Source organism: Calliphora vicina, chromosome 1, assembly GCF_958450345.1.
Source record: "Calliphora vicina chromosome 1, idCalVici1.1, whole genome shotgun sequence".
Lineage (NCBI taxonomy): Eukaryota > Metazoa > Arthropoda > Insecta > Diptera > Calliphoridae > Calliphora > Calliphora vicina.
In genome coordinates, this window is record NC_088780.1 from 163,000,836 (window position 1) to 163,072,924 (window position 72,089).

Consider the following 72,089-nt stretch of genomic DNA (forward strand, 5'->3'; position numbering starts at 1 on the left):
TTATGGAGTTTCTATGTAATGAAATGAAGAAAGTACACTTTACAATTAAAATACAGTATTTCGAAAGGTCTTTACAATTATCTTGTAGGGGAATACCAAATAATTATAACACATAATTCCTAAATTGTCTAGATGACCTGGACCTGGATTGGTTTGCTGACATTACTGCCAGACAATATCAACACAGTACAGTTTCATATCGATTCGAACAAGACGTAATTTGATCAACAGTTTATAAGATATTAATGCCCTTCAAGTTTAGTTTAAGTTATAGAATAATGCACAGTTTCTGTCTTAACACCATCTCTTATCACTGTTGAAATAGATAATACTGGAATTTGCTAGAAGATGGCGCTGTGTATACAAATAGTAACATCGAGTTGCTAAGGAGCTTGTGTTAACCTCAACCATATTACCAGCCATTAATTTTATTTGTATATTGTTACGTGTTTAGCTTTTAAAAATGTTTATTCATTAACATTAAATAAACTGTATTATTTTAATTACAAACAAATGCCATCAGAAGTTTAAAATTTGTAATAACTCTTTATTTAAATTTACACAACAATTTAAATAGTCACTCTCTTCTAATACCTACATTTTAAAACACACACTTTATAATTTCCAAGAATAAACTGGCAATAAAGTTGATGTTAATTCTAACTAATTATTTTCTGTTACTAATGATATACACAGTGTCAACTTCTAGAAGTTTCATGAATTATCTATCTAACGGACAAAACTAGAATGTTCCATTTCTAGAGCTTTTAGCAGCTATGTTAATGTTTAGCAGCTTTAACAGTTTAATTCTGTTATACTTACAAACAATGTTAATAACAGAGTGTTATTAATATTGTTGATAAGTTGAAGTTACGAGCAATGGAAATGCTGAATGTTTCAAGCAGCCGTTACCATTACAATCAGGCATGTCACACATTTTGTTGGGGATGGTTTCAATTTCGTAGTTTTTATTCCGTTTGATTTCGTTTTAGGTTCTTCAGACGGCGTGTAATTTATTAATTCCAAAAATAAAAAATAATTCTGTATTTCTGATATTAATTTGACAGCGTCTTTTATATCAAAACAAAAGTGAAGTTTTTGGTACAGAAATTGATTAAAAATTTTTAGAAAAACAAATAGTTACAATGAAATATCAATTCCACTTTGAAAACTGAAGGTGGTTTCATTACGAAAGAAAATTTCGTTTTATTTTTCTGAAGAAGCTAAATACGGAATTAATTTCACTTTCGATCGGAATGGAATTATGTGACAGGCCTAAATATATAGAATTTTATTTCAAATGTTTTTTTCGTTTCAGGGTGAGTAATATTATTTCTTTCTTTCTTTTTGAAACAAAATTAGATATTGTAGTAACTACTTTTCTGTAAATTACAAGTTAAAAATTTTAAAATGATAAAAAAGAGTATAAAATATTGTTTTAATTATAATTGAAATAATTTTATTTAAACGATTATTTATAATAGCTTTAGGGCATGAGTTTTTATTTTTTATTTTCTTTTAGAATTATTTTTTTCTTTTAATATAATTTTCTTCTTATATTGTTAACAAAAAAAATTCGTTGCATTTTGTTTTACTTTTTTTTGGTTGTTAATTAATTGTTCTCTGGGTTTTAAATTGTGTTGTTGTTTGTGGGTTTATTTGTTGTTTGTTTTTGCTCTTAAAACGAAACCATTTTGCAGTTTTAAAACAGTTATCAAATTAAGTAAAATATAAATAAAAGAGATTTATTAATTTCGAATGCGAACTTATACAAAATTTTTGCATATTTGATTTAGAGTCTTAACAGTGCTTAGCAACATGTTGCTAGCAGCATTGTTGCTGAATAAAGGTTATGCAAACATTTTACATGCTTTTTAAACAAATATTTTTAAATAAAATCAAAATTTTTGATGATTGCAATCCAAAGAGAACATTTTAAGCTTTCAAATGATGTTTTTAATTAATAAAATTTATTAAATATTAAAAGAGTTATAAATGTTAAAAGTTAAATAACTTTAAATTGTTTGCTTAATTTTAAATATTAATAAAATTGGAAGACTCGAAATCAAATTGATGGCAAAAATAACATAAATTTATTAAGCCTTTTTAATTTTCACGATTAAAAAAATAAATAATTTTTTCAAAATTTTTTGAAATTATTTTTTATTTGAAATGATTTATGTTGTTTTTAAAAGAAAATTATTATAAATTTTTTTATTATAGTTAGTTGTTTATAATATTTTTTTTTTGAGGGGGCGGGGGGGGTTGTTTGTTTTGTAATATAAATATTAAAGCTTATAATTTGTTGCTAATATTAATTAACTATTAATTTTTCTTTTGTTTTTATAAATATTTTAATTACAAAACTTTTATTATATATAATATGAATAATCATAATAATAAAATTAATTTAAAATAAATTTATTTGATTTTAAAGCATAATTTCAATAATATTTTAGTTTCTTTTGTAGGGGGGAACAGGGGGGTTTCTTTTTTTATTATAAATAATTTACCTAACTACCACATTATTTAGTAAATTTTTGTTTTTATTTAGATTTTATTATATTATTTTTAACATTATTTTGTTATTGTTGTACGGTGCGTTGTAAAAATGTAAAATATGCTACGATTTTTATTATTTCTTTTTTTTTGTAAATACTCTGCTAAAAAGTATTTTAAAATGAATTTCTAATAATGATGTGGTTTGTTGGTTTCTTTCTTTCAATTATTTTTAAATGCAGGGCCATGTGTGTTAAAATGTGTTTGGTTGCTGGTGACTCTATATTTTATTGAACATTTAACTTTGTTTTTAAACTTTTTTCCTTTAAATATGTTAATATTTGTTATATGCCTTTTGATTTGTATGATTGATTTAAACAAAAATGTCTCTATGTGCTTGTATTTTTTTTTTTAAAAATATTTAAAAACTTATTTGTTAATTGAATCATAAATTATATTTTATAATTTTCAATTATTCAAAATAAAATCTAATGTTTCCTTAAGCAATTTTAAACACAGCTTCCAAATTGTTCCTACTTATTTCTGTTTCATTTCGTGTTAATTTTTTTTAAATAAATATTTTTTTTTATAATTGAAATACTTGTGGGATGCTCTGGTATACATTTTGTTATTGCTGTTGCAATAATTTCCAATTTAATATTCACCTGAAAGTAATTAAAAAAAAACAGACAAATAATTAAGTATGTTTTTTAAATATTTTGAAATAAAGAAAAATAAATTAATAAACAGTATTTTCAAAAATGAGGATCATTAGATATCCGTACTGTCTATATTAATGACTTAGTAATCCAGATATAGATCAAAAATAGCCCAAAAATCAAGTTTGTCCCGGTCGATTTTAAATAGCAACCGATCCGGAAGAATTCTCGATATATTGATGTATCAATCATGTATATAATTTAGTTGGGGGCTACGGAAAGTTGATTTTAATATACAGACGGACAGGCGGACATGGCTATATAGACTTCGTTATCTATAACGATCCAGAATATATATAATTTGTGGGGTCACAAATGAAAAATATAGAAATTACAGACGGAATGACAAACTTATTGCCACTCATGGTGAAGGGTATAAAAACAGTGAAATTAGTGGAAAAAATCTCGGTTTTTTATACAACTTCTAACGTTGAAAATAATGTATTTCAGGCGATTGTTTTCTCAACCTAGAGCAATCTGCAAGAGCTGTGCAGTTGTTCTGCCGACATTTTTACTTATGCTTAGCAATAAAAATGTCTACGTGGAGACCTAGATCCAAGATGATTACATGGGCCTCCAATCAACAGTTCTACGAATCCTTGTTACAGCTTGATATCAACTATTGCAATTTCTAGATTATCTCTCACGAATATTTCAAAACACATCTTTTACCACTGGCACTTTTAATTTCTTATAGGTTCAGATATCATGGATCGCCCATCATGATGCTTTTAAATAGGGCCGATAAGGAGTACCTTTTGTTCTGCGGTTCCTCACTTTTGAAAATACTGTTTATTAATTTTAATATTATTAAAACAAACTTTTATGAAAAAAATTTGGATTAAAATATATATAACCTGATTTTTCCTTTAATTTGATATCCTTATTGTCATATACACGACTTAGTAATAGCGATATTGGTGAAAACTTGAGGTAGTCATGTGTTTTTGCTTATATCTCAGCCATTTATGGGCCGAATTTCTCAATTTTAAATAAAAGGTCTTTCAAGAGGGACTTTCAAACATTGACAGTTGACAGCGGCCATATAGCTGAAGGATGTCATTTATTCAGTTTGTTTTGCCAAATTAACATGGATCGATATAGCGTTCAAAAACAAGTTCAAATGATAAAATGGTTTTATTCTGACGCTAATTTTCATCAAAACATCATCTTCATTGTGGATGGATATGGATGGATGGATTCGTCATCTAATAAAATTATCGAATTTGAGACGATATCAATCCACATGAAATCCAAGAAAGTCCAATGAATTTTGGATCACCGTTAATGGCGAGCGCTGCAGGTCGGTGATTGCCAACTTATTTTAGCCTGATTTGGATGATATCCATGATATGACCATTGACATGTGGTTTCAACAAGATGATACTACACGGCTGACGCCACATTGGACATTCTGCACGATTGCTTTGAGGGCATGGTCATCTCAGGTGGATGTCATGTGAACTGGCTATCAAGATCGTGCTTTTCGAAACCGTTAGACTTTTTCTTGAGGGGTTTTCTTAAGCCGCAGGTCACAAATAATTCAGAAAACCAGGTTTCGGTACAACAAAACCGGTCATTCTGATTAAAACGAAGGGATTATATTCCTGGTCCCCGAACGAAATTAAAAATCTAGGTTAGGTTCCGTGGGCAGCCAATCTTCAAGCAGCCCACTTGGGTTCAGTCAAAAAGCTGATCCCGTTGTGTTATCCAGGAAGTAATCAGCAGGTCTGATTACTTCCTGGTTTCAAAGTTTTTCATAAATATGTTTGATTGAGCTTCATTAAAACCGGTTAACCGTCTTACAAACACTGGTTTCTCAAAAAACCGAAAAGTTAAAAAACCGAAACCGGTGGAGTTTACAAAGATGAAAAAACCGGTTGACCTATTTTCGGTTTTGGATATATCTGTCAACCAGTTTCTCAGCTGAAGGATGTGGATGTGCGGGAATGGATGTGTTACGCTACCTCATGTTGGCCTGAGCCGGACAATGATAAATAGGTAGTTGAAACAGAGGAATCCTATAAGTAGATTCGCCCCGCTGGCAAGCCAGTTCGTCCTCGCAATAACACAAGTGGTTTCATTGGTACATCTGTTTTGTCTCATACAATTTCTGCTGGACAATCGTCTTTCAATTTGCAAGGGAAATAACAGAAAAGGGATCAATCGCCTATTCAAACATCACATAAGGGTTATCCTAGAATGTCTGGCTATCTCAGTTAGATACACTCAGCATTTTACGCTTAATCTAGATAGCTATCTAGCTATCGGTAAATATACAGATATCCCCAGATATTCCTAATACCCTAGACATTTGGATTTACGTTTTATGGCAGTAATTTCCTCATGATGAGGAGTGCAAAAGTTAGGTAGCTTCAAGTAGGAATTTATTCCATAGTCCTCGTTAAAGAATTCACCATTTAAAATTATTATGTGAAATTGCATATCAAAGAATAGTTTTGCGATGTAGCAATCGACATTGCAATGAATGTTGCCATAGTAGTCTAATATTTTAGAGTCTCCTAGGTCATTACCACACCACGAGCCTCGAGCATTCAGCCTCACAGCAGAGCTGAGAGCCATTTATATCACCATCAAGTCAATCTGTTTTATATAGTGAATATCAGAAAATTAATCGAGAAGAATTATCCATGACATGCCACCAAACCATTACTTCTTAAAACTCAATAAGCTTTAAAGATCCAATAGATACTCTTCTATCCAATACCCCATTTTCGTACTAATTACCCTCTTGCTAGAGTAAAACATAAGAATAAATCGATTTTGGACTTCCTAGATCTTGGGGGAGCTTCAGAAAGTTCTGTTCAGTTAAAGAACGAATTTTCTCTGTAATATGGTGTGCGACGCACTGGCCAAACGGGTTGGGTTCTTGTGGATGAACTTAGAAGTATGCGGCTAATGGTGAACAAATTGTCTAATACCATTAAAATAGGGGTCGGCATAAATAGAACTTGGAATATGAGTTATAATAACATGTTAGACGGTCGTGTTGATAACTAATAAATAACAGATGGCATATTCCACTTCAGTAATGGTAGGCTGCTCTAGCGAATCAATAGATTTGAATACTCTTCTCCGATAGTAACTTCTTACATCTCCTGCTGTCGAGAAGCTGGAAAATAAACTTTGATGCATTGGTCTATACATGATAATTTTATACCATTATCTGTCGGATATAGGTCTAAATAGTAAGGAGATCAATTGGGATGAGGTATAACTTGCACTGTTTCAAAAAGTGTTAAATTAAGTAAGCATGATACTGAATTATCAGACCTGGAACTGATGCAACTATATGATCAATGCTCATGCGAGCATTTAAATCTACTCTATTCTCGCGACTACCCTCTGAGACCATTTAAGTTTTGCTTATTGAGTCATTATCCTAATTGGATGAGTACGAATGGCAAATGTTGTCATTATAATCGGCAAATGAATAGAAAAATTCGGAAATTCGACATTGAAGGTCATTTACATATATTCCATATAAATTGAGAGAAGTCACAATAGCACCATCTATCCGATAGAAAGGGGCAGTTCTCCCGTATAACATTACGAACTCCAACTATTTAACAAGATGATATTTTACCATAATCTCAAAGTTATTTTCCTTTTAAGGAAACATCGAAGAACTTCAGGAACTTTGACCATAAGGTTGATATTTTGATATACTCTTTGTCCTAGCTGCTAAATAAGTTTAAAAATATTCTAATATTTTATTAAAATTGTTCTACTTACTTGGACATTCTGGTGGATTCATGTAACCAAATACATTAAGCTCATACAGAGAGGCTAAAGTTATAAATAATAAATACCACACCATCAGTATGATGCCTAGGCGTTTATCCAATTTCCAACCATTTAAATGGGTTGACAGTAATAAAAATATAACCGTTGAGAATAGTGACAGTGTTGAGTAAGCCAAACCTTTAAAAGATAAAAAAAAACATTTCAATAAGTATGTTGAATGAATTTATCAATATTAATTTTATTATAATATGTATAAAAATAAATCAAAAAATAATAATAATTTAATTAATGTTGTAACAACTACATTAAAGAAAAACTAATACTACATAACTTCTAACTACAAAATGTTGAAGAAGTGTTGATCAGTTGTAATCATGGTTCCGATTCTCATAAGATTCCATTTCAGTGTTTACCCATATAATCAGGGTTCCATTTGCCTTGATACGAATAAGTTTAAGAGATTTAATAGTGTTTAAATTGAACATTATCGGGCATTATATTAAGTTATTGACCGATCTGTACAAAACATTGAAGTTTGATTTCTTCTTATATAGATTTTTTATAGAGGGTATTCAGACACTTATGACCGAAATATAACTGTTTCCGAATGATATTTGTATGCGGACTAGATGTACTAGGGGACCGATATCAATCAGTTTTTAATAGGATTCGTTCTTTGTCCAATAAAGATCACTTGGTAAATTTCGTTGTAATACGATCAGTAGTTTGTTTAGAAGCTTTTTATTTTGGAAATAATTCGGTAGCTCTTGAACGTTTGGAGTTTCGGGTATATTAATGAAATTTCATATAGTCACTGTTAAGGAGTTTTTGAGATAATTTGTTTTTACATGGGTTCGTAGTTGTAATGGGGGCTAGTGGGTGGCTTCCCAAAATTAACTGAGTTTCGGGTGTAGGCCTTATATGATTGATTTATCCAGTTCTAGACCGATCCGTACAAAATTTTGAAGTTTGATTTCTTACTATAAAATAATGTATTTGTGCATAAATTTGTGAGGATAAACCGGCTGATAAAATTTAGTTTCGTCATCTATGATGTCCAAATGAAATAATGAACTGATTTCAACCAGTTTCATGACGGACATGAATAGTTCACTCAGAAAGTGATTCAGAGTTGATTGGTATAAGGTGGTGAAGATGGTAACTATGTCTATATTTAATAATATTTCGATTGCTTAGTTTACAAACGTGCGAAGTACACTTTTAATACGAAACGTAAAAATACGCAAATTGCATAAACAAAGTTTACAATTATTACAATTAAAAGTGCTAAGTCCATTTAGTAGTGTACAAACCACAAAGTATACAGAGGCGTCACGAGACAGAAAATAATATAGTTCTATATTTGTTTCATTTTTAGTAACTGCCCTTTTCATTTTGTTTTAGTCTTAATTTTCTGCCGCAATAATTCAATTTCTTTCCGATTTAGTTTGATGCAATTATTTATTTTTGTAATATTTCACTTTTAATTGCCATTGTACATGTGGAGTTTAATTTTGTAAACGTAAAAAACAACCAAGAATTTTGTTTCATTTAAATTTACACGTAAACAATACACACATTTTTATAATTTTCCATTTTAAAAAATTTTGTGCCACAGACTACGAAAAAATTGTCTTACTAATTTATTTGTTTGTTTTGTTCACATTTCTTTGTCTACCAAATTCGTGTTGTATATAGCGTTTTGCTTTAACACATCACTGATATTGTAGTACAAAATATATTGCTATCTCTTTTTATGAGAACTGCCCTAACATCTGATTTGGCTGCATATATTCGACTGTGCCAAACTATACTTTAAAAAATTAAAATTTTATTTTTTAGTGGAAAAATAAAAAAAAAAATTAAAAATTTAGTTTTCAATTTTTTTTCTTTTTTTAAAAAATTTTTTATTTATTAGTGAAAAAAAATTTGATGACAAAACAAAATTTTAAAAATTTTTTTCCAACATTTTGTTTTTAATTTTTTTATATAAAATAAATCGATTTTGAGCCATTGTAGGTATTTGAAATATGTATCAATAGATGTCCACATTGTCTATATTAATGACTTAGTAATCCATATATCTCAGCCATTTGTTGGCCGATTTTCTCGATTTTTAACAGTAACTGAACCAGAACTGTAGCGGATATATATATGGGGGATTTCATTTCAAGTGAACCAACTTTTCAAATCGATGTCTTCCAATCGGGGTGAAATTTGCACCAAGGTTAGTTCTATCAACAAGATCGGTCAAGAAGTCTCTGAGTTAAAATTTAACATTTTGGCCAAGCAGGTTTTTTGTGTGTCAAAATGTGTCCCAAATAGTTTAGATAGCTATTTCTTCAATCTTTTTTGACTTTTTTTTCCAAATGGGCCCTTTTTTTCTCAAAAGAAAGCTTCCTTGAAGACCTATTTAGTCGCTTAGTGGAATGCTAATTCAGAGAGTTCTCGATCGATATTGTTGAAAAATTGAATTACTATGAAGCTTGGTGCAAATTTCATCCCGAACGGAAGACCTTGATTTCAAAAGTTGGTTGACTTGACATGAAATCACCTATATGTATGAATGTATGTAAGCTATTTGAGGGCTACGAAAAGTTAATTTCAACATACAGACACGGACATGGCTATATCGACTTCGCTATAGATCCAGAATAAGTATATACATTAGGCCGGTTCGATTTGTATGAACGATCAAAAAGTAAAAAATCGTATAACAGAAACCTAGGTCTAAAATCAAATCCTATCTTGCGCATTTTGTCTTGTATCCATTAAAAAATTTATTAAATAAAATATATATACTGAAATGTCATTGGATAAAAGACGAAATCCGAAAGGTAGGATTTGATTTTAGATCTATGGTTTCTTGGGAAAAATTTCTTATAATTTTCCTTAGATTGCGTGAAAAGGAACTTAGAACGTTTGCACACTAAGCTAACGATATATGTATTATGAAATTATCATTATAAAAATACAAAATAATTGTTATATGAGGAGTACATAATTAAATGTTAATAAATATGGATATCTGTTTATATAGTTAATATGTTTATTAATTTTAAATAAAAAACCGTGTATTTATTTAGAAAAGTGTATGTAAAAGACAAATTAGTGTTGTCTGTGACAGGTATTTAAGTGTAAGAATTTTGAATTTGTTTATAAAACAAGATTGAGTAAGCCGAATAACAAATTTATCTCGTGTTTTATTCTAGTAGCAGAAGCTAAACACATGTAAAATTTGCGCTTGTTCTATAAACAGACTGCTGGTTATTCTGATTTAATATTAAAATATTATCTTTTTGTAAAGGAAAACAGTGAAATTCTTTGCCAATTTGATAGTTACATTTTGCTTATTAAAACAACAAAATAATGTCCGGCAAATACATACTGCTGTAATGTGTGTGTGTGTAACAGCTTTTATCAGCTTAACAGAGTGCTTAAAGTGAACGCTTTATGTTAATAACATAAGAGTAGTATGTATATATGTAAGTAGCAGCAGTGCAATACAATGGATATACAATAATAACATTTTAAAATTCGTTTAAAGCTTATGTTACCTCGAACAGACAATTTCTGAATTTACCCTTTCCTTATTTAGTAATAAAATAAATTTATTTATCCTGAGCTGTCCTTAAGTCTTCCATAAGAAACATTCTTTTTGTTGATAGCAGTGGAGGGGGAAGTTCTGGATGTTTAAACTTACCTTTTGAAATGACATTGACATGAGAGCCGGGCTTAATGATAGCTGTTTGTATGAACCACGGAAGACCTAAGCACACTAGGATATCAAAGACATTCGAGCCGATTGCATTTGAAACGGCCATATCGCCATAACCCTCTTTGATAACGGCTATTGAGCTTAGGGCATCGGGAACTGAAACACCAGCAGCAACAAAGGTCAGACCCATTACCGTGTCCGGTATGGATAAGGTCGAGCCAATGACTGTGATCATCCAAACCATAAAGTACGAATAGAATGAGATCCAGATCATGGAGATGAGAAATGTGAAGGGATACCAATTGCGATATTTTTCGGTGCGGCAGTCGGGCATGGTTTTCTGGCAGAGGAAGTGTATGGGATAGACGACGTACCAGGAGATCAGTGTTGGTAAACCTCCCGTTGTCGGACGCTCCAGAGGATTGGGTCTTGACTCCTTCGATTTATCGCTGGACTTGTAGTATTCCACAGCGGCCGGCTGTGGCTTACCCACCACTGGTTTTTGTGCATTATCACCGGTAGGCGATTGTGTGACCACCGATTCGGGTTGATCGGGATTGTAGCCAATGTTCTCTTGTCCTTGGCCAGCATTGTATTGGCTCATGCCCCAATCGTCTACAGCCGCCGGTTGAACGGAGGATCTAGCACTGACGCCCACAGGATCGGAAGTTTCACCCCAAGCTGCATTTGGATCCCAACTGGCGTTTGGATCGGTATAATTTTGATATTCTTGTTGCTGCTGGTTTTCTGACGAGGATGCGGCGTTAGGCTCCTGTGACAAATTAGTCTGCTGTTGAGTGCCTTGCGTGTAGTTATTATCTTGGACATTTTTGTAGGTTACAAGCGATGATTGTTCCTCTTTGGTTGGAAGTTTGAAGGGAAGATTCAAAGACAAGGCCCAGCGTTCCAGTTCAGTGTTGAAGCACAAAGCGACACAGTAAACAACATAAAATAACAGCATTACCACGGATTCAAACTGTAAAGAAGATAACCAAAGAAAGTAATTTAATAATGTTAAGAGCTTCTCTATTCAATGTAAATAAATAAACTTACACAGGATATAACATCATTGAATATGATGATCAACATGACCAATATCGAAATGCAATAAAAGAAACAATCTCGCACCAAAGGCCACCAATTGAGTTGGCAAACGGTGCCGGAACATAAAGCACAAACGGAAATGACAAACATGATATTGAAAACGGCCGAACCAATGACACCACTAATACCAATGTCATCTTTGGCAAAGAACACACCAATAACAACGGTGGCCAATTCAGGGGCCGAACTGCCAGCAGCCATAAACGTAGCACCAGCCACATCAGGAGACAATTTCAGTTCTATATTTACAGACAACAATATTCAATATGAATTCTTAATTAATAACTACAAATTAAATTCAATACTAACCTTCACACAATCTATCCAAACTGGCTACAAAATACTCATCACACACAATGGCCAAACCAAAGAAGGTGAATACGGCCACCAGGACGTGTATGATGAGACCACCATGTGTTCTCAGCCATTTGCTCATTAAGGGCTGAGGAAATTGTTCTATGGCTGGCGGTGTGCAATTATCTCGCTTTGGACGCCAAGTAGGAACTGCTTCTTTGGCCATAGGAATTGTAGCCTGGGTGGTTTCAACATTTAGCTAAATTTCAAGCATACAAATTATTTTTATTTTAGAAATCTACACATTGTAATTCGTTTGTAATTTTATAATTTACCTCTGTTTCTACATTCAGTTCTGTTGAGGTTTCTATTGATCTGTCGTATTCCTCACCATTTTCATTCTCTAAATTACCCGCATCAAATGGTTTCTCTGTGCTCTCACCACTTTTGGCCGAGTAGACTGTAACACAATAGTATATCAGGAATAATATGCCCATATTCCAGAACCGGGATCTTCTTGTTCTTCTGCAGTTAATCTGGAATTATTATAAAGAGATACATATTTAATTTTATTAATTCATTTCGTATAAGTACTACTTGGTATAAAAGTATAAAGTTATAAAAGTATAAACTTATAAAATAATAAAATTATAAATGGATTCAATATTAGGGAATACTCAGACGGTTCTAAGATGAATTGCGGTGAATGTTCTGCTATCTTCTTTGATTAATCTGGATATAATCATCATTCTGTTTCCCATATAAAACTGGCATCTTCGTCGACAGCACTTATGTTACTCAGTGCAACAAAAAGCTGGTTCGTCTAGGACATCTATCTGCCATTACATAAGTTTAGGTCCACAGTTATTGTCAGAAGTGACAATAGATGGCTCAGAATTTAAAGTTTCCGGAAAAAAATTGAATTGGATATAATAAGAAATTCACAATACTACTCTTGAATGGAAACTGAAAGGACTTTTTGAGATTAATGGTAGTGTTAATGGGTCATTAAACAATCGGCAAGGATGTATGCGGAAATAAACTTTCTAGCAACAGTTCACGATCCATAGTGGGGCAGAATCAAATTATTTTGGAATTAAATCTGTCATATCTAACTGGCTGATACGATTGGCATAAATATAGACGTAACAGAACAGTGTTCGAGTTTATTTCTTTAAGACGAATCCAAAGACTTCTCAGGAGTAGCGCTGTGGGGTCTCAAAGTAGGACACCTCAGACATGTTAAATTTTTAAACGCTTGCGAATTTTAATATATTCGTATTTTAAAGCTTTTCATTGATTTTTAAATATTTTTTTTAGAAAGATTGTAAAAATAGCTAACTAAACTATTTGGGACACATTTTATTACAATTGGTAATAAAATACATGGATGAGACAAAACACATGTTTGGCCAAAATGTCAAATTTTGATCCCCTTTAACTCAGAGAGTTCTTGGCCGATCTTGTTGAAAAATTGTGTCTGAATTACTATCCAATAGGTCTAATGTTGGTGCATTTCATCCCGATCGGAAGACATCGATTTTAAAAGTTGGTTCACATGAAATGCCCCATATATATTCTGTGTCGTTATAGATAGCGGAGTCGATATAGACATGTCCGTCTGTATGTTGAAATCAACTTTCCGTAGCCCCCAAATAACTTACATACATGATTCATACATTAATAAATCTGCAATAGACCAGGTTCGGTTGCTATTTAAATATAGATATCTGATATTTCAAAGACCTTTGCAATGGCGTATATAATGCCATAATAAGTTGGACCCACAATGGGTTAAAATCCGGAAACATATTTTTTAAACCGAATTTTTTTTTAAATTTTTTTTCAGTTATAAATTTGAAAAAAAAAAATTTTGAAAAAGAAATTAAAAAAAAATTCCCATAAAATTAAAAAAAAATTTGAAATTTTTATTTTAAAGTATAATTTGGTGAATTTGAATAAAAAATTAAGAGACCTAATTTAAAATTTTGTTCTGTTAGTTAAATAATAAATAAAAAAATCATATGAACAATCATCTTTTATGTGTTCAAAAATATTTGAATTTGAAAATTGAGAAAATTTTGAATTTACGTATTTTTGTTGGTCGAATTACTCTGTGCTTCCTAAAACAGAAGTTTCTAAGAGATCTTATAAAGCTTTTATATTTGTTTGAAAGGTATCTAACAAGGCTAGCTTTAAAATACAATATAAAACGTCTAAAATACGGTAATAGGAGTTTACCTAGGCCGAATTTAACATATTTTTTATCGACATTTTGAATTAAGTGTTTTTAAGTCCCAATGATGGGATTCAACAATATACTATGATGTTTTAGATACTATAATGGATTCCAAATTATTCATATTAATATTTTACCAGCCCTCACCAAATGTGGACTTTATGGTCTAAATTCCAAAAAATGGAAATTGCGGTGTTTTACATTTGGTATCAAAAGCTGTACCGTCGTAAAGAATTTTATCGCAATATGTTAACGAACAAACCTTTTATAGAATACTAGTTTAACCCATTGCGCTTCGCTACCACTACCGTGAAAGGACTAATTTATAAAATTATTTATAAAATGTACTTTCCAATTAAACGAACATAATTTCAAATTAATATTTTGTACGAGTCCCAAAATAGGTAACTTTAAATTTGAATATTGTAGAAATTTTGATTTTCACAGATTTTTAGTATCTTGTGAACGCGGGTTTTGTTTTTAATAACGTATGTATATGTTATTTTGAAGGATAAATAACTGTCATCTAATCTCACTTAGTTATTGAACATTATAGTGTAAACCATGATATAAAAAAATTACAAGGTAGGTAGGGATTTTTGAAGTTTATTTTATTTGTAAATATTCAGTGAAACGTTGCCACATTTAGAAAAATGTTACAATACTCCGAGAAATTTTCCATGAAATATGTGTAGTATGTAACAGTTCACAATACTGCAATTTATATTTAAAATAAATAAAAAACGGATTAATCTAAGACGTGTGCCTTTATATAATGACAATTAAAAGCTGCCCGAAGATAGTGATACCTTTTTCAATCACACTTTTAAAAAATGGATGTTTTTAAATTTATCAGAGGAATTCTAACGTTGCCCAATTGTTGCATCAAAAGGATTTTGTGGTCGACTTTCTTTTATAAAACTAGCCTGTGCTACAAACGTGTTACTGCAGTCTTTACTAACTACTTTATGTGTTGGCTAGAGATTTGAGAGAAGACTTTTATCCCTATTTTCAACGTGTCCTGGATAGATTAATATGTTTGCTCTAGTCACGATACTAACCAATTGGAGTGGACTTTTAGTGTGTTTCGCTTATCTTTTATGGTTCTTAAGCCTTATTTGAAACGCAATATAGGCTTTGTCTTCAATTGTATACCACCCTTGCTGGACGAGAGACGCTATGTAGAACGTGTTACCAATTATGCCGTTTGTCATTTATTGATTATGTTCGTGATTATGGCAAGTTCCTGGAGTTTATATTGACAACTATAGAGCGTGAAAAATCTGATTGAGTGCAGGGCTTTGGGAGTTTATTGAGATAAAGCGCGGCGTAAAGGGACAATTCCATGGCATTGCCGGAGACTTTGTAGTTTATTTTAGAATCTTTGGTGGCGGATAAGAAGATAAAACCACAACAGAGTCAGCTGTTGAATGATATAGTGGAATATCGTCAAATATTCCACTGTATTATTCATCATACCAAGTATCTGACAGTTATCCCAATGAAATTGTCTCTCAAATCTTATTAAGAGATTATACAAACGGTTGTACATTCGTAAAATTGTTCTCTTATTCGTGGAGGTGCAAGAGGTTTGTGTCGGCAAACAGCTTTGTGATTTAGTTGCAGATATAACCACAATACAGCATAAACTAAATCCTTATGCTAACGATAATCAGGAATTGAAAACCTTGGCCAGAATTGTGTTGCTGCTCAATGCCTTGGATAAACGAGCAATAATATTTTGAATAAAATATTTTTTTTATTTTATTTATATTTGAAGTAACTATACTTCAATAAAGGCAAAAATCGGATTAAGTTTAATGAATATGGTAGCTTTGTTTTAGATATAAACTTCAAATCCCCTTTATTGTCAAATGCTTAATTAGGTTGACATAAAGAGAAAATGAAACTACCTTGTACTTTTTATATCATGAGGTATACTCTGTAGAAAATAAATTCTCAATTATACAATTCTTGTAACGTCAAACAAAAGAAAATATGAAAAAAATCAAAATCAAAGTTTGACGTTATAGGCACAAATATTGAAAACTCTCCCTAGTGATTCTACTTTCTACAATTATTGTATCATGGTGTAAACTACAAAGTTTTTTTTTTGCTTCAAAAATGTCGTATTTTGTACCAACAAATCATCATATGCGGGAAGTTTTGCTTTACTTCTTTAATTTGACCGATTGCTCACCGAAGCTTATGGTAAATGTGTTCCATCGAATTCAACGTGCGAGGAATCGTGTGAAATTCAGAAGTGATGATTTTGATACGGAAGACAAGGGTCGCTCAGGTCAACCAAAATAGTTTGAAGACCAAGAATTGGAGACATTACTCCATGAAGATGGTTGTCAAACTCAACAAGAGCTTGTCAATGGGAGCTAGCTAGTCAATCAGCAATTTCAAAACGTTTGCCAGCAGCAGGATTCATCCAAAAGCAAGGACATTGGGTACCATACGAATTGAGGCTGTTGGACCTTGAAAGACTATTTTGCATATCCGAAATGATTTCTGAACGCTGTAAAAGAAAATAATTTTTGCGCCGAATCATTACTTGCGATGAAAAAATTGATCCATTACGATAACCCGAAGTGTAACAGATCGTATGTGAAGTCCGCCCAACCAGCCGATCAATACGAAAGCCGAAAATCTATGGCGCTAAGGTAATTCTATGTGCCATTGTATCAGCCGATTGGAAATGACATTATTTCTTATCTTTTCTGAAGATTGTGTGACCTTATTATTTCACTGCACAGGTGAAAGTTAACAATAAATATTTCAAATAGTTTTTACAAATATAGAGAAATATTTCGTATTTGTTGATGAACTCAAAACATGTTTTAAAATATTTCTTGAGGTCTTTACCGAATTTGGGATCAAAATTATGAAACGTTGATTATGAACAAAGCAAATACAAATTTGTAAAAAATCTCACTAAAAATTTCTTTTCAATATTATGCAAATTAAAAGCTTTAAAGCCTTTTAAGGAATAAATATCAAACAATACAAGCTAGATTTATTCACTATCTTTTTGACAGCAAAGCCAACCCACCAAAAGTCTTTTGTTTTCCACAGCATGTGTCTGTTTTAAGTCAAAAATAAATACTCGAGTGCTCCGTGCTTGTATTGTTGTAAATTCAATTTAAATCATTCCTTCCACTTAAGGAAACAAAATAGTTTTGTTTCCTTCTTTTAGCCCCTTAACAAAAAGCCAACCATACGGAATGTGTCTTAAATGAAATAAAGATGGAAAAACTATTGTGTGTGAGGTTGCTGTTTTGTTAGTGTAGGGAATTAAGTGGGATTTAAGTTGGCTATGGATTTTGTAAGAAAAACTAACCTACAAATTGTGTGTTGAGAAGCATAAATTCATGGTTACAATTTTAGCAACGAAACAAACTAACTGACTGACTAACTGACGATGTAACGATGGCGACGACAATGTCTACGTTAACGTATCCGCTCAGAATGTTGATGATTATGATGAGGATGAGTTTGAAGATGATGATATGCTCTGTTAGTCTGATTGGCGCCAAAAGCTGTTTGCCTTTTAGATTATATTGTTGCAAATTCATAAGTATATCTTTTACACATTCATACATACATATGTATATGAAATATTTGTTTAAATATGTATGTATATACCAACACAATTTATACATATATATGTATGAATTTATTACATATATTGTATGTTATTGTATTAAGGGAAATTAGACTTGACAGATTAACAAAAACAAATATAAACCCACCCCTGTACAAATCCATACAAACATATTTCATTTGTCCAAAATCAACAACAAAACACCGTCACGTATGAGTAATAATAACGGAATATCAATACTAGTCAGAGATGGAAAAAAGGGGATACAATTTTTTGGCTACACTTTTTGGCACAATTTCTAGGGTACTCTAGTAACTTTTAACGTTCGAAATTTCTATAAAGAATGTTGGAACATTTTTTAGAAATTTTTTCATACGGTAGTAAATCTGAATCATATAAACTACTGATCCGATTGCAAAATGATGTAAAGCGTGTTTTTTTCAGCCCAATAAAACTTACGAAAGGGTTAACTGTCAAACGAACTGTCATACTGCGCTAACTTTTTGACATTTATGATCAGTATAGCAGGCAAATCATCATGAATAGATTGACGCTAGAACAACGCTACCAAATTATCCAAATTTACTTTGAAAATGATGCAACTTATGGACGACTGTTTTATCGCATTACATCCAGAAAAATGCACCGTTTGGTGCGGTTGACTACCAAGGTCGTGCGATTTGACACCTCTCGATTATATACCATGGGGCACCGTGAATCTTTCATCGCAAGTAATGATTGGGTACAAAAATTATTTTCTTTTATAGCCTTCAAACATCATTTCGGATATGTAAAATTCTCTTTAAAGGTCTCTCGGCTTCAATTCATATGGTACCCAATTTCCCTGCTTTTGAATGAATTCTGGAAATTGCTGCTTGAGTAGCTTCCTATGATTTTGCAAGCTCTTGTTGAGTATGAGTATTTCATGGAGCAATAATGCCTTCAATTCTTGGTCTTCAATATTTTTTGGCCTAAGCGATCTTGTCTTCCGTGTCAAAATCACCACTTCTGAAACGAACAAATCATTTCTCGAACGTTGAAACCGATGGAACACATTCACCATAAGCTTTGGTGAGCAATCGGTGTGCTTCAGCGGCACTTTGTTTTCAAATTATAGAAGTAAAGCAAAACTTCCCGCAAAATTCGACATTTTCGATGCAAAAAAAAACGTTGCTGTTTCTCACTAACTAAGTGAGAATAAATGATAGATATGTACCCTTCAAAATGAAATATATGTTTTGAAATTTTGATAAAAAATAGGTAAATTTCCAAAGGACATAAGGACGACATATTCGAAAAATAAGACATGTTTTTTATATCAAAATGTTGTCCGTAAAGATACCTTACAGAAAAACATAAAATTATTATATGTTCTTAAAGAAAGTTTTTTTTTTTAAATAAAAAAAGAGTTAAGTCACCTTTTCTCCCAAAACAGCAAAAATCTACAATTTTTATACCCTTCACCTTCGTGAAAATGGTATATATACGTTTGTCATTCCGTTTGTAATTTCTACAATTCATTTCCAACCCTATAAAGTAAATACATATATTCTGGATCCTTATAGATAGCGGAGTCGATTAAGACGGACCTGGGTCTGTCTGACTGTCTGTTGAAATAAATTTTCTGAAGACCCCTGATATCTTCGGGATTCAAATCTTCAATAATTCTGTCAGACATGCTTTCGAGAAGTTTCTATTTAACCCCTTAATGCATATTGTTGCCAATTGTCTACATTCCAGTTCCACTTAATTTTAGACGAATATAAGCTTGATACTAATTCAGATTGTAATTCAGAAAAATCAAATGGAGTACAAAATGTTTCAGCTAAAGATATTCTAAATCAAACTAAAGCTAAAGGAAATATAATAAATAAAAATCAACTAAATATTTGATATTTTATAGAAAAATAAAAGTAAAAATCAGCAAAATCGGTCCACAAATGGCTGAGATATGAGGAAAAAACCAGGACAACCTCGATCTTTGTCCTATATCTGGATTACTAAGTCATTAATATAGACAATATGGATAACTAATGATAGATATTTCAAAGAACTTTGCAACGACGCGTCGATCGGGGGATCGCGACGTATATAATACCATAGTATTTGAATTTTGACTTTTTTTGAATTTTTTATCCGAATTTTTTTCACCAAAAAATTTTTTTTTTAAATTTAAAAAAAAAATTAGAAAACAATTCGAAAAACCAAAACTGAATGGATTCGAAAGTAGACCAAGGTATGGAAAAATTTAAAAATTTAAGTTTTTTAATTCGAAAATTATAAGAGATAAATAGCACACGCAAGTATGATCTAGCCGAGCGCTTTCCAGCGCTGAAATCCGATGGGAAACAAAAAAATTTGTCGAAGGTACCCTACTTTGAGCCTCCGCCTCTGGAGTATTTGTAGGGTACATTTTACTCCTTGGCTACGCTCATGTCAAATTTTATTCCAATCGGATCAGCCGTTTAGAAATGCCAGATTTATTTTCAAAAAATTTTGATTCTGCCCCATTGTGCCTTGTTAACGAATTTGATAGAAGAATGGCCTATGAGGGAGATGGAACTCAGGTGGTCAAATATCATCACTTGTACAATATCCAGAATGCACTGGCCTACTCTGATAGGATAAGACCAGGGGCTCGATTCTGGTTCTGTAAAACGGTGAAATGAAAAAAAACTTTTTATTTTCGATTTCTTAAGAACTTTTAATATTATCATTTCACAATTACACAAATTGCGATTGCCGTTCTTCAATTTGTTTTATTCAACTTTTTCTTTTCATATGAAAACATTTGAATTTATTTATAATTTTTTCACTAAACGAGAATCAGAAACTCTATGAAAATATGAAAAAACTTTTCATTTCACCGTTTCACAGAACCAGAATCGACCCCCAGGACTCTTTTGTCTCTTAGGAGGAATTCGATTAGGCTTCTCACGGGTATGATTGGAAACATGTCGGAACGTATGGTTTATCCACGTTATAGCTATTGTAGAAGTTGTTTAAGTGAAGAGTCTTCCGCCTCTTCAACACCTTCTATGGTACTACATCTTGGTAGAGCTCTTTTTCATGATCTGGACTGTCTCAGAGATGTGTCACTAGTAAATATGATTAGATTTATTAGAAGTACCGGTTGGTTCTAGTAAACACATAGTCAACGAAAATAGGGAGGGAAACTATTCTCCTTTCTTTATTATTTATTTTATTGCAATAAATCATTCCTATAAAACTTATGCTATGTTCACACTTGGGCTTTTAAACGTGTTTAAGCAAAATTTTGATTAAGTTAATCAAAGCCGTTCACATTACATTTGAGATGATTAAGTTGACACTAAAATGATAAAATTTATATTTCTTTAAGGCATTAAATATGGAAATAAATACTTTATTAAAGATACCAGCAGATTATTTTAAACTTTTTAATTATGAAATTGTGAACATTGATGAATTATTTACACCCTGTCTATACCTGACAAATTTGTATCATGATAAACTTCAAAATAGTTGTCAAGATAAAAAATTATCAGGTGTAGTCTCCATTTATTAGTATTATTGCTTCGTTATGACAAAATTGTTAGTGCTTTTGCTAAGACAACTTTGTCTTGACAACAAATGTCATTTATTGTTATGATAAATATTTGTCAAAATTTATTTATCGGTACTACACTAAAAGATGGCCGATGCTACATCATCATCAGTTTGAGGTATGTTCAGTTGATCCTACGTGATTAATGAAGTGATTAAGATTTAATCATGTCAATTTGAAGTGATTAACAAATCATTTAAATGTATGGATAATCATCTCGATTTTGAAGTGATTAGAGCTTAATCACGTTTGAGATGATTAACTCTGCAAATGTGAACATAGTATTAGATTACAGAGAATTGGTTATACTATCTTACATCGAAAATAGATTTCCAAAATATTTACTTCCTGTCCCACTGTGACCTGTGAAGGGTATAAAAACACCCTAATATAGCAGCAATGGTACCATTTGCCAATTCCCTTTTCGCAACCCTGTTACCAATACAGTATCGTGTATATCTGGCAGAGCAAGAGAGTGAGTAAGTGACTTTTTTGTTTGGCAGAAATTTGATACAAAATTTAAATAAAATCTAGTGATTACTTAATTGTAAATAAGGAAAATGATTTTTGTGTAAAAATTTTGTTATTGCAAGAGGGTATGGAATTCTGTATACAATTATTTTGTGTATGTCATTTCATAGATTTTTTTATTGCAAAGAAATATAATCACATTCCGTTTGTTAATGTCAGAGTCGAAGATTGAATTAATTTAAATTCGATTAAATTGTTGAATTAGATGAATTTTATGGGGAATTTTGCTGGTTAGCTTGTTAACCACAAATGAAATTTATTTCCACATGGTGGTATATTTGATTAACTTGAGTGAGTGATTTAAGTTGAAATCAGCAGGTTTTGGAAAATTGGCAGTACCTAATGATTTTTTGGTATAAATTAATATTATATTATTTGCATGTTTTTCTTAGTATTTAAAGTTCATGGAAAATAAAACGAAACAGACAGCATTAAAAGTGGGATTGAAAAAATGTAATCTAGCTATTCAACAATAAGTAATTGGTTTTCACATCAAAACTTGTTTGAGAACCATAATGTTTCAAGAGCAAATAGTAACAGAATATGCTATCCGAACGAACAAAACTAAGCATACAAAATGTTTATTTGTTTTGAAGAAAATAATAACTTTAGAGGAGGATAGCTGTCAAGACAGGACACCTGTCATTGACATTTTTGTGTTTTGAAATAATGTCAAAAATATTTACTAGTTCCTTTAAAAAATATCACAGAATTTAAGAAATTTCTAAATTTTAAAAACCATCTCCTCTCACTTTTGACCACAAAACTATGCTGTCTCAAAATCAATTAAACTTTATATCTTTTTCAACAAGACAGGATATAAGATTCATAAATATTCATACTGTGTCAAAACATAATATCCTTCTTAAATGAAATGCTGAAAACTTGAATAAATAAATAAATTCAAACCCAACAATCTTTTCAACCACTCAACCATCCCTCTAAAATGCCAAAAATGTTTATGAAACATTTTTCAGTTTAATCTGTGCAAAGAAATCAATAAATTCGTAAAATTTGTTTGGCTCTTAAAGAAAATTTAATAAAAAATGAATTTGCAAACAATGTCATTGGGAAGAGGCAGCAGTGGCAACAACAACACTTCAGATATGGCAACTTCTTCATGGCAACTGTCACAAGCACTTTACAACTAGTTTAGTTTTCTATACAGATTATTGTAGTTGTTGTATTCAATTGCAATTGTTGTTGGAGCTGAACACCACCTCTTTTTGTTGCTGTGGGTACTTTTATGCCAGGGAATGGTTGGTGTACAATGACATGTTACAATTAGTCATAAACTACAGACAGTTTGTTTGATAGTTATTGGTAGTATAAGGAAAAAAATATGTTGGAATAGCTTTATTTATTTTTAAATAATTCTTTTATAAAAGCATTTAAAAAAGTCCAAACAAAATCGAATATAAATTGTTTTGTACGATTATTATACATTCTATGATATCATGCACTGCAGACTTTGTGGCGACAAAACATTTGTATGTGGATGCTTATGTTTTCTGACGTAACTCTCCTGCGGGTGGTACTTGTAGCAATTGCTCAAGACATACCCAGCAGTTGAGTAAGTGTCACTAATATCTGAATAGTTGGCTGATTCCAATTTATATATTTTGGTTTATTTGAAACGTTCATAGTAGTGCAGCGTGAAGTCAATTGCCTACTTTACACATCCCATGTAATCTAGCGTGAAGATAATTGCCACTTTAGTATCTCTAAGTAACCTAACTTTAAACAGTAAATTGTGTACTATATTTTTTATGAGTAATACTTACAAACTGGTTTTATGTAAATTCCGTTAATATAATTCTCATACAGTTTATTTTCTTTTAGCTTATGTACCTAGCGTGAAGTCAATTGTCACTTTAGTGTCTCTAAGTAACCGAGAGTGTAATCACTTTAAATGTTTAGTTTGTGCTAAACTTTAGAAAGTAATTATTTTACCCACCAGAAATATTATATTGGAGAGTTGTCGGAGGAAGGTTTGTTTACAGGAAATCGGTTATTGGACTGTCTATGAGATGTAATTTTAACTGACATTTGAGGTCAATTAGCATCTGTACATGTTAAAATACATAACTAGTTATGTAGATAGTAAGGCAACTGAATCTGAATATGTAACCGGTATGTGAACACAATGCATTGACTACCTTGAACCAGCTATCAGAAAAGTTCGGAACAGTCTTCAAGAACTGTTGGGACTCTTTAGTTGGCTTGACAACATATACGTATGTATGTAGAAGAAATTCAAAGAGTATCTCACTTCTGTATAGTGTAGTATGCGAACCATTCACCAGTTCCCAAAATGGCCACTAATCCTCTCCAGAAAAATGAAAAAAAAAAATAATAAACCAACACTTCTGGTCACAAATCCTCTCGAGATTTAAAAAAAAATTATTAAAATTCAACATTCATTTCAGCTATCCTCCCACTATTACAGTTCCAACAAGTCGACCATCATTTCCAAAATGATCACTAATCCTCTCCATATTAAATTTTTCAAATCTAAATTTCTTAAATCCCAAAATTATTTCAGATATCGTACTACTGCAGTTCCAACAAGAACCTCTTCGTCCACCATTTCTATATAGTGTAGTATGCGAACCATTCAAAATGGTCACAAATCCTCTCCAGAAAAATTGTCAACAAAATTCAATTTTCCAAATCTAAATTTCTTAAAACCAAAGATTATTTCAGATATCCTACTATTACAGTTCCAACAAGTACTCCTTGGACCAACACTTCTATATAGTGTTAAAAGTGAACCATTCACCCAGTTTCCAAAATGGTCACAAATCCTCTCGAGCTTTTTTTTAAAAGAAAACTCAAATTTATTTAAATTCCAAGAATATTTCAGCTATTCCACTTTTAAAGTACCAACAAGTACCTCTTCAACCAACATTTCTTTTTAGTGTAATATGCGAACCTTTCATCCAGTTTCCAAAATGGTCACAAATCCTCTCGAGTTTTTTTTTAAAAAAAAAACTCAAATTTATTTAAATTCAAAGAATATTTCAGCTATTCCACTTTTACAGTTCCAACAAGTACCTCTTCAACCAACATTTCTATATAGAGAAGTATGTGAACCATTCACTCTGTTCCCAAAGCGATCACTAATCCTCTCCAATCCAGCTACTCAGTTCTGAAGTGCAGACGGGTGAGTCAATACTTCCCAACATCTTCTTTCTAAATAGTTTTAACAGGTATTGCGACATGTGGCCGAGCGTTGTCCTTATAGAATATTACGGTTTCATGACTGGTCGCATATTCTGAGCGTTTTTCGGCCATGATCACTTGAAACGAATCAGTTGTGTTCGGTGCAGGTTCCCTGTGAGGGTCTAACTAGATTTCAGCAGCTCATAATAGATATGACGCTTTTGGTCTCATCAAATACAGAGCATTACCTTAGCACCATGGATATTCGGCTTTGGTGTCGATTCGACTGTTTGGCCGGACTTCAAATACCATATCTTAAGCTTCGGGTTATTCTAATGGATCAATTTTTCATCGCATAATGATTCGGTGCAAAAATTATTCTTTTCTAGCATTCAAGCAGCATTTCGGACATGCAAAATCGTCTTTTAAGGTTTCTCAATTTCAATTCGGTACCCAATTTCCCTGCTTTTGGATGAATCCAGCTGCTTCAAAACGTTTTGAAATTGTTGCTTGTGTAGCTCCCAATGATTTTGCAAGCTTTTGTTGAGTTCTTGAACAATCTTCATGGTATATTGCCTACAATTCTTGGTCTTCAAACTTCGCCTGGGCGATCTTTGTCTTGCGTGTCAAAATCACAATTTCTGAACCGAACAAACCATCTCTCGCACGTTGAAACCAATCGAACACATTCATCATAATCTTTGGCGAGCAATTGGTATGCTTTAGCGGCATTTTTTTAAAATTTAAGAAGTAAAGCAAAACTTCTCGCATATGACGCTTCGTTTGGCACAAAATTCAACATTTTCGAAGCAAAAAAAAAAAACTTTGTTCCCACAAAAAAAGTCAAGCTTCTCTTATGACGAATCCTTTTTAACTTAGTAGATTTGATAATAATGTAGTTGATAATTTTTCAACATTTGACATTTTTAGGATATTTTAAAAAAAGCGATTTATTTATCATCAATTCAGTTTTATATTCTGGGCGTTCAGGACACCCAGTTACAATCTCTACGAAAATCAATGAATTAGTCTACGAATGGCTCTCTCATCCGCCCTTTTCTCCGGATATAGCCCCGAGTGACTATTTATTGTTTCCAAACCTGAAGAAATGTCTCGTTGGAAAGAGATTTGACTCCAAAGATGAAATCATCTCACAAAGATATACCTATTTTGAATACCATGAAAATCTTATTTTTTGGAAGCGATATATAGGGGTTGTCATATAATCCAACCGTTGTCGGAATCGGTTTTTGAAAACGACAGAAGTGACTATATTGAAAAATATTTTTTTTTTATCCAAAAACCTGAACTTCATTCAAAAGTCACAACCTTTGTGACCCGGCCTAGTATTTTGATAGCAATTCCTTCGTTAGGTTGCTCTTATCGATACAAAACAAACTATAACTCTAGCAATTCTTCACTCTGTAACCAATAAGAGCCCAAATGAAAACTAAATATGCATGCGGTATAAGAAAACCATTAAAAGCAGTGAAACTGAAATGCAAAAATCCATCATCAGTTAAATGAAATTTGATACCAAAGACCGAAGAATACAACAAACAAACAATTCCATGTCAATAAACTTCAAGTATCAAAACCACAATTTGTTTTGTGCCTCAATGAGTATTTCTTCACTAGTTTTATTTTTTTCCAAATGCAGTTGGTTTTACAACAAATAACAACTTGTACTTGTCAAAATGAAAAAGTATATACAAATAGTTTATGAAACTACAAGAATTTGCAAAAAAAAGAGACTAAAAAACGCACTAGTTGTAGTTGATGACGGTGATGACTCCAACAAATAAACACAATTGAAATGGAAACCAACAAAACAATATTAAAAACAACAAGAGCAACAACTACTACAACTAACAAATCCTCAGCAATTGCAAGGATGACATCATATGACATCTACTACAGAGTATCTACATCCATACTTATGTATCTTCATACATATATGAACTACTAATACTTCCATTGTTGTTGTTTTTGTTTTGCTGCAATGTATCTGTTACACACAGCCACACAAATCTAAGTACATACGACTACAAAATCGTTAAAAGTGAATGATAATAATAAAGCATTTCCAAGTGAGAGCATAAACTTGATGTCGATATAATAATGATGAGGATAATGAAGTTGATGTGCAAAACAAAACAGCAACAATAATAATAAAAAAAAATTGTGCGGTGATAACGATTGCACAATATTTATTCAACAATCGCACAAATACACACCACCACACTCTCAATTTCTTACCCAGTCAGCATTTTTTTTTAATTTTTGATCACATTCGAGTTAGTTATGACACTTTCGCACGATTAAGATAATCATATTTGATCTAATTTTCTAATCATAAATCCCAGAGTCTTATATGAGCCCCTCTCCTGATCAGTTTCCACTCATTTTTATATCCTCCATCACCAAAAGCGGTGAATGAGGATAAATATTGGTTGAATGATTTAAAAATGCGGAATTTTTTTAATATAAATGTGTTTAAAGTATTTTCCCATCTTTCTGACAACATATGGATTCCGAACCAAACAAACTGATCATCTCTTGAGGCCTAGAACGAATCAATCCAATTTTGGATACTCTGTTTCAAAGTGAAGCCTATCCCAGATAGAACGATCTGCATCGATCGAAACAAATAGTAGTCGGGCGGGACAAGGTCTAGTCTATAATGTGGATGAGGCGAAACTTCCCACCACTTCATTCTAAATTCATTTTAACAGGTATTGCAACATGTATCTGAGCTTTGTCATGATGAAATATTTCGGTTTCATGTCTGGTCGTATATTCTGGGGCTCGGTTCCCTGTGATGGTCTGGTCAGATTTCAGCAGCTCACCATTTCATTACTTGAGATTATTTTATAGCCTTGAAACATCATTTCGGACATGCAAAATCGTCTTTCAAGGTCTCCCGGCTTCAATTCGTATGGTACACAATTACCCTGCTATTGAATGAATCCTGCTGCTCGAAAACGTTTTGAAATTGCAGATTGAGAGTAGCTTGTCACAACAATCTTCATGAAGTAATGCCTCCAAATCTTGGTCTTCAAACTTTTTTGACTGGCTTGGGCAGTCTTTGTCTTTCGTGTCAATGTTAACACTTCTGAACCATCTGTCGCATGTTAAAACCGATGGCATACATGATTATTATTATTATTATTATTAGTGAGGCTCTACGCTCTACGACCAATAGGATCTTTTGAGCAGCCTTATATTTTTTTTATCCTAACAGATTTTGGCTTCGTATAAAGCCAAGTGTTTTTTGAGAGATCAATTACGTCACCCGGGGCCATAAAGGTCCTTCCGAGCCATTTTGTTCTGCATATTGCCAGTATTGGGCAGTCGCATAGAACATGTTCAGAGGTTTCGGCATGAAGTCCACAAAACCTGCACTGTTCATTCTCAACATTACACAGAGGTATGAGAATAAAAAAGAGGGAAATAAATCTGTAATATCTAAACCCTTAAGCCGATTTGAATGAAATTTCACATGCGCAAAGAGGAAGTGTATTCGAGTTTAAGTTTTGAATTTGGACCTCATGACCCCACCAGGAGCGGTACCAGGGGTTCCCAAAGTACGACACCTCGCGTATGTTCAATTTTTAAAATGATCCTATTTCTTCGTTTGTGTTCCGATTTAAAAAAAATTCGTAGCTATCAATTATCTCTTATAGCTTAGGAGATATTCGCATTTGAAAATTTATTTTTCAACATTTTTACCCACCCTACATCAGTTTTTTGGTGACCGCGGTTCCAAATATTCTCCGATTTTATCCATTTTTCTTTTATAGGATTAACAATAGATCTATATATCAAATAAAGAAAGAAGTGTTTAAAAATTAGAACTGAGTCCAAAGTTACATGCATTTGAATATAAAAAAATTAAAAAAGACGATTTTTCCCAATTTTTTTGGGAAAAAAGTACTTTTATTCTTTTTAAGTTATCTAAAAATTTTCTAAGAGGATGTATAATGAATTTGTACTTTTTGAAAAGCTAACTTTACGCCAAATATTTTAAATGAAAAAAACATTTATAATTTTTGATACCGATGGGATCAGGTCCATTCAAAAAATGCCTAATTTTTATGTAAAATTCAACTTTAGGGCAAAAATTCTCAAATCGCATACTCGATATCAAAATATAGTAACCTATTTTAGATGGCCCAATAAGTTTTTAATTATCTTGTAAAGGGTTCCGATAACCCCACCCCTATTATGGATATTATAGCCAAAAAACGAAAAAATCCCATTATTGGGATTTTTCAAGATTTTTTTTGGGAATTGCGGGATACTTGATAACAAATTTCAAAATTTGTTTTTATTTTCCATTTCACATAACTGTGAAATTTCATTAAAAAATATTCATAAATAAAACTTTTATTTCCATTTGAAAAATTTGTATCTATGCAAAATTCAATAAAAAGCATTTTTTGTCATGTTTTTCAAAAAAAGCATTCCATGAATTTTTTAATTGTCAAAAGTTGTATACATTTTTGAAAAGTAGACAAAATCCTCTATCCATTGATATATAACATGTCTACCTTATGTTTTTTACGTGTCAAATAAATTAGCGAAAACTTAACAACTCGCTGAGACTCTTTGCGCATGTGAAATTTCATTCAAATCGGCGTAAGGGTTTATAAGTTACAGATTTATATCCCTCTTTTTTTATTCTCATACCACTGTGCGTTACCTAATATAAACAGTGTCCGGTGAATAAACCAGTGAGTATCTGGTATCCCTTTCCGAGTGAAAGCAACGACTGGGATCTACGCCTGGAAAGGGTAATGAATCGTTTGGACTGCCTTAGTCCTGGTAAAATTCCGATTCAACCCAAGAACGAATACGTTCCCTAGGGTATCCATGAGGGATGCCAAAGAAAAGTTCAGCATCTTCATTTCCAGCGTCACCTTCATGGCCAGGTACCCAGCATAATGTAAGTTCATAGTGTGCTCCGAGTACATTTAATGATGTCCAGCAGTCCATAACAACACCAGACCTCACTTCATATGATGAGAAAGCTCTAAGATCTCATTCTTAAATATTCATTTAAGCATTTAAGGATGGCGTAAATCTCCGCCTAAAATATTGATGGGAATGTTCCTATTGGGATAACCCTTTGAAAATTGGACCCATAGATACTGGTGTCACCATTAGCCTGTTTGGAACCATCAGTAAACCACACATGATCGGCATTATTCTGCCACCATGTCTGATTTAACCACTCGTCCCTTTCAGGTATAAGGACCCTAAACTTCATATCTAACATCAGAGTTGGTGACATATAGTCCTATATTGCAATACTAGGATCATTTTCAAAGATGCCTAAAATGTCATACAAGTTATTAAAAATAAAAACCGCGTTCATAAGATATGTCTATCAATTTGTTGCCTCCAAGTATTTGCAGGTCTGCCAGGTCTCCTAGAACCTTGAGGGTTATATTCGACGGACTGCCTAGTTATATCGTTAGCTGGATTTCTCATTGTGTGCCCCAGCTAACCAAATTTACGCGATCCTGAATCTGATTCGTTCTATTCCACAATTTTTGTTTTGATATCGTGGCTGGCGAGAATATTCTAAGATTAATTTACAATTAATACACAAACTATAAAATATCATTTTGTGACTATCAGTACATAATTAGTTATACTTCCCTTTCGAGAATTACTTACTGAAATTACTCCTGAAAATAGCTTTCATATACCACATCTGAAAGGCTATTTTAGGGGTTTGATAATTGCTGTTTCAATTCTGTTATTGTTTTTTTAAATAAATCATAAATTAAGCATTAATGGCAATCATTTTCGAATAAATTTTTAAGCGCGCAATTAATTAATCAGTGTTTGGTACTCAAAAGTATGTAGTCAAATAAGACTCATTTCGGTGATTAGTCACCAAACAATCTTTCAATTGCAGACTGGGTACAAACATGAAATATATACACCCAGCCATACACCCTATCAGTATATGTACATATATAAGCAAAATTATACACCTCCTATTATATGGTGGAATCAAAACGACAAAAATAACAAATTTATTGACAAAAAACAAAAACAATAAATCAACACCGCACAACAGTTTGTCTCCCATTATGGGGCTTTACGAGTAGAGTTTGCAAAAATGTCACGAGCTAGAGAGAGCAGAGCGAGTAAGTGTGAGAGTGGGGAGTTTTGGTTGTTTATTTCGCATGATACACAAAAAAAAATCACCACCACCAGACACAAACATACCATCACATGTTATGGCTGCTTATATCACACTGTTAAGTTTACATATCGCTCACTTAATGTAAGAAGGTAATAACTTCAAATGTATAAAAACAAAATTTATTCTTTAACCGACATTTATTTAAGTTAGAAAGTATTTCGCTATTTATGTAATTTGTTTTAAATATAATTAAATAGTAATAAAATTATTTCATTTTCGAAACGGTATTTTTTGAGTTGTGTCATTCTTGCATTAAGTGAGCTTTATGTTGTATATATATTCGGTATTCATGCGAGAGACACTAAACATGAAGAGAAAATTGCCATAGTTACAGTGTAATGAATTAGTAGAAATTTGTTTAGTATTAAATTTGTATTAAATCAAGGAAATAATATCGTTAGCTATTTTTTGATGAGCCAGCACTCAGGGGATGACCCCTACGCATGCAAAGCATTGCAACTGGGAAAATAGATTATGGGAGGAAGGAGTAGTGTTTGTGGACATTTGATTTGAATTTTCCTATATTGAAAGTGACAGGAAAGACTTCAGGAGGAAGCTTATTCCACACCCTGTAATGTGTTGTGTGATCCACTGTCCAGTCGACAACAAATTGATGAGCCCTTGCAACGTCTGTTGCGTAAAAAACTACAAGTTTCGGGAACATGCTCCGTAAATTCTGCAGAGCACATACCATTGTAGTATCGGTAGAACAGTGAAACACAACCCACATTGCGACGATGTTCCAGTGAATCAATAGAGCTGAATACCCTACTGTCACCAATAAGCACCTTCACCCTCTCCTGAACACGGTCAAGTAACTCCAAAATAGACTTCGAAGCACCGGTTCACACATGAGAGTTGTATTCCATTTTAGGTCGTATATAAATGGTGTAAATAGTAAGGAGATCAGATGGAGTGAAGTATTTCTTACACCGTTTTAGAAAACCAAGGCACTTGAATGCTTCTTTCGACACTCGAAAAATGTGTTTTGTCCAGCGGACATCGCACTGAATGCTCATGTCAAGAACATCAAGAGCTTCTGATTCCTTAATATAAAGGGTTTTAACGGATCTAAACATAAATAAGTCTCCTGGGCCTGATGGTATACCAGCACTGGTCTTGAAGCAGTGTTCTTCGACGCTAGCTCGTTCATTAGCTAACCTTTTCAGCACTTTATAGCGTTCCGGCAAATTTCCAGTATGTTGGGTTGCTAATGTAACGTCAACAATTTACTCAGCGACCGGCAGTATGGCTTTCGTAGAGGACGCTCTACGGGAGACTTGCTAGCCTTCCTATCGGAAAAATGGTGTCGTTCCATACACCGTTTTGGCGAAAGTAAAGTGGTGGCTCTAGATATTTCTAAAGCGTTTGATAGAGTATCGCATGGTGCGCTTTTAGCAAAACTTATTGCTTTTGGTGTCGGTAATAACTTCTCTTGATTTATATCGAGCTTTTTCAGAGATCGCACTATACGAGTTGTTATAGATGAAATTTCATCAAACGAGTTCAAGATCAATTCAGGGGTACCGCAAGGCTCCGTCCTTTCTCCTACTCTATTTCTTATCTTTATAAACGACCTTCTACGTCAAACTTCCAACCCTATCTACTCTTTTGCAGATGAAAGCAACATTTGCCGTTTTAGAAAACCAAGGCACTTGAATGCTTCTTTCGACACTCGAAAAATGTGTTTTGTCCAGCGGACATCGCACTGAATACTCATGCCTAGAACATCAAGAGCTTCTGATTCCTTAATATTTACACCACCCATAAAAACAGATGGAGCAACATGATCTGTTGTGCGTTTGTGAGTTAACATACAACATTGAGTCTTGCGTGCATTGAAATCCATTCTATTCGCACAACCCCATTCAGAGATTGTCACAAGATCTTGGTTGAGCGTATCATTCATATTTTGCTTCATTGCCCCAATCTCCGGCAGGCTTGGTCTATAATGGAATGAAATGTTGTTGTCATCTGCAAAAGAGTAGATAGGATTGGAAGCTTGACGTAGAAGGCCGTTTAGAAAGATAAGAAATAAAGTAGGAGAAAGGACGGAGCCTTCCGCTACTGAATTGATCTTGAGCTCGTTAGATGAGATTCCATCTATAACAACTCATACAGTGCGATCTCTGAGAAAGCTCGATATACATAAATCGAGAAAAGTTATTACCGAGACCAAAACAACAAGTTTTGATAAAATCGCTCCATGTCACACTCTATCGAACGCCTTGGAAATATCTACAGTCACCACTTTACTTAGTGTTTTAATGCAGTTTTATCACTTAATTGGTATGATTTATAATGATGGATAGTTATAAGTTTACATACCACAAAATAGACTTAGCACTTGGGATTTACTCAAGCAGCAATTTTAAAACATTTGCGAGCAAATGGATTCATCCAAAAGCAGGGAAATTGGGTACCATGCGAATTTAAGCCGAATGACCTTGAAACACGCTTCGGATGCTATAAACGAAAATCATTTTTGCACCGAATCATTACTTGCGATGAAAAATGGATCCATTACGATAATCCGAAGTGTAAGAGATCGTATGTGAAGCCCTTCCAACCAGCCGAATCGACACCAAATATCCATGGCGCTAAGGTTATTCTCGGTATTTGGTGGTAACAAAAGGTGGTACAGGGAACCTAACGCAACTGAATTGTTTGAATCGAACATTGGCCGAAAAATGCCCAGAATATGCGGCCAGACATAAAGCCGTACTATTCCATAATGACAACGCTCGGCCACATGTTGCAATACCTGTTAAAACTATTTAGAAAGAAGAGGTTGAGAAGCCTTATAATCCAGGCCTTGCCCCGTCTAACTACTATTTGCTTCCATCGATGTAGAACGCTCTCTCTGAGATATGCTTCACTTCAGAACAGAGTATCCAAAATTGGTTTTATACGTTCTTGGCCCCTAAGGATGAATAATTCTTTTGAATTTCAAATAGGCTGTTCATATTTGCACCGATAGGCAGACATCAATAAAAACTGAAGGTTAAGCAACCTTCAGTTTTTATTTAGTGTAAGCACACTAGGGCATCTCTTTTCAGAATGACAATTTGGGATTCTTCATTGTATCGAATCTGAATGGCTCAACTTGGGATGTTCAAACTATCAAAATTTGTAACATTTACTGATAATTTGATGGAAAAATACAACTGGAAGAATCTGAATTCTAGTTCATTGGTCCTAAGAGGGAAATTTAGTTTTTAGAGCGAAAGAAAGCATTATTTCAATAATGGAAAAGAGGCATTATTCAAGCGACAAACTGGCATTCCTGTTTATTTCCCTGATCCTTCTTCAGGTATCACAATGGTACCAATGATAATGGACCCCAGAAACTCCTTCATAGTATAGTTAAATCTTAAAATATAACAAATTTTCATTCTTCTATACATTTTAAGAAGTTTTAATCTTTTTTATCATGAAACACAAAGATTTCAAAAATTCTTCTCCACGACTTTACGAACTCTCAAACTACTGTCTTGTTGAGGACTCAAAAATGGCTCAACCGCCCTTTTTTTAGCTACTTATTACATTTTCCTTTAAAGGATAAATAAAATAAATTTAAAATTAAAATTATTCACAAATATAATTTGTGTATTCCCCCATTAAACACTTTCGTACCACTGTTTTTTATACAAAAACAACAAACAAGGAGCTCATTCTACTCGTACTTCTTGTTCTTCCTCATATACTGTGTGTTAAATGTGAGTGGGCCACTCGGTCATAGTGTAAGTGACATCTGGTGGATTGTTGGTGCTCTGTGCCGCTCTCCTCTCCTCGGCCCTGTTCCATATTCTGCTCAACCATGCTGTGAGTAAGTGAGTGGATGTGGGGATGTGTGTGTTAGTATCTCACATTATCGATTTACGATTTCTTGTTTGCTCTAGTATACACTGACGGACCGACCAAAACGATGACTGCAAAAACGCAATGTGTTTGTATTTATATGTATGTATGGCTGTGTGGATGTTTGTGTAAATGTGTTAGTGTTAATGTTTGTGTAAATTTAACTAAGTGTTTGTATGTGCATGTGCTTTTAAAGAGATAATAACATTTTGTTGCTGGACTGTGAGAAATAGATAACAGAAGCTTAGAATAGATAGATGAGGATGAGGTATGCATGACTGGATGGTTGGTTGGTTCAACGAATATTTGGAGATGGGGTTGATTTTTATGGTGTTGGCACAAGACAAGTCTTGTGTGTGCAACAACAAAAACTAACATTTATTTTTTGAACTTAACAAATGATTTTAAATCTTTAGTGTAAAAAATATTATAGATAAAAAGACAAACACCCAACATGACGTTATTTTTATACTCTATTTTTATTTAATTTCTGTTTTTTTGTGTTTGCACTCGTCACCGTTTTTGTTTTTCTTTCGAAAAACTAAACAAGTGAGAAAATTTTTTTGAGTATGAGTTCTAGGGGTTTTGTAAATTTCCCCCTTTTAATGGAGGGTTACATCATTATAGTGGTAATAGAGCAAAACAATAGGCACATGAAATGGTGTTGCCAGATGAAGGGATGGGAATTGTTTTTAATATTGAAAAATTTAACAAACATTTGTTTAATAAAAGAGCAAGAATTACAGTTCTAAACACATCTTATAGATTGGTCTAGTGAATTTTAGACCAGGTACGGATTTAGGTCAATCATTTGGGGAAACAATTTATTTACTTTGTTTTTATTTTAAAACTTTTCTGTTTTAGGGGAGGAAATTTCACCCCCTGGATACTCGCCTTTAAGCTGCGGAAGCATGGAAAAGAAATATTTGTTGGAGCACTGGTATCACACACTCCAACGAAATTTAAATCCTATTCCACTTCCTCGAGCTTAGTTAGACAGCGCATGGAAGAGCTGTCACGGCTACGTACATATATCTATTATGACCCTTTATGTTGGTCTCCTGGGCCTGATGGTATACCAGCACTGGTCTTGAAGCAGTGTTCTTCGACGCTAGCTCGTCCTTTAGCCAACCTTTTCAGCACTTTATACCGTGCCGGCAAATTTCAGTATGTTGGAAGGTTGCTAATGTAACGCCAATTCCTAAAAAGGGAGAGGCTAACAACCCTGAAAATTATCGCCCAATAGCAATTTGTTCTGCATTTTCCAAAGTTATGGAGAGTATGGTTAACTACCATCTTGTGAAATATTTCGAGTCCAACAATTCGTAGAGGGCGCACTACGGGAGACTTGTTAGCCTTCCTATCGGAAAAATGGTGTCGTTCCATACACCGTTTTGGCGAAAGTAAAGTGGTGGCTCTAGATATTTCTAAAGCATTTGATAGAGTATGGCATGGTGCGCTTTTAGCAAAACTTATTGCTTTTGGTGTTGGTAATAACTTCTGTCGATTTATATCGAGCTTTCTCAGAGATCGCACTATACGAGTTGTTATAGATGGAATTTCATCAAACGAGTTCAAGATCAATTCAGGGGTACCGCAAGGCTCCGTCCTTTCTCCTACTCTATTTCTTATCTTTATAAACTACCTTCTACGTCAAACTTCCAACCCTATCTACTCTTTTGCAGATGACAGCAACATTTGCCATTCATATGCATTCAATTATAGACCAAGCCTGTCGGAGATTGGGGCAATGAGGCAAAATATGAATGATACGCTCAACCAAGATCTTGTGACAATCTCTGGGTTGTGCGAATATAGTCGATTTTATTGCACGCAAGACTCAATGTTGTACGTTAACCCACAAATGCACAACAGATCATGTTGCTCCATCTGTTTTTATGGGTGGTGTAAATATCAAGGAATCAGAAGCTATTGATGTTCTAGGCATGAGTATTCAGTGCGATGTCCGCTGGACAAAACACATTTTTCGAGTGTCGAAAGAAGCATTCAAGTGCCTTGGTTTTCTAAAACGGTGTAAGAAATACTTCACTCCATCTGATCTCCTTACTATTTACACCACTTATATCCGACCTAAAATGGAATACAACTCTCATGTGTGGGCCGGTGCTTCGAAGTCTATTTTGGAGTTACTCGACGCGTACAGGAGAGGGCGAAGATGCTTATCGGTGACAGTAGGTTATCCAGCTCTATTAGGGCACATTACAGGGAAAATTCGTTCTTTAGCCGTACTGTCCGTATGTGGAATAAGCTTCCTCCTGAAGTATTTCCTCCCACTTTCAATATAGGAAAATTCAAATCAAATGTCCACAAACACTACTCCCTCTATCCTCCCTCCCATAACCTATTTTCCTAGTTCCAACACAATGCTTTGCATGAGTAGGGGTCATCTGATCCAAGAAAAAAAAAATCAAAAAGTACCATACACCTGTCCACTTATTTTTTTATTTTTTGCATAAGTTTATACATACAAATTTTCAAAAGTTAAATTCGAAAATCGGTTTTACGAATGAACCAAATGGTGTCTAAACCCATCTTCAGAAATTTTCCTTTCCAATGAAACCGATTTGGAGCTATTCGGTTGGATGGTTTCAGAGTCTATACCATTTTAGAGTCTATAATTTTCTGTTAGTTTTGTTTGTGATAACCGAATTTATAGATAATCAAATGATTCACCTTAAATGTCGGATTTTTCTCTTGTGAGTGAAAAATTTTAGTTGGGAGAAGACAAAAATTCGATTTCTGAAATCGTAATACTTCTGTGTCAACTGATTTTCTGTTGGTATGGAAAAATTCTATGGAAACAATCGAATGTCAATCAAACAAAAATCGTTTTTATCTACTCAGAAAAATACTATATCTTTATGAAGATAGCTGATATATAATTCCCGAAAAATTCCGCGTTATTATCAAGATTAGGAACCCTAGTTCCTGGATATAGAGAACTGTGCGGTAACAAGCAGGCAGATGAGCTGGTCAGAGAATGATCTGTTTTATTGGGATTATTAAAAGCGACAATATCTTCAGAATGCTTACAACTCTTGAATAGAAACCTGAATGATATTTCGATGCTAAAATAAATCATCACTAAGCACCAAAGCATACACGGACTTCTTACTATCGCAGATGCCGGCACCTAGTAGAAGAAGAGGTAGATTTTCACTTTCCGGAACTTAATTTGTTAAGACAAACATTTCTGATCGTTCAGCAGACACATTCAGCTGAATGATCTATACGATCGGTATCGGGAACTGCACACTGTGATCTTAATGGATAACTGAATGCGACTTATTTCGCAAGCATCTACTCTTGATCTAGTTCATTTATCATATTCAGTATATATTTTACGGATTCGAACCAGCCGAAGTTCGAAGTAGCCAACAACTAGATCAAAAAACACACTAAACACACTGGTAGCCTAATGAATGACCAGTAAGCACCCTAGCAGACTTGGACAGATGTGGCAGATGCCGGCACATGGGGAAGAAAGATAGATTTTGATACACAGACAAATAATAATAGCTATGGCAATCGAATTAGCTTGTCTCCCCATTTTAAATTTTGCAGAAACAGCTAAAAAATTTGGACACAAAATCGGTACTCACAACGAAACTATTTTCACTGTGTATTACTAATTGCTTCTTTATAAATCAAAAAAACTTATAAAAATGTTTTCCATAAGACTTTAACATAATCTGCAGCTAACTTAGACAAAAAACATAGACCCCCTATTTTACAATTCAAAACTTTTTGTGACAGCAATTAAGAATTGTTTTTAGTCATCCCTAATTGGGAATTTTTCCAATTTTTTTTTTATTTTTAGGTTATTTTTGCTGTCTCCCAGAAAACACACAACTTTTAATAACTTTATTTTTTGGCAGCAAATTTTATAAGAATTTTGTACATGACCTTATTAAAGTTTAAAAAGAGACGATTAAGCAAAAGAAATGCGAAATAATAAAAAGAAAACTTTTGTAAAATATTGATTTAAGTCATAAAACATTTTTAAAAGAATATGTACATAATTATGTACGACACATTTAAGGAATAATTGGGGTTGTAAATTGTATAAGATAAAACATGAAAAATGGATGATGACCTTTTTCATAATTTAAAATGCTGTCCTAAATATAAAAGAAGCTTTTTTTTTGTATAAGCAAATATTGATTAAACATTTTATTATTCCTGCCAAAATACCCTTCCTTCGTATGTACATATTTTGGCAGACTCCTAAGGAATAATACAATTTATTAAGTGTCTCGAAGTATAATGATATAGTTCAAAGAAATCTTTAATTTATTTAAGTTTCATAAATACATATCAGGCATTAGTTTGGCAATATTATTTTAATAGCTGCATTACTTTAAAATTCCAATTAGAAAACTATTTAATATAATTGCATTGAACAAAATTATGTAATACAATTTTTGGAATTAAAAAATCATCGCTTAAATATATGAAAAAGATATTGATTTAACATTCTTAGCATAATATTACTTAATTATTTAAATTAACGTCCTATTCCTAAATCAGGCGTGGACCAGGTCAACCATTTGGGGTGGAAAAAAATTTAAATTTGTTCTACATTTTTCTTTTTATTCGGTTTTGGGGGGGGATTTCCTTTTCACCCCCTCTGGATCCGCACCTGTCGTTAATATATAACGAACTGTTTGTTTTCGCTTTCTAAGCGAATGAGACCTCATTTGGATTTTTTTTATTTTCGACTATCTTGGACTCAGAAAAAAGTTTGGAATCCTAACACCCCGTCTACAACAGACACGAAATGCTGTTAAAACATGATGTTATAAGAGAGTTGTTAAAACACATGGCTTAACAACCGTGTTAAAACATTGATAAAAGCCTAAAATGATGAGTATATACCCATCACTAACATCATGTTAGTTGTAGAGTTGTAGACATAGTGTAAGAATTTCAGCAATCGATTTTCAGGAAATTCAGTTTGAAATACCAACATTAAGTAATCAGTAAATTAGTCTGGCAATCCCACTCAGACGTAACATTATACCTTGATTAGAACAATGCCTGTCTTTAATGACAAATTCTATTCATTTAAATCAATAAATATTTGAATGTTTTAAAACTGTGTTAATAATTGATTAGTTGTTGTTTATAAATACAAAACCCAACATGCAAATGCAAATAGAAAATAGTTTTCGTTGACCACAATTAAAATAAATAGCCACGTCAGGCGGCATTATTAGTTTTATTTTATTGTTATTTCATATCGTATAATTACACAAGTTTACAAACAAAATATGGTTTTGTTCATTGAATGAAACATATTGTTACGTTTTTACTATTTACAAAACTGTGGCTTATGTCCTTTAAATAAATCGGATTATTTTAAGTGCAAATAACAACTATTTATTTATTTAACTTAATACAACAATTTAAATAGTTACTCTCTTTTAATACACTCACTTTAAAAACACACTGGTAATACAGTTGAGGTTACTATTTATATATACAGCGTCATATTCTAGATGTCTCATGATTAGTCTAATGGAAAAACACAATGATCACCTAGAGCTTTTGAAGCTATTAATAACAGCGTGTTATTGTTGATAAGTAGAAGTTTCTAATGATGAAAATGTTTATAAACATTATGAATGTTGGAAGCAGTCGTTAAATTCAAATTGATAATGCAATTTCTTAAAAAATATTTATGATAAAGGCTAGGAACATAGAGAATTATACATAGAGACGAGACACACCGATTTGTCAAACAAAAATACAACAAATCATATGTCTGATACAACAACAAAATACATTAACTAACATCTATTTTGTTGATTTAGGTTTTTGACAATTACGTCTCGTCTCTATGTTACTTTATGGCTAGGAAGTTCATTAAGCATTTTTTGTTTACCAAGTATATGTACGTCACTGTTTAAAAATATTGTTATGTTTCCAATAAATAATAAAAAAATAAATTTCAGTATAATTTGTATGCAAAAAGTTATTTTTAAGAAATATATTTGCGAAAAACAAAATAAAGTTGTTACAAATCGAAAATTTCAAAATTGAAACTTAAATATCCTTTAAACTATAAGGTATCCTACATACCTAATATTGATATCAATATACCAGGTATTGAAAATTACGAAAAAAAGGATTATAGTACATACTACTATATTTCTAGCAATTGTGTTTTTGTATCTTTTTAAAAAGTACTATTTTAGTAGCATGTATTCCAGAACTTTTTTAAAAAAGTAGTATTTTAGTACATAAGGAGTGAGATCGAAAAATTCTTAACACACGTTTTTCATTACATTTTTTAACCCAAGTATTATTTGAATTTTTTTTTGATCAAGTTACCTTTGAAAAACATGTCAGTTATTATGTGTAATGTCAATTATATTAATTTTTTTGTTAATCTGATTAAAATGAGTGACCAGAAAAAAGTGCGTACTGAAATTATTAAATATTTTCAACAAAACCCAACTTGGTCTTACAAAAAGTTGGCCAAGCATACAAAGGTCTGCCGTCAAACTGTTTCCAATGTTATTAAACAGTACCGGGAGAACTTGTCAGTTGATAGAAAACCTGGTTCAGGTAGAAGGAATGGTCCACATGATGTTTCTAAAGCCAAAAAAATAGAACGCATTTTCAAAAGAGCTCCCAACACATCCGGTAGGAAAGCAGCCCGGTTAGCTCAGTGCTCGGACTATTTGGTACGAAAAGTTAAAGCTAATGCAGGTTTAAAAACATACAAGGCTCAAAAAGTTCCTGACAGGAACGCTACTAAAAATTTAGAGGCCAAAAACAGAGCACGGAAATTGAAGTCAAGTTTTATAAAAAAATATTCTTGCTGCATAATGGATGACGAAACGTATGTTCTGGCAGATTTTTCGCAACTTCCAGGTCAAAAATTTTATGTTGCTGATGCTCGAGGGAATGTTGAAGAAAAGTTTAGGACCCAAAAGCAGACAAAATTTCCCAGAAAGTTCTTGGTATGGCAAGCAATATGCAGTTGCGGCAAAAGAAGCCACTCATTTGTTACAACGGGCTCTATAAATACCGAAATTTACATCAAGGAATGTTTACAAAAAAGGCTGCTTCCATTCATAAGACTTCATAATGTGTCCACTTATTTTTGGCCTGACTTGGCATCCTGTCACTATGGCAAACAAGCCCTTGAGTGGTACAAGAACAATAATGTGGTATTTGTACCAAGAGAGGCAAATCCTCCAAACTGCCCGGAGATAAGGCCAGTGGAGAGATATTGGGCTCTTGTTAAAAGAGAATTGAAGAGTACAAAAAAGGTGTCCAAAAGTGTGGTAGATTTTAAACGGAGATGGACTACATGTTCGAGCAAAGTGACAGAAAGCACTATAAAAACGTTAATGGAAGGGTTTCCGAAAAAGGTTCAAAATTTCATCACTAGTGATTAAAACTATAAAAATAATTTTTTTTGTAAATTGTAATAATAATTTCAATCAAATAAAAAAAAAATTAAAGCTGTAAGTTTAGTGGTTTCTTTTTTATAAACATATATGTATGTTAAGAATTTTTCGATCTCACTCCTTACATACTTCTTAAAAGAAATAGTATTTTAATACATACTTATTAAAATATTATTTAAAAATGTAGTATTTTAATATTTTTTTAAAAAGTAGTATTTTTAGTACTTTTTAAAATAGTTGTATTTTAGTACATTTTCAAATAGTAGTATTTTAGTACTTTTTAAAAAAGTAGTACATATTTTAGTACTTTTTAAAAAAGTGGTATTTTATTACTTTTTTAAAAGGTAGTATTTTAGAACTTTTTTAAAATGAAGTATTTTAGTACTTTTAAAAAATAATATTTTAGTGCTTATTTAAAAAGTAGTAGTTTAGTACTTTTTTAAAAAGTAGTATTTTAGTACTTTTCTAACAAGTTGTATATGTATTAGTACTTTAGTACTTTTTTAAAAAGTAGTATTTTAGTATTTTTTTTAAAAGTAGTATTTTAGTACTTTTTTAAAAAAATATTTTAGTATTTTTTAAAAAAGTAGTATTTTAGTACTTTTTGATAAAGTAATATTTTAGTACCTTTTAAAAAAGTAGTATTTTAGTACTTTTTGAAAAAGTAGTATTTTAATACTTTTTTAAAAAGTTGTATTTTTTACTTTTTTAAAAGGTAGTATTTTAGTACTTTTTTAAAAATTAAGTATTTTAGTACTTTTTAAAAAAAATAATATTTTAGTGCTTATTTAAAAAGTAGTATTTCAATAATTTTTTAAAAAGTAGTATTTTAGTACCTTTTTAAAAAAAGTAGTACATATTTAGTTCTTTTAGTACAGTGCAAGCTCGATTTTCGCGACTAATTAAAAAACAGACCTTTAGCGAAAACTGAATTTTCGCGATAACAAAACCCATAATTTTTTTTTTAAAAAAGTAGTATTTTAGAAAAAAGTACACACTTTTTTAAAAAGCATTTTAGTACTTTTCTAAAAAGTTGTATATGTATTAGTACTTTAGTACTTTTTTAAAAAGTAGTATTTTAGTACTTTTTAGAACTTTTTTTAAAAGTAGTATTTTAGTACTTTTTTTAAATGTAATACAATACTACTTTTTAAAAAAGTAGAATTTTAGTACTTTTTGAAAAAGTAATATTTTAGTACCTTTTGAAAAAGTAGTATTTTAGTACTTTTTTAAACAGCAGTATTTTAGTTAAGTGTGATCTCGATTTTCGAAATTAATTAAGAACCGGAGCTGTCTCGAAAACTGAATTTTCGCTATAAAAGAACCAGAAATTTTATTGTACTTTTTTAAAAAGTAGTATGTATTTTAGAATTTTTTCAAAAAAATGTATTTTAGTACTTTTTAAAAAAAGTAGTATTTTAGAAAAAGTTTACAACATAGTATTTTAGTCCTTTTTAAAAATTATTATTTTAGTACTTTTTAATAATAGTAGTGTTTTAGTACTTTTTTAAAAAATGTATTTACAGTTATATTTATGACAGCTCAAACAGTATTCCGGGGGGAGATTTTTAAGAGAGCTAGGTGAATTCATGGACAGATATTCCCAATTTTCAATACCAACAAAGAGTATTTGTGGAAAATTTCAGCCAGATAGCTCCTTTTGTTTGCGCCCTATTGTGTTTCAACAGACAGACGGACATAGCTGGATCGTTTTAGAATATTATGAGGACCCAGAATATGAATATATACTAATGTAGGTCTGTGACAAATATTTTAATAGCGGTATTTACAATATTGTGCATTTGTATTACAAATTTATGCAATGGTGTATTTCTGTATATTTTGTTAGTGTAAAGTAAAAATGCAATGCATATACAATGATATAAGATTGTGAACTCCGCTAATGTGTTACAAACGAAATGACAAAATCAGTATACATACCCCACATATTTATTGATTGTGGCTATAAAAGTCAGCGAAAATTTTGAGAAATTCTAATTAGAATCATTAAAGATTGGGCAACAAATCCGTTTTAAAAATTCAATAGAATTCATTGGAATATAATAATTTGTTTTATATGGCAACACTAAGTTATTATGGTCAAACAAAAGCAGGTCTTTTTAAAATATTGATTTCTATTTAGCTTAAAAACATAGAGAAATATGCATAGAACGGAAACTTGAAAAAAAAACTCAAACAAAAATATTACTTAAAATAATCACACATACGAGTGTCACCACTTGGGTTTTATACAACTGAGTTAGGTCTATGAAAGCGGAGCTTCCGATCTATGTGTATTTATCTATGCTTAAAAATCATCATAATTTAATGCCAAATATTATAAGTATAACAAAATCCTATAAGATGATAGTTTTTTTGGAATTTCATTTATTTCCGTTTTGGGAATTTTCTAATTCCCTTGCTGCCAACTAAGTCCCAAGTTATTGAACATGGCAGCACTAACGGAAACAAAAAAATAATGGAAAAAAAAAATAAAGAAATGCTGTAAGTGTGTGTTGGTGTATGTGTGTGAGTTTTTGAATAGAAATGTTTTTCCTGTAAGTGAAAAATTCAACATTTCTAGTGTTGGATGTTTGGATTTTTTCTATTTTTTTTTTTTTGTATTTCTTGTTGCTGTTTTGTTGCTATTGTAGTGTTAGACCGCAGTCATTAAAATCCTTTTGTTTTGTTGCTTTTAATTTCCCAACAATTGCCTTATTTTACTAGGTTCTGTGCTGTTCATTATTGTTATTATTTGATATTTGTCTTGGTTGTTTTAGCTTTTATTGAGGAAATGCAATTGTCGTTTTAAATGTTTTTATTTATTATTGTTGTTATTTTGTTTTGTTCTTGGGCTCAGCTTTTGAATAATGTTGTAATAATATTGTTGCTGTTGCTGTCGATGTAGTTGTTGTTATTAATACAAATACAAAAAAAAAGGTAGACGACGACGCTTGGCCCCTTAAGAGCATTGGAAAATGTGAATACAAAATATAGTATATTGTAGAAAGAATTGTAAAAAAAAAATAAATAATAATGAAAATGTATTTATTCTAGGTCGCTAGTTCAACAAGAACAAGACCGAGAAAATGGCAACAAAAAAAAAAGAAAAAAATTTATGGAAAAGGAAATAAGGGAAAGAAAAATCTTAAGGAAATATACATAACTACAATTGAATTGAATTGAAATGTAATTAATATCCTTAAGGCTTTTAGAGATGTAAATGTAGGAGTCATCCTAGTGAGCAGAGGAAAAGAAAACTACAGCATGAAGAGGACGAATTGTTTTAAACAAAAAATACAGTTGCAAATGACATTTACCATTTTGTCCGTTAGTTATTTAGTTGTTGAGTGAGTGTCTGACTGACTGACTGACTGAATGAATGATGAGTAGCAGCAGTAGTTGTGGTAGTAGTGAGTGTTGCTGTATCCTTTGGGGAGGCTTAACTTGAATTCACCACTGTCACCAAGTAGTGCAGCAGTAGCAGCAGCAGTAGTAGTTTTTCTTGATTTTTTTTATTTTTTTTGTCTCGGTCTTGGCAAATGTTAACAAATCTAAAATAATTTTTCACACGTAATCCCGTTGCTTATTACTGTGGGTGGTAATTTTTCTGGTAGAACGATGTTGTTGCCTTTTTTTCGTAGTTTTTTTTTGAGAAACTTTTTTTTTTTTTGGAAAATAGATACAGACGAAAATATATACGTAAGTATTTATATACGAGCGTAGTTAGTTACGTTGTGTAGGTATGTTGTTTTTGTTGTTGCTGCTGCTATTTTAGCTGTTGTTGTTGCTGTTGTTTTTGGAAATCATAGAAATCGTCATACCAAATTTAATTGAAATTTGTTTTATGGCTGTTGTTGGTTTCTTTCTTTTTTTTCTATAACATACAAACACACTTATACATTTTTCTTTAAATTTCTATATACATATTACATATACATATACTTCATTCACACTTGATTTAAATATTCACTTTTTTCCATCATTTTCTTTTTTTCAATTTCACTATATTTATTTTCTTTTATTTTTCTTTATATTTTCTGCTTTTATTTCAAAAAAAAAAATAAAATTATTTGAAATTCTTATGACACCGTTTCGTAAGCCATGCTTTTTGTTGGTTATTTTTTTTTTTTTGTTGCCTAAGTATCTATATAATTTTCCTCTAATTAAAACAAAATCCTTTTTAAAAATAATTTTTCAATTGCAAATTTCGGAAGACCAACTCTTACGCATTAGTCGTGTAATTATGTATTTTTCTTTTCTATTTTTGTTCTTCACTCGACGCTGTCGTCGACAAGTCTGTAACGTTCTTATTTCTTAAATTTTCTACTTGTTTAAAGGATTTCTTGTTTCATTTTTTGCTTCTTTTTCAAAAATATACTAGATTTTAAATAAAAAAATTCCGTTCTATTTAGCGTCGTTGCGTTACGTACACTTGCGACTCTCAGAGCAAACTGTTAATGCTAGAGTTCGTCAATGGTAACAAAACCTTTGAAAGTTTAACAGAAGAGAAAACAACCACAAACACTCATCCAAAACATGAATACATATGTAACCGTTACTAGAGAGCATTATAACGGTAAATAACAGTGAGTATGGTGGTTTCTTTTTAAACTAGTGGCAACTCTCTGTGTTTCATTCATTAGCTTTTTGTTGTGATAACAAATTATCACCACCACCATCTTACATTTTGGTGGATGTGTGTTTTAAGGGTGCAGTCATACTACCGTTACCGTTAACATTTTCCTTATAAGAATTCTGTTGTATGTGTTTATTTAACAGTGTTGGTTTAGTTTACTCACCTTAACAATATTTTACTGTTTCTTAGGTGAAGTTATGTGGTTGTTGAATTTACTAAGTAAATGTAAACTCACCTTGGTGTGTTAGAATTAGGTAAGAAGTTTAATACAGTACTTTTTAACTATATATGGTGAAAATAAATGTTTCTGTTGGTGAAATTCAGTTTTTAGAGACTCATAACTAGCTTAGAATGCCAAAATGCCAGAATGCTTTTTATACCTTTCATCTTCGTGAGCAAAAAATATTTTAAACAAAAAATTTTTTTTCCAAAATCAAAAACTTGTTTGACTTTTTTTATACCCTTGACCATGAATGGAAAGGGTATATACATATAAGTTTGTCATTCCGTTTGTAATTTCCACATTTTTCATTTGCGACCCCATAAAATATATGTATATATTCTGGATCGTTATAGATAGCGGAATCGATATAGCCATGTCCGCCTGTGTGTTGAAATCAACTTTCCGAAGCCCCCAAATAACTTACATACACGATTTATACATCAAAATCGAGAAAATCGGTCCACAAATGGCTGAGATATAAGGAAAAAACTAGGACAACCTCGATTTTTTACCTATTTTTGACCTATATCTGGATTACTAAGTCATTAATATAGACAATATGGATATCTAATGATAGACCTTTGAAAGACCTTTGCAACGACGTATATAAGACCATACATAGTAAGTTGGACATACAATGGGTCAAAATCGGAAAAAAATATTTTGTAACCCGAATTTTTTTTTCATCAACATTTTTTTTTTGTCATAAATTCTTTTTCCAAAAAAATTAATTAAAGAAATTTAAAAAAAAAAAATTTGAAAATGCTTTTTTTAAAAAAAATTAAAAAACAATTTGGAAAAAAAAATTTTTAACAAATTTTAAAACATTAAAAAAAAGTTTTGATTTTGTTTAAATAAAAATATTTAAAAAAAAAATATTTTTAAGTTTAATTTGGTGAAGGGTATATAATATTCGGCACAGCCGAATATAGCTCTCTTACTTGTTTTAATATGTGACCTTTTTTGTTCTTAAAATAAAGCATAGATATTTTCCTTGAAGACCTATTTGGTCGCGGGATATCTATCAAAATAAATATTTTGTAACTAAAAACATACAGTTTTTGACTTTTTTTGCAAAATCAAAAACTTTGTTGACTTTTTTTCTCAAATAAATATTTTGTAACTCAAGAAATACAATCGAAATTTTTTTGCAAAAAAAAAGAAAAAAATTTTATTTCTTGAGTTACAAAATATTTATTTTGATGGATATCCCATTCGCATCCCACTAAGCGACCAAATAGTTCTTCAAGGAAAATATCTAAGCTTTATTATAAGAAAAAAAAGGGGCCCATTTTAAAAAAAATTTTAAAAGTTTTTGATTTCGGAAAAAAAAATATTAAACATTTTTTTTTTTAAATATTTTTTTTTTGAAAGATTGAAGAAAGAGCTATTTAAACTATTTGGGACATATTTTGCTAAGGACAATAGGTAATAAGTTACATGGATAAGAAAAAACACCTGCTTGGCCAAAATATAAAATTTTGACCCCCTCTAACTCAGAGAGTTCTCTACCGATCTTGTCTGAATTACTATCCAATAAAATTAACCTTGGCGTTAATTTCATCCCGATCGAAAGACATCGATTTCAAAAGTTGGTTCACTTGACATGAAATGTCCCATATACATATATTCTGGATCCTTATAGATAGCGGAGTCGATTAAGCCATGTCCAATTAAGCCATGATCATACATCAAATTCTTCCGGCTCGGTTGCTATTAAAAATCGAGAAAATCGGTCTACAAATGGCTGAGATATAAGGAAAATATCAGGACAACCTCGATTTTTTACCTATATCTGGATTACTAAGTCATTAATATAGACAATATGGATATCTAATGATAGATATTTCAAAGACCTTTGCAACGACGTATATAAGACCTACAATGGGTCAAAATCGGAAAAAATATTTTTTAACCCGAATTTTTTTCTTCACCAAAAGTTTTCTTTTCGCTAAATATTAAAAAAAAAATTAAAAAAACCATCTTGAAAAAAATGTCGTTTACATAAAAATATTTAAAACATTTTATTTTGAAGTATAATTTGGTGAAGGTATATATAACCGTCGCCAGAAACGAATTGTTCTAAAATTATTTTATTTTAATATTTTGTTGCTCCACCTTCATTTTTCACAACATCATTACATCTGCGACTCATGGAATCAACCAATTTTGTGCAAACGACCTTGTCATTGGAAAAGCACTCTTCCTGGATTTTGGTACTTATTTTTCGTATTGAAACCCTCCAGTTTCCTCTTGAGCACTCCCCATAGGTGTTCTATTGGGTGAAGGTCCTGTGACTGCGAAAGCCATTCCATAATAGGTACCTTGTTGACAATAAACCAGTCCTTTGCAAATTTTGAGGAGAGCTTCGGGTTATTGTCCTGCTGAAACTCCCATCTCAAGGACATATCTTCATCAGCAAATGGAAGCATTAAGCATTGAAATAATTTAATCCAATATATTAGACCGATACCAGAAGAGGAGAAACACCCCCATTTCGAGATGGATCCACCCCCGTGTTTAATGGCCTTCTTGGTGTATTTTGGATCATATGCCTTATTGTAGAAATATTCAATGGGATTTCGCCAGGTTCCGGTTTCTTTACGATCGTTCGCATTTTTTATTCCAAAAAATTCGAAGTGAAATGGCAGATTTATTTGGGAGATTCTGACCAATGTGCGTAATTCGCTCTGCTGAACTGCAGCCGATAGACATGCAGTTAGACTCTGTTGTATTTGTCAATGGAACCAGCAATTCAGAAAAAATTCCAGGATGCTGGCGAATAAGACTAATAATTGTACGCCCAAATTCTTGCTCATGATGTCTTTTCGAAACGTGAAGAGCTTCCATTCTTGTCTGGAAACTGACTCAAATTGAGGAGTTTGGAATTAAGATTCCTTTCACATTGAAAGATGATGAAAGCAATATATTGTTACGAAATTGTACTTGAATTCAAATATAACGATTTTAACGGCTGATTTAAAGTTGCATAATGCTTTCAAATAGCAGTGCCCAAATTTGAACATAACTGTGGGCATTATTAACATTGAAAAAAAAGCTTTCAGTTGACCATTGATCGTAAGTATGGCAACGCTGTTTGCTGCGACCGTATATTCGAATTCGAATGTTCAGTTAAAGAACATTGTAGAAAGTACACCACAGATGGCGTATGTATTAGAAAGCTCTAGAAAATACGAACTTTAACAGTTAGAGAACGATCTAGAGTGCAGATGGCAGTGCTATAAATAGTGGCAGAGGTTGCAGTCGTTAGTGAGTTTATAAGAGACGCTTTTCGAATAAACATCAACTGAGTGCTGTATTTTTCAAGTGAATTCGTGTATGTACATTATAAAGTGTGTCTGTATTTCTGCGAATTTATAAACGTGTATAAAGAAACATTGAGTGACTATTTAATTCTGTTGTTGTACATTTTAAATAAATAAAGAGTTGTTACAAATTTCAAAGTGCTAAACGGCTTTTGTTTGCAATCAAAAGTATCCGGTTTATTTAAAGGAAATAAACCAAGGTTTTGAAAAGGTTAAAATGTAACAATATTTTTCACGAAACTTCTTGAACTCGCCCTTTAATAATGATGCACCATGCTGTTCCCATCGTGGTATTAAGAATATTCTAATTTGGGTTCTCTAAACATAATCAATACTGGTATTGCAGGGCGTTCACGACAACTGGATTCCATATGCCAACTTTTTTAGACTTTGCAGTGAAGGATTAATTGGTCACTGGATATATTTATATTGGATTACATCTAGTGTTGTAATAGAAATACATATTTCATTTTATTAACGAAATTAATATTGGTGATCTATATATCTAAACAAAATATCCTTAACTAAATATTGACCAGAGTGCTTAATCTTAAGACATTCCTAAATTAATTCAAATCCTTAACTAACTGATTATCCAATCTCAACACTATATTTCTTTTAATTTTCTTTACAACACGAGTCTTGATATTTAAACCTTTTCATTCACCAACTAACTACTTAAATACTTAACAATTACAACTTAATCCAACTGTTTTGTTCAATTAACCCTAAAATGCATTAGTTCCACCTTGTAATTTTCAAGCTCTAATGAATACATTTTCTCTCAATTAGTTAAATCCATAATCAAATCAATTTAATATGCTTAATACCAAACACATTTCATGTTTGCTTTCTATTTCTGTTTTTTGCTAAAAAGGCGTCGATAAGTCTACTTCCAAAGAATTTTATAGCCAGCCACTCTGCAAGGCGAATGAATTTTTGTGATTTAAGAACTCCTATAAACAACAAACAAAGGTTTGCCATCATCATCATCATCCACATTATGATCTGATCGAAATGTAACCATAAATAATATTGAAACAATGCCAATTTGTGGTAAAAGTAACAAATGTAACAGCATGTGATGTGACGAAGAAATGCCAACAATAGATAAACACACACTGTTGTGGATGGGATGCCATTGTGCGCAGTTGACTTTCTGTCTTTCTTACATTTTTTTCTTATTTCGTTACATTTCAACGTTTTTCTTCTTTGCTGTTGAGTTTGAGATTGAAAAAGGTGTCAAAAGAATGTTATACAATGTAGCCGTTTACACATACTTTTTGTTTTAGTTTATGTTGATGAAACAGTGTGATTAATATTAATTCATACAGGAAAGGAATGATTTTCTCAAAGAAAAAATCATTCTCACTCAAGAGCATTTGTGTAATATCTTTTTCAGGGACCATAAGATGATGGTTGATTATCAAGACGTAGTATCGCTGGCTTAAGTTTCATATATTGTTACCTTCTTCTAGTCCTTATCAATTCAAGAATAGCATCTCTGAATGACCTTTGTTAGGTTGCTGATGATGTAGAAATATTTGTTAAAGATCATCGCTTTGGTAAGATCTATATAAGATCTTCTTCTCCAATGAAGAACCATAAAATGTTGGTTGATTACCAAGACGTTAAGTTTCATAAATTGCTACCTTCTCCCAGTCCTTATCAATCCGAGAATGGAATCTTTGAATTACCTTTGGTTGCTGATGATGTATAAATATTTGTTAAAGACCATACCGTTGATAAAATCTATATAAGATTCTTCTTCTTAAGTTTCATACATTGGCTTAAGTTTCATACATTGCTACCTTCTCCCAGTCCTTACAATCCAAGAATGGAATCTTTGAATTTCCTTTGTTTCGTTAAAGACCAACATGTTGACATCCTCAGACACATAAAGATTTGAGTTGAAATATTACAAGTCTCAAAGATTTCCTGAAAGGATAATAGCCTTCGTATCTCCATAATCATTTATTACAAGAATGAAGGTCTTCTGTAACATGACCGATATTGAAACCACACCCGCCATCAAGCCAGACTTACTAAAGTTGTCTACTGGAAGTCATGTCGGGCGTTTCATCACCTAGATGGTTGTGGCATCCATCGTGATTCTCTCAATATTTATAAAATGTAAAATGCCAACATGATATTGAATTCTGTCGGTAATAACTTTAGCCTTTCCTCGTACTACAACCTTCCTCATGATTTGGATTGTCTTCTTAAATACAAAGAAATTCGCAATTGTCTCGCCTTAATCATTTGAAGCTGGTTGTTAAAGTTTTTCCGTACCATTTTCTACATTGAAACCAAGTCCAAAGGGAACTTGACTTGAAGTTGGCTCCTGGCTCTCATGTGGTTCTTTCGTTCCAAAATTAGGTATCCAACTTGAAGGAGATCTACAATTTCCTCAATTTGAGATGATCGATTTGTCTAATCTTTTTAAATCTGAAAAAGTCCATCAGGTTCTCCGTGATCCCCTTAAGATACTCCTACATCCTAATATTTCATCCAACGTACGTCTATTTATCAAGTTGAACCCTTAAGCCGAAGTTCTTTGTTATCGGCATTGTTACTAAGATATTTCTCAAGAACCATTCCGCAAATGTGAACTTGCAAAGTCGGCTTCTGGAAATCGTGCTGATCGTTTTGACAACTGGACCGAAAAAGGGCAATATTCCTCAATTCATGAGACACATGTGTTTAGCTTTCTTAAATCCGAAGAAATCTCATGTATGTCGACTCAATCCTTTGTTCAAGATAGGTCATCAAGTTGTTCATTGTCTTGGCTGCTGAACAGCGTAGCATTGGTGGTGGAAACTTCATCCTCGGTTAATATCATGGACAAAATTTTGATTTCCCCAAGAAGCATTTTGATCTCCTAATGTAATATTGATAGTTTGTTTCAAGTTTTCCCTGTCACACTGTATACAGATGTGCCAACGATCGTGGTTTTTAAGAGTCAATTTCTGTTTATCTATTGTTATTATAAATCTTAAGATGCTCTTCTTCCAACTCAATGTCGTGGCATCATCATAGAACGTGATAAAAGGTCGAACTTATTGTGGACAAATTTCTCTCGTACTCTTAGTCGTAGTCTTTGTAATTGTATTTGTTCTCTGCTTACTTTCGAATCTTTTGTACGATTAGGTATTTGTATTGATGTCCGTGTCCTTTTGTTTTGAAATACGAGTGGTGCTCGTCGTAATATTATTGTTTCGAAATAAATTCGGTGGTTCATATTGTGTATAATGCATTTGGTTTTGGAGTATCTTTTTGAATATTGTATTGTATTGTAGTTTTATTATACATATCATTGTCTAACCGCCTTGCTGTCTATCGGAGTCTATCTGTCGCATTGTATGTGTTTTTATTAATGTTGACTTTTAGCGAGAATCAATTTATTTTTTTATGCGAAATAATCTTGTTGATGGTTGCGTCTCGCCCCTTTCGTTATTTTGTTTTCGGTTTTTGGTTTGATGGCTGTTATGAATTTTTGTCCTTTTTGTTTGTGTGTGTGCGTTTTGAGGGTTCTATTTTAGGACTATGGTTTTATAGTGGTCCTTCCTACCTCATCACCTTCTTTCCAGAGGTTTTAAGGGTTTGTGTTCTAGTGGTTTGTTGAAATGTAGAGGGTTGGAAATAATTTTAATTTATGATGTCAATTTGATCATTGTGGTTTCAATTTTAGCTGCTTAACAGCGTTTTGTTTTTCCAGTGTTTCTTGCCAAAATGTTTTGTGAATCTTCGTCAAGAAGATGAGTTAATTTGTACAAATTTGTTTTTGTAATAATGGCAAATGGGTATCAATGATGAAAATATCATATGACATAGTAATTTAACTTAAATAGATCGGTTTGAATAAAACAAAAACAATCTAGTTATTCGAGTTTAAAGATTATGTTTATTTAGGAGCAAAAATATGAGATCTAGATCAGCCTTTAAAGTATTTATATTAAAAAGAATAATGAGCTATTGCAATGGAATATTTGAATGAAAACTATATCGGAAATAAGTATTCTTAAAAGAGTAACGTGTCGCGGACTTTGATCTATTTTTTCGGCTTTCCTGGTTAGAAAAAATTGTTGTAGTAGCCCATATTCCGGTAAATATGTACAGGTTGAGCAATTATGAGGTTGTGAAGTAAATTTGCTTACAGACACATTTTTTTGTGAAAAATATCGATTTTCTACTTATTTTTGGATTACTAAATCTATGTTAATAGACATCTAATGACAGCCATTTCAAAGGCCTCGCCAACGACGTAAACGTTTACAATAATACAGCAATTCGTACTGACAATGGGTCAAAATCGGGAAAAATATTTTTTAACCCGAATTTTTTTTCACCAAAACCTTTTTTTAATAAACATTTTCCGGATACTCTGTTTTGAAGTAAAGCGTATCCCAGAGAGATCGTTCAGCAACGATTGAAACAAATAGTAGTCGGGCGGGGTAAGGTCTGGAATATAAGAAAGAATGGTTGAATAAACATCTCAACCACTTCTTTCTAAATAGTTTTCAACAGTTTCATGTCTGGCCGCCTATTCTGGACGTTTTTCGGCCAATGCTCGATTCAAACGAATCAGGTTCCCTGTGATGGCCTATTAGATGTCAACAGTTCATAATAGATATAACCCTGTTGGTCGCACCAAATACAGATTACCTTAACTCCATTGATATTTAGCTTTGATGTCGATTTGGCTGGTTGCTCGGGCTTCACATACGATCAATTACACTGTGGGTTATCGTAATGGGCCCATTTTTCATTGCGTTCAAGCAGTATTTCAGACATAGGCTCCAACTCGTATGGTTTGTGGATGAATCCATCTGTCCAATGATTTTGCAAGCTCTTGCTGAGTTTGACAACAATCTTCATGGAACCCCATATGCGGCTTAAATTTTGCAATTTTGACATTGAAGAGATTCGAGCCGAAACAATCGAAAATGTACAAAAAAAAGTGGGTTGATCGGGGATGTGGTACTGCAGAGTTAGTCGTGGTAGTCATATGAATGATATTTTGTTCCATTCTTAAATGACAAAGTTCAACCTTTCCAATAAAAGCAGAATTTGAAAATATAGGCAGACTTCATAAACGCAGTAATGCAAAGCAATACTTAGTGACATTCATGTACGCATAAATGTTCACAAATTTGACAGATGTTGCGCATTGAAAAGCATTGCCATACAATAATAAACTTGTAACATTGCCAAAACAAAATCTATTGCGTTTATGAACACTATGCATTGCAGTGTTGTTTTGCAAACCGCGTTTATGAAGTCAGCCATAATCAATACTTTTTTATAGCCGATTAAAATATTAAATGGCCCACCCATGTATGACATATAAATTATTAAAAACTAAAACGGCGTTCAAAAGATACGTCATCTATTGTAAATCCCGCATTTTGAAGTCATACAACCAATAATATTTTATCATGTATTCCATTAATTCTCTGATCTGTGTCTCAGTTACTACTCGTTTCAAAACATTTAAATATGTCTTCAGAAAATTTAATTTCCACAGTTCATTAAATGAAGAGTACAATTAGAAGAATATTCACTGTTCTGAATAGATGAAAATTACTTCATAATATAATTACTAGTTTTTCAACATTCAGCATTATCCACATATTCTTATCCGTAGAAATTTAATTTCTCAGCGTTCCTATTTCGCAATACTTAGATAGTTTCGATTATCATTGACATAGTACATGTGTATCCTCATTGTCTCCCATTCCTCATAAAATCTTTGGTTGGTTCTTCTTACACTTGCACATTTTTTAAGATTTAATAACAATTTTCTCAATTAACAATCATAAAACCATTTAATTTCTTAGAAATTAATGGCCAAATCTTAATCAAGTCATATTGAGAGAATTATGAAAATAAAATTTCCTAAGAACATGTCATTGTTTGTTTTTTATTTATTAAAGTCAACAATTGAAAGTGGAAACATCCTATTAGCCTTTGTAATAATTGAAATAAACCGAAAAATATACTAAAAACCCACAATCAATAATATTGGTGGCGGTAACGTTTGATCGTCATCATCATTATCAGCAACACCATGAAAATTATCGTCATAACCAGGTTGTTTAGTAATCGCAAGTCCTTTAAGTATCACTTACTCTCCCTCACACTCACCAACACATACACCCAATCTCTCTTTCGTTCTGTATGTGTGTTGGCAGAGATTTTGCTATATTATCCTTTCAACGCTTTTGAGCGGCATGTTTGAATGCCTTTTTGATGTTTTGCTTGTGTGAAAAAATTAAATGTGACACAGCATGGTCTTGTGATGGCTGCCGACAATTCAATTGACTCATCTTAACTCACGCTCTGGGGTACTCATCTCTCTTTCCCACTCACTCGAAAAACTATATACTACTAATCACTTTCACTAAACGCGGCAAAATCTACTCAAATATCTCTATTATTATTGTTTTGTTTTAGGTTTTTGTTTTATTTTATATTTCAATACTATGATGAATACCTGTTGACACCTTCGAAAAACGAAAACAATCAACTATCAAACAATTCCTCTAATTATTGAAAAGAAACTCTTGAACGGCATGACAGTGATACACTTCAAGTGGTGACATTATAGGAATTTACAGCAATTTTTCTTAATTTTCGCATACCAACAGGTTAGTTGTTCTACAATACAATTTGTAACTCGTAGAGTTTGATACACACAAAAATCCTTTTGTAATTTAGGGCACTAAATCTAGCACAACAATGTGTATCTATCACAAGTTGAGGTGTTAAAAACAGTACTGAAAAGAACTTGTAAATTCAAAACAACACAAACAAATTTTTCATTTTTTTTGATTGAATACAATTCCTTGAAATTTACTTACAAACTAAATATGTCAATTGTCTCCTTCCCTTTTTTGATACAACTTGCCACTTGTTTGAATAGAAATTTAAAATAAATTGCCTGGTAATTTATAATTCTCTACAATGATTTGAAGTTTTTCGTGGGAATAAAAAACGCTGCTAACATTTAACATGTGTTTTATAGGAATATAAAGAATATCAAATTGTTATATTTTATAGATGGATACCAAGAATTTCCAAAGTTTTTTAAAGAATAGATTAATTCATATACTTCTCTTTATAATTCGCATTCTTTTGTATTCAAGAAATTAGATTTGAAACAAGTGTTATTATTTCTTGTCAAATGTGTCGAGAAATCCCGGGAATTCCGCAATATTTTCAATCCCGCGAAATTGTGTGAGAATTCCCGGGAATTATTTTCCTTAGTTTTTTTGATGTTTTTTGAACTTGACTTTCTTTCTCTAAAATATGCTTAACAAAAATTATTCCAAAAACTCGTGAATGTTCAGGGCTGTCACAGAATTCTATTCCGATAGAATGTGGAATTATTTTAGTATTTAGCTTTTTCACAAAAGAGTAAAACGAAAATTTTTGGAATAAAACCACATTCGGTTAAATTGAATTTTGTTTAATATTATTGGGTTTTCTTCAAGTTTTAATTAACATCTTTACTTAATTCAAAATTAAACAAGTAAGAGTGCTATATTCGGCTGTGCCAAATTATACTTAAAAATTTTAAATATTTTTAGGTAAACAACATTTTTTTTTAAATTTAAAAATTTTTTTTTTAAATTTTAAATTTTTTTTTTGTTTAAAAAATTAAAAAAATTTAATTTTTTTTTTCCGATTTTAACCCATTGTAGTCCATCTTACTATGGTCTTATATACGTCGTTGCAAATGTCTTTGAAATATCTATCATTAGATATCCATATTGTCTATATTAATGTCTTAGTAATCCAGATATAGGTCAAAAATCGATTCCATTTCGATCAGCCATTTGTGGGCCGATTTTGCTGATTTTAAATAGCAAAATTCTCGAAAGCATGTCTGACAGAATTATTGATGATTTGGATCCCGAAGATATCTGGGGTCTTCAGAAAATTGATTTCAACAGACAGACAGCCGGACATGGCTTAATCGACTCCGCTATCTATAAGGATCCAGAATATATATACTTTATAGGGTCGGAAATGAAAAATGTAGAAATTACAAACGGAATGACAAACTTATATATACCCTTCTCACGAAGGTGAAGGGTATAAACATAAAATATTTATTTTTTGCGAATTAACAGAATTAATTGAAGTCTAATGAAGGTAGAACAAAATATGTATAATGGAAATTGAAGCCATTCCTATACAAATGACAAATGGTGACAGGTTTGTATATAACCAGAATTAGAAATCGAGGCGGTTTATTTCTTTATATTAAATTTTTATTGGATTTTTTTATTTGTATCCAATTACATTTTAAAACCAAAGATATTTTTTAGCTTTTTAACGAAGTCTACATTCTTAAAATTGAATAATTTGTTGTATGTGGGAATTCCCGGGAAATCGGGATTAATTTTTAAATTTCCCGGGTTCCCGGGAAATGAAAAAAGTGTGGGAAAAGAAAAACTCTAATGAAAACCTAAAATTTCCTTTAACAAAATATTATTTTACTCCAAGCCTATTACACAGTAATTATTTATATGATTGTGGTAACCATAATTTGGTAAAGTTAAGATTCACATGATTGTGTAATCATATATATGATTGTATTAAATAACATGGCAATAATGTTCATGATGAATCATTATATCATAATATTGTTACGTTTTAACCTTTTTAAAACGCTGGTTTATTTCCTTTAAATAAACCGGATACTTTTGATTGCAAATAAAAGCCGTTTAGTAGTTTAAAAATTGTAACAACTCTTTATTTATTTAAAAATGTACAACAACAGAATTAAATAGTCACTCAATGTTTTGTTTTTATACACGTTTATAAATTCTCAGAAATACAGACACAAATTATAATGTACACGAATTCATTTGAAAAATACAGCACACTTTAAGGCACTCAGTTGATGTTTATTCGAATAGCGTCTCTGATAAACTGACTAACGACTGCAACCTCTGCCACTATTTATAACACTGCATTACCATCTAGAAAGCTCTATTTCTATTTCTGAATATTCGAATTCGAATATACGGTCGCAGCAAACAAACAAAACAATTCTTGGCTTACAGATTATCAATAAATAAATTGAATTAAAAATTGAAAAATTGAAACAGCGTTGCCAATTTACGATCAATGGTCAACTGAAAGCTTTTATTTAATAATCCCCACAGATATGTTACAGTTTGCTATTACAGCACTGTTATTTGAAAGCATTGTGCTACTTTTAAATCAGCCCTTAAAATCGTTATATTTGAATTCAAGTACAATTTCGTAACAATATGGTGATCTCAGATTATGATATCCATAAGCCGAGAACAACATAATATGATAAATCCTTCATCACAAACATATACTTATTTACTGCAATCATATTGCTACAGTCATGTAAATCGTCATAAGCGGGAAGTTTTACTTTACTTCTTTAATTTGAAAAAAGTGGCGATCAAGCACACCGATTGCTCACCTAAGCTTATGGTGAATGTGTTTCATCGGTTTCAATGGGATGGTTTTTGCGGTTCAGAAGTGATGATTTTGACACGGAAGACAAATATCGCCCTGGTCATCAAAAAAAGTTTGAATACAAAGAATTATAGATATTACTTCTTGAAGATTGTTGTAAAATCAAGCAGCAATTTCAAAACATTAATAGTGCGTTTGCATTATAATAATAGAAGTTGTCTTCAGCAAATCATGTCGAAATGTCACTTCTTAACATAAATGTTTAAGTTCGATTCATACTCAGTTAGAACTATGTAGTAGAAAATGAGATTGCTTTAAAAATACTAAAAAATTTTTGGAACAAGAATGTAGTTATTTGAATAAATCAATTCATACAGTCTGAAGAGGGCTCTTGAGGGAGTTTTGTCCCTCAAAATCTCCCTTGGAATTGGCATATGATCATACCCTGACCCTGAATATATTCGGGCCGTCTAGCACAGTCTCACATACCGCAGTTATGGACCAGGGTCACAGTTGTCATCATTAAGGGTGAGGAAAGACTACTTTAGATCTTCCTTCATTTAAAAGCAGGGAAATTTGGTATCATACGAATTGAAGTCGAGAGACGATTTTACATGTCCGAAATGATCCTCGAATGTTATAAAAAAAAATAAATTTTGCACCGAACCGTTGCGATGAAAAATGTATCTATTACAATTACACGAAACGTAAGATATCGTATGTGAAGCCCGGCCAACTAAGGTAATTCTTTGTATTTGATGGGAGCAAAAGGGCTGCTGAAATTTGACCAAACCATCACAGGAAACCAGTACTGAACGAAACATATTCGTTTGAAGCGAGCATTGGCCGAAAAACGCCCAGAATATGCTGCCAGCTATGAAACTGTAACATCGCATCATGACAACACTTGTCCACATGTTGCAATACCTGTTAAAAACTATTTAGAAAGAAATGGTTGACATCTTTTGTCTCGCCGCTTTATAGTCCAGAGCTTGCCCCGTCCGACTTATATTTGTTTCGATCGAAGAAGAACGCTCTCTTTCTGGGATACGGTTCGTTCTTTGCCTGACAAGATGAGCAGTACTTTTGGCTCGGAATCCCTATGTTTCTAGAAATATGGGAAAAGATCATAGCTAACAATGGCCAATACTTTGAACAAATTTATGTTAAAAAACTGTTTCAAAATAAAAGCTAAAAAATTTAAAAAAAACATCCCGCATTTTTAAGTCATACACCCAATTATTGGGCAAAACAAACGTCAGTTTAATCGTTTGCATGCTAGTTTTACTATTTTCCAATATTCTGTTTACTTTTTCGTTTTGAAAATTTCCAAAGTTTGCAAATAGTGCCACATTGAAATTAAAAATTCTTTCCAAAACGCATGTTCTTAACAAAATGTATGTTGCTGCAACATTTTGTTAAGAACATGCGTTTTGTAGTTTGTAGTAAAATATGTTGAGGCAAAACGTGGTTTATTTCTTTTAAATATACCGGATACTTTTAATAGCTAATAAAATCACCCATAGTTTATTGAAATAGTCACTATCTTTTAATACACATTCATTATAATTTACCAGAATACACTGGTAATACAGTTGATGTTAAGTCTAACAGCACCTATGATACACTAACTGATCTGCAACTTGCTGTTACTACTTATTTATATACCCAGTGCCATCTGCTTGTAGTTTCATGAATTATCTAACGGACAAATCTAGAGTGTTCTGTTTCTAGAGCTTTTAACAGCTTTAATGTTAATGTTAGCAGCTGTAACATTTACTGCTCACAAACAATGTTAATAACAGCGTGTTATAAACATTGTTGATAAGTAGAAGTTTCAAGCACTGGAAATTTTTATAAACATGTCGAATGTTGCAAGCAGTTGTGACATATCGTTAAATTCAAATTGATAGTGCAATTTCTTAACAATATTTATTATAACAGAAAATCTAAAATTATAAAATTTGTTATTATGTGTTTAAATGGAAAAATGATATTTTGTGATCACAGATCAGTGTGACTGAAAGATCAGTTGATTTCTCTTGTAGCTGTTGTTGTTAGATAATTCATATACGACGATCTTTAAGCCGCGATCTAAATAATCACACTAGAACCACTGATTATCCTGGTAGATTTGTGAGACTTGTTCCAAAATGTACATGTGCAGTTAACCTTTTCTACCTATACGGCCACACTTATGTGGATTGGTTTAAGCTTGTTAGATCACTACAAGTAAAACTGTGCACTAATTCTTTGCTAGATAATCGCCAAATCCAATTGCTACCTGTAACCTTCAAAAAGCCAGATAACAGCACTCCAGATTAGGTTTAGCGGTATCCTCTACATTTGCACTAAAGGATTGTCAAGGCTAAAGCCAGTGGAAGATTATCAGACTAAGAATTGTTAAGCTTTCTTAGTTGGATTTAACATCTACTAAATAGAACTAAACATTTTAAATCTTAATGAATGGATTAATATTCTGAATGGATTTCAGTGTAAAACTGGCTTAAATTTATTTGTGTATATGCTGAAGTAATTCGATTAATGTAAACAGTTTGTTTATTTACTCACTTCACATTATATACAGAGTTGTCATGAGACAGAAGATAAACGGGTTTTATATTTTTCTCTTTCTTTCAGAACTGTCGTTTGTTTATACATATTTTTGTTTACCTAGTAACTGATTTGGCATCTCTATATACTTTATGCTAATTTACTGAAAAGGGTTGCCCGCTTCAACTATAGTGCAAGTTTTATATTTAGCATTTTGCAAGGGTCAAATTTAAATATGCAAGGCTATCAAATTTGACAAATTAATGGACATTTGTAAGATGTTTTTAACCTAGTAAATGTATTTTAACTTGTATTTATTTGTTAGACACTATAATTTTAATTCATAATTGTTTGGCAGAAAATATGCATGTAGAAAACATAAAACACCCAATAAATTTCACTACGTAGCTATATGGTTCATCGTTCTTAGTAGTCAGTAATGATTAAACATGTTTAATAAATATTTATGTATGTTTAATTTTACAAATGATTTGGAACACATTTTTCCCGAAAACGGGGAAAATGTGTTCCAAAAACTGAGTTTTTTTTAGAAAAGTGCATACTGTGACGTTATTTACCGTGTGATAGTAAAAACACTTAGTATGTATTTAAGAAACATATGGGGTTATACAAATATGGAGCTTTATCGTGGATCGGTGCTTTCCCTTTTTAGAATTTTTTAATCAAACCGATTTTTTTATTTTTAAATTGGACAAGTTTGGATAGGTCTCTGGGGTGATATGCACGCTTAAGTGAGCCAAATTTTTCTTTACACGCTTTTGCATTATGTTATCTTTCCGGATCATATAAAAATTCTATATAGTCCCGAAGAAAATTTTTTTCTACAAAAGAAAAAATATATGGGCTTTTTTGGGAAAAACGTAATAAATACGGCCTTTTTTACAAGTTCCAACTTTGGATGCGTGTAATTTTTTATAGTGAAGAGATAACTGTTAGCAAGTTTTTTATTTTATTTAGAATTTTATCGCCAATATACACACAGCCTCAAAAGTGAGTAAACACCCGTGAATTTTTTGATTTTTTAGGATCATGAAAATCATTATAGTCCGACTTCATTTTTTTTCACAACCGAATCTATTATTCAACTCAATCTCCAACAAACTGAAACATTAAAATTTTAATCCATGAATAAATTTTAGGATTTTCATTATCTTAAAAAAGATCAAATATTTTTTGGTGTATACTCACTTTTGAGGCTCACTGTAGCTGATATTTTAAAAAAATATCAAAAAAAAACATAAAAAGATCGAGCAAAATTAAAAAAAATAAATCAATAAACCTGAATATATCTTCAACTAATAGAGATAACCTACATTTGTAAGCGTATTTTTTGTAGATCTTCTCTCTCATTCGGATGAAAAATGGATTTTTGGCGATTTTTTTAAAAAAATTGGCCCTCATTAGCGCTAGGAAGCTGAACAAATCAACTCAAAAATACCTCAGCTCAAACCATGTGAAATTTCTTAACAATATCTTCCCAAGATAACGAATTATTTCCAAAAAAAAAAAATTTCTAAACCACTGTGTGATGACGCGGAATAAATGACAGCCTATTCGACTGATGTAGCTTAAACAATATGGGCGCTATCAACTGTCAAAGTTCGGAAGTCCCTATTATATTTTAAAGTAAATCCGAAAGGTACCGCAGCTGTTGACGAAGCGCATTCTGATCGTTCAATTTTGGACCACTTTTTCGACACGAACAATGTAAGCCTCCAAGGCGGGTTTATCATCATAAACCAGTGACTTCACGTGGCCCCACTGCAAATAAGCGAGAGGTGTCAAATCACATGACCTTGGAGGCCAATTGACAGGTCCATTTCCCGAAATTAAGTAATCGACAAATTTTGATTTCAATAAGTCCATGGATAGCGCAATCCTGTTGAAATCACATCTCGCCAAGATTAATTTCATTCATATCATTACTCATGGTAAGATCTGTTGTGGATTGGTCCCACTCCATATGCGGCAATTTTGTTTATTAACAAACCTGTTAGCCAAAAATTAGCCTCAATGCTGAACACTATTTTGCGATAAAACAGTCGTCTATAAGTTGCGCGAACCAATAATTGATTTTCAAAGTAAATTTGGATAACTTGGTGGCCATGTTCAAGCGTCAATCTATTCATGATGATTTGCCAGAGTAATACTGATAATAAATGTCACAAAGTGAGCTCAGTATGACAGTTCGTTTGACAGTAAATCCTTTCACTAATTTCTATCGGCCTTAAAAAACAGCCTTTAGTTATTTCGGTAATGGAATTTTAGTGGTATCGGTACTCAAGCTGAATGGGTATTTTACGGGTAAAGGTGGCCTAGAGGTGACAGTAACACACCTTAATTTAAACTAGCATAACCCGGTGCACTTCGCTACCCCTACCATAGTAAAATTAAAAACAATGAATGGAAATACGAAAACATAATTTGAAAATCTCTCAATTACAGTTCACTTGATATTGTCATTCCTACTAAGCCGATCATGCTTAGCTAAACTTCGAACAGGAATAAATTCGTTTTTAGATAACCTGCGTAGAATGGTAATAAATTGCTTGATACAGAGTTTAAATTCTTTTACAACTTGCCTTTAAGTTCGTAATAGTAAAAGCTAACTTTAAGTAATAGAAAAAGGTACCCTTAAAGTTAACTTTTACTATTACGAACTTAAAGGCAAGTTGTAATAATGGCCCTTAGAATTATAGTTTTCCAGATATTCAAAATTAATTATTTACTTTGTGCCACAACCACTAATTCAATCCCGACCATTTTCAGCCAATCTGTGTAAAATGGTAAGAGAGCTATACAAACAAAGTTTGAAGAACCTTGCAATTATTACTTTGTATGGGAGGTGACTCACCTCCTTATCCGACCCCTCCCATTTTGGGTGCTATGCCCTCTAATCTAATTCCGTCTATATTCAGCTAAACTCCGCACAGTAATAATATAAAAGTTAGCTTTTTAGTAATAAGCTAAAAGTTTAAACACTTTTACAATTATGGTTCTGCAGAACTACAGAACTTTTACAGAACTGCCACGCCCACTATTTCAATCCCGAACAATTTCAGTGAAACTATGCAAAATTATAAAAGAGCCATTTAGACTAAGTTTGAAGAATCTTGCAATTATAGTTCACAAAATATTTAGAAATAACTATTTACTTTGTATAGGAGGCGACTCACCATTTTTTCCGGCCCGTCCCATTTTTGATTAAACTTCATGCAGTGATAAGTAATTGATTCGTATGAAGTTTGAAAACCGTCAGAATTATAGTTCGCACATATTATAAAATAACTATTTACTTATGTACAATTACATATTTACCCCCATATGCATAAACAGATTTATAAAAACAAAATTTCCATTCAAAATTTGTTTTATAATCCTTTGACAAATTTAAAAATTGTTTATGTATATGGGAGTTAGAAAATAAAAAAAAAACACCATCCAAATATATTTTTGTGACTTTAAATTACTAAAGTCTTCTTCTTTGTTTTCTATAACAACTCTCACTTAAAACAGAGCGAAATCAATTTTGTTTAATTGTTTCTTTTATTTATTTACAACAAATTGGGCAAACACGCATTGCTTTGTTTACTTTTTAGCTTAAGGTTCCCATGTACACGTTTTTGCATATGTGTTAGTAACATATTTAAACGCTTTTAACTCCTAAAAAACTGAACCGATTTCAATAAAATTTATTTTCTGCACTTCTGTGAATAAATACCTTTAAAATGGTATATTTCTTTCCCAAATTGAATGTATAATGTGAGCGTAAAAGGGGTCTAAAGAAATCGACTTGCCTATTAATATTATGATTACTATTAATAGGCTAAAAATGGTTTCAGAATTTCTTAGAAAAAATAGATTTTAAACCAGAGTGCACTGTAGTGGGGCGCATAAAAAAGCGAGTGCCAAACATGTGCTGTAACATCACTCTCGCTTTGTTACAATTTTCTAACATGTTTCAAGTCATCCATCAATAGTTGCGTTGTCTATTTTTTTTTTAACTTCCCATATATCAATTTATTTTTATTATATTATTTCTTTTTAACGGAAAATATACAGGAAAATTACCCAAAAATCCAGCGATTTTGTTTTGCTTTTTTGAAAAGCGCAGCCAACACATAATAGAAACCACACGAGCGTAACGTCACAAATGTGAAACACGTGAAAATCGATATATGTAATTCAATCACTATAAAAAACGCATCAATCAAGGTGAGTTTGACAGTAGAGAGGAGTTTGTTCTTATTTTTTGTAATTTTATTTTGGCGAAAAACTCCAAATGTCAAAACCTTACAATTCAAATGGATGTTTTTTTAAAGAATGAAAAAGAATTAGCACAAGTTGTTTTTATGTTTAAAATACATAATTTTTTTGTAATGGAAAATATTGATTATTTCAACTAAAAAGATAATTTAAGGTTAGGTAGGTTAACGGGGCCTGACAAAATTTCATGCATTTTGATCTTTATTTTCTTTAGAATTTCTTTATATAAAAATTATTTTTTTGGAAAATCATGCAACAGGAAAATAATATTAAGATGTTTTTAAAAATAATGATGCTGAGAAATATGATGGATTTCCTTTTTTTCCTTTCAAAAATTGTTTTAGGTCATGTCACATGTTGTTTTATTGTTTGGTTAAACATGAATTTATCGCTTATTATTTGCACCTTTAGAAATATGCCAGCAACATTCTGCGAATAATTACACAGTAGGAAGTCATTTCGGGTGTAAAGTACTTTAGTTAACAATTGTCTTCGGACAAGGATTTTGCAATTGTTACAACTCGGTTGCTTAAAATGATGTATTCATGTCCATTATGCGTTGCATTCATTGAGTAAAAAGTGTGAAAGGGCTTGTTTGTCAATGGCAACAACTTAACCTTTCCGAATTTGCATTTGACTTTCTTTGGAACGTAAAAACGTTTAAAACAATGTCTCTCTGGGCCTTGTTTCGTTTATTGTTTTCCTTTGCCATTGTACAGCTACTGAACCACTTCAGTTGCCTCAATTTCATTCAACCGTTCACAATGAAAATGCCACGACTCAAACGTTTCTTCTTGTCCAAAAACCTACAAATTTTACTGTTTGTAGGATCAGTTTGTCTGTCTCTCTGGTTGGTAGTCGTTTTAAGAGAGTTCGTGTGCCACTGGGATTTTGTCTTTAAGTAGATTTAATCATGTCATATATTTAAATCTGTCATAATCCTTAAAGCGTGTTACACGGCAAATTGAATAAAGTTCAGACTTTAAGTACGGTGTAAGGTTGGACGACAGACTGTCAAACATTTGAAAGATCAATTGCTTTAAAATTTTAGTAGAATTAAGGAAAACATTTAATTTAGATTTTAAAAGGAAAGTGTGAATTGACAGTGGGATGAAATAATAGAGAATCACAAGATTTTTATATAAAACTTAGGCTTTTGATCAGAGATCTTCAATTCCCAATTAAACTTATATTTACAAAGTGATATTGGGTCAAAATTATGAATCACTTATTTTTTTAAAGATCTTTTAGGCTTTTATATAAAAAAATAAGGTTTTGGATCTAAAATCTGCATGATCACAGCTTCTTTTCTCAATTATAGGCTTATTTAGAAAGTTATTGTTTAAGATTTTTGATCAAACATATGAGTCCTCATAGATTAAGTTTATTTTCTTTTTTAAATGCTTTTTTATAAAGTTATTTATGTTTGAAGATGATCAAACAGGTCAACATTGTGTGTGATCACATATTGGTTTTATTTTCTTGGTTACAACAGATCTTTAATACACAATTAAACTTATATTTACAAAGTTATTGATGATTATATATTTTCTTGGGTTTTGTCATATAAAAAAATTTATATTGGGTCAAAATTATGAATCACTTCTTTTTTTAAATATTTTTTAGGTCTTTATATAAAAAAAATAAGATTTAGGAACTAAAATCTGCATGATCAAGCTTCTTTTCTCAATTATAGGCTTATTTAGAAAGTTATTGTTTAAGATTTTCGATCAAACATATGAGTCCTCAGAGATTAAGTGTATTTTCCTTTTTAAATGCTTTTTTATAAAGTTATTTATGTTTGAAGATGATCAAACAGGTCAACATTGTGTGTGATCACATATTGGTTTTATTTTCTTGGTTACAACATTAAAAATATACACGTTGTTAGATGTTTGAAGTGAAATATCAGTGATCAAATATCTATTATTCTCAATGTAACGTAAAACCAATATTTTACATAACCTTTGGGAATAAAGTTTATCAAGATTGATTTTCTTTATATATTAAACGCTTCTATGCAAAATTATGTAAAAACGATTTAAATTTTCATATGAATGACCTTAGATCGATCTTTAGATTTTTGGATTTAACCCATATTTAAAAAATTATTCAACTTAAATGAAATATTTTAGTTTCTCATGTAAAAAAAATAATTTTATGTCAATTATAAGTGATCACCGACTGATCTTCTCTTCCTAGTTAAACAGTTGTTTGCATATTTATTCACATTTATTGAGTTTTTCATGTAAAAAATATTTTTTTGTATTGAAGTATGAGTGATCACAGATTGATCTTCTTTCTTCATTAAAAAAATAAAAAATTTTCCAACGATATACAAGTGATCGGAGATTTAGCTTCTTTTTTTGTTTAAACATTTTTTTTAAAAATTTTATCACGCTTAAGGTCCAAAAATATGAGTGATCGCAGATTGATATTATTTTTTAATTAAACCACTATTTAAGGGTTTTACGTAAAAAGTATATGTTTGGATTGAAATATGAGTAATCACAGATTGAATTTATTTTTTTGATAAAAGACTTTTTTGAGTTTGCATGTAAAAGTAAAGTGATCACTTAAAATTTTTAAAAAATTAATTTTTTCGGATAAACAAAGTTATTGAAATTAAATTTTTTTAAACGCTTATACAATGAGTTATTGTCCATTTTATATTTTAACATTTTTTTGATCCGTAATATTGCTGATCATACAGCGTTCGTACTCCTTTTTTCATATAACATTTTTTTCTGTTTTCTTTCTTTAAAAAAAAGATCGTGATATCATTAGAAACATTAATGATCACATATCGAAATCCTTTTTTCGATTAAGCGCTCATGTGCAACTATTTTTGAGTAAAGACATGAAGATCACAGATCGATTTTTCTTTATGTAAAAATTATTATTGAAAATTTTGGTTAAATATCTGAGTGATCTCTAAAATTATTCACTTTTAAATTTTTTATTAAAAATTGTAATGATCAATAGTTGCAGATTGAGCGTTTTTTCTTAATTATCTGAATTTATCTAAATTTATGTACAAATATATTTTTGATTAGAAGGTTAAGTGATCACAAATGTGATCGTTTATTATTTCGTTGTTTCGAATATTTATTATGAAAAATAAAATATTTTTTTAATTGTCTTTTATAAAAAATATGAATTTTATCATGTTTACTTATTAAAGTATCATTTTAGCTTAATTAAATTTCATGGAAGATCACCATATTTTCCAATATTTTGCATCACCACTTCCCACTGTACATATATGCATAAATAGTTTTCTTTGTCGCATGAAAGTGAAAACGTTTAAACGTTTTATTTTCGCAAATTGTAAAGCGTTAAAATCGCACCAATAACAAACATATTTAATCTACTTTGTCCACCCAACAAAAAAAAAACACAATAACTCTGCATGAAAGTAGCCCAGTTGACAGTAGTAGTTGACATCAGGTACACATACAAAGAGTATATGACCAAACTATTGTCCAAAACTGCAACTACAACGAATTAGAATACAAAATAATGAACTGATCGCCTTTAGGGATTTAGGGTTTAGCACACAACCATATAGAGAGCGCAACAAAAGAGAAAGAGAATAAGAGCAAAAATCGTTTAAATTTCAAATAGAAATATGCATAAATATTAATAAACGATTACATACATCCTTTAAACACACACACCTTTCAGCAGAAAATTTCATTGAGAGTTGCTATATACTATACATAACTATACAGTTAAGGCCCACAATGGAAATTGTTTCATGCCTAAATCTTTTAATCTAAATAAAATGTTTTTTTTTGTTAGTAAAATCTCTTGTTTTTTTGGGTTTGGTACAAAATCAAGTGAATGATTTTCATAAATCGCCCAAAGAATTGAATGACACAGTTTGACAAGCAGCTTACTGCATAAAAGATTTTCAAAATCGATTGTTTATTGGGGTTTATGGGTTAAAAAAAAAGGAATTTAATAAACGGGAAATTGTAAATTTTCTTATTTTGTATAGAGATTTAGAAATCATTTCGTTTTAAAAACAAGCAGATCATTGACTTTGAAATATTTGAAAAGAGAAAAGAAGTCTGTGCATATTTGGCAAAATCGGTTTAGCACGATTATGAACTTTTTGTTATATTTAAAATGTATAATATATTTTCTAAGATATTTAAATCGATCCAATAACGTAATCTCTGATCGTTCATGTAATCAGCTCACAATAAAAAAAAAATATTAAACGTGAACTCTGTAGTAAGTTTTAAAATTTTGTGAAAATGAGCGAATTCACTTAATTATGAATAAATTCGAAAAGAATCAATCGATTTTTATGTTAGATATCTCACTTTGTTGCTATTATATATGGCTTTTCGATAAAGTAATAAAACTGAAAAATTTCTGACGTTTTCGATTTTTCATGAATTTTTTAAAACAAAAAAATTAGCTATTTTTACATAAAAAGTATATTTTTTGCATCAATTTGTTATTATAACTCCGAAAATACTGAACCGATTGAAACGCAATATATGTATATGTGAAAATTTGTACATAGTATTGGGAAAATGTTTTCAAAATTCAATCAATCGAAATAAGAACTTTAACTACTCAATTTTTATGTAGATATATCAAACATAAAAGTAAAATTTTGTGAAAATGAGCCAATTCACTTAGTTGTGAATAAATTCGAAAAAAATCAATCGATTTTTTTGATCGATATCTCATTTTGTTGCTATTATATGCGACTTTGCGACAAAGTAACAAATCTGCAGAATTTCTGTCGTTTTCTATTTTTTCATGATTTTTTTTAAAACAAAAAATTGCTATTTTCATGTAAAAAATATAT

General features: G+C 31.8%; 1 protein-coding gene across 1 annotated transcript; it reads right to left on the reverse strand.

Moving 5' to 3' along the window:
- Nucleotides 1-2,902: 2,902 nt before the first annotated feature.
- Nucleotides 2,903-46,771, reverse strand: LOC135964295 (probable sodium/potassium/calcium exchanger CG1090). Its single transcript, XM_065516490.1, has 7 exons — nucleotides 46,083-46,771; nucleotides 12,438-12,638; nucleotides 12,118-12,361; nucleotides 11,758-12,047; nucleotides 10,690-11,680; nucleotides 6,975-7,163; nucleotides 2,903-3,164 (listed from the first exon to the last, which is right to left on the reverse strand). Exons 1-7 carry the CDS (start codon nucleotides 46,083-46,085, stop codon nucleotides 3,154-3,156), a joined length of 1,929 nt encoding a protein of 642 aa, XP_065372562.1. The 5' UTR covers nucleotides 46,086-46,771; the 3' UTR covers nucleotides 2,903-3,153.
- Nucleotides 46,772-72,089: the final 25,318 nt, after the last annotated feature.

Excerpts from the sequence above, each read along its gene's own strand:
- LOC135964295 (XM_065516490.1), bottom strand. Across the intron at positions 12,362-12,437 it reads AACTGAATGTAGAAACAGAG|CTAAATGTTGAAACCACCCA; the intron begins GTAAATTATAAA and ends CTTGAAATTTAG. Across the intron at positions 11,681-11,757 it reads TCAATGATGTTATATCCTGT|TTTGAATCCGTGGTAATGCT; the intron begins GTAAGTTTATTT and ends TCTTCTTTACAG.